General features: G+C 37.8%; 2 pseudogenes; one reads left to right on the forward strand and one right to left on the reverse strand.

The window, feature by feature from the left end:
* Window positions 1-5,681: 5,681 nt before the first annotated feature.
* On the reverse strand, window positions 5,682-46,974 carry LOC127679170 (vomeronasal type-2 receptor 26-like; annotated as a pseudogene).
* LOC127679606 (uncharacterized) lies at window positions 16,818-16,921 on the forward strand (annotated as a pseudogene).
* Window positions 46,975-72,089: the final 25,115 nt, after the last annotated feature.

Here is a 72,089-nt window from a genome sequence, read left to right on the forward strand (position 1 = left end):
GATATTTTTTATTTACATTTCAAATGATTTCCCCTTTTCTGGATCCCCACTCCCCGCAAATCCCATAAGCCCTCTTCTCTCCCCCTGTTCCTCCATCTACCTCTTCATGCTTCCCTGTTCTGGAATTCCCCTATACTCTTGCACTGAGTCTTTCCAGAACCAGGGGCCACTCCTCCATTCTTTTTGGACATCATTTAATATGTGGATTATGTCTTGGGTATTCAAAGTTTCTAGGCTAATATCCACTTATCAGTGAGTGCATACCATGATTGGTCTTTGGAGACTGGGTTACATCACTTAGTATGATGTTCTCCAGCTCCATCCATTTGTCTAAGAATTTCATGCATTCATTGTTTCTAATGGCTGAATAGTACTCCATTGTGTAAATATACCACATTTTTTTTGTATCCATTCCTCTGTTGAAGGACACCTATGTTCTTTCCAGCTTCTGGCTACTACAAATAGGGCTGCTATGAACATAGTTGAGCATGTGTCCTTATTGCATGCTGAAGAATCCTCTGGATATATGCCCAGTAGTGGTATAACAGGGTTCTCAGGAAGTGGCATGCCCAGTTTTCTGAGGAACCGCCAGACTGATTTCCAAAGTGGTTGTACCATCTTGTAATCCCACCAGCAGTGGAGGAGGAGCAGTGTTCCTCTTTCTCCACATCCCTGCCAACACCTGCTGTCTCCTGAGTTTTTGACCTTAGCCATTCTGACTGGTGTGAGGTGAAACTTTGTAGTTTTATGAGGTCCCATTTGTCAATTCTTGATCTTAGAGTATAAGCTATTGGTGTTGTATTCAGGAACTTTTCCCCTGTGCCCATGTCCTCAAGGATCTTCCCCAGTTTCTTTTCTATTAGTTTCAGTGTGTCAGGTTTTATGTGGAGTTCCTTGATCCATTTGGAGTTGAGCTTAGTCCTTCACTATCCTATTCCCTCCCTCCTCCACTGCTACCCTGGATTATGCCACTAGGATGATATCCTCAAGTTTCATCCATTTCTTTCCAAAATTCATGATGGCTTCATGTATAATTGCCGGATAGTATTCCATTGTGTTTATGTACCACATTTACTTTATTTAGTGTTCAATTAAGGGACATCAAAATTGTTTCCAGTTTCTGGCTATTACAAATAAAGCTGCTACAAACATAGTTAAGCCAGTATCTTTGTATGATAGTAAAATACCTTTTGGGTATATGGCCAGGAGTGATATAGTTGGTCATGAGGTAGAACTTTTCTCAGTTTTCTGAGAAACCATCAAACGATTTGTAAAGTGGTTATTCAACTTTGTACTTCCACCAAAAATGAAGAAGTGTTCCCCTTGCTCCACATCCTCACAATCATGTGGTATCTCCTGAGTTCTTAATCTCAGCCATTCTGATGGCTGTAATATTAAACCTTAGAGTTGGTTTTAATGTGCTTTTTCCTGATAACTAAGGAATTTGAGCATTTCTTTAAGTGCTTCTTGACCATTTGAGTTTCCTCTGTTGAAACTTCCCTCTCTGTGCCCCATTTCTTAAATTGGGTTATTGGGGTTTTGGTTATCTAACTTCTCGAGTTTTTTTTTTTTTTTTTTGTAAATTTTGGACATTAGCTCTTTGTCAGATGTAAGTTTAATGAAGATCCTTTCCCAGTCTGTAGACAGCTTCTTTGATCTATTAACAGTGTGCTTTGCCTTACTGAAGATTTTCAGTTTCATGAGATCCCATTTATCAATTAGTGATCTTTATTTTTAATAGATAGGCAAAGGACACTGCCAATAGGACAAATCAGCAACCAACAAATTGGGAAAAGATCTTTATCAACCCTACAACATATAGAGGGCTAATATCCAATATATACAAAGAACTGAAGAAGTTAGACTCCAGAGAACCAAATAACCCTTTTAAAAGATGGGGTACAGATCTAAACAAATAATTCTCAACTAAGGAATACAAAATGATTGCGAAGCACCAATAGAAATATTCAACATCGTTAGTCATCTGCAAAATGCAAATCAAAACAACTCTGAGATTCCACCTCACAACAGTCAGAATGGCTAAAATCAAAATCTCAGGTGATAACAAGTGCTGGCAAGGATGTGGAGAAAGAGAAAATCTCCTCCACTGCTGGTGGCATTGCAAGCTGGTAAAATCACTCTGGAAATCACTTTGGCAGTTCCTCAGGAAATTGGACATCGTACTACAAGAGGACCCAGCTATACCACTCCTGGGCATATACCCAGAAGATTCTCCAACTAGTAATAAGGACACATGCTCCACTGTGTTCATAGCAGCTTTATTTATAAAAGTCATTTTGTTTCTTAGAACTGGAGCTATTAGATTTCTACTCAGAAAATTGTATCCTGTACCAGTACTTTAAGGGTATATCACATTTTCTTCTATGGGATTTGATGTATTCAGTTTTATTTGGAGATCCTTCATTCAATTGAACTTAAGTTTTTTGAAGGGTGATAAATGTGAATCTATTTTCATTCCTCAACATGTAAACATCAAGTTAGAACAGTGTTATTAGTTGAAGATGCTTTTTTTCCCATTGTGTGGTTTTGGCTTCTTTATCAAAACTCACATGTCTACATATGTGTGGATTTATTTCTTTGTCTTTGATTCACTTCTATTGATCAGGGTGTCTTTTTTTCTATTTCAATACCATGGAGGTTTTGTCACTATTGCTCTGTAGTACAACTTGAAATCACAGATAGTAATTTCCCTTGAAATTCTTTCATTGTTCAGGATTGTTTCAGATTTCCTGAGTTTTTGTTCATTTCTTTCTTTCTCTCTTTCTTTGTTTTGTTTTTGTATAAGAAATTGAGAATTCCTCTTTAAAGGTCTATAAAAAAAGCTTTAGCATTTTAATGGGGATTATGTTGAATCATTAGATTGCTGTTGGTAAGATGGTCATTTTCACTATGTTACCCTACCTATCCAGGTACACAGGAGATCTTTCCAACTTTTGATATCTTCTTTGATTTCTTTATTCAGGGACTGGAAGTTCTTGTCATACAAATCTTTCAAGTTCTTGGCTAGAGTTACAGAAGATATGTTATTTTTGTCTGTTATAAAGGGTGTTGTTTTCTTACTTTCTTTCTCAACCTGTTTATCATTTGTATATATATATATATAAATGCTACCAATTTCTTAGAATTAGCTTTGCTTTCAGACACTTTGCTGGAGCTGTTTACCAGCTGTATCTATTCTCTCAGAGGATATTTGGAGACCCTATTTTATACTATCATATCATCTGCAAATAGAAATCCTTAGACTTCTTTAACAATTTGTATTCCATTGTCAACTGTCTTATCACAGTTTACATTGGATTTTCCAGATGAATTTTTACATAATTTATCAACAGACATAATTTGGTATATTCTTTTACAGTTGCTACGATTCTAGGTATTTTCTTCCTTCATAATAAATGCCTTCAATCTCATCACTTGGGAGGCACAGGCAGGCAGGCATATGTGAGGTTAAAGCCAGCTTGGCCTACATAGTGAGTTCCAGGCTAGCCTAAGATACTCACTATGGCAATACTTTTTCTCAAAAAAGTTTTTGCTCCTTTTAAAAAGTACATTGGTGAGCTTTCAGGCAGGCAATCTTTACAATGGCATTGTCTTCTATGTAGCAGGAAATATAATGAGAAAAAGCTATAAAAAAAGTGGGTGATGCCCAAATATCACACACTGTCTCATGTGCAGCTTTGGCTGTCCTAGAACTCACTATGTAGACCAGGCTGGCCATGGATTCCATAGAGATTGATATATCTCTTCTTCCCAAGTGATGGGGTAAAAGATGTACACCACCATGCTGTGATGATTTTTTTCTTGCTGATATTGTGTGTGTGTGTGTGTGTGTGTGTGTGTGTGTGTGTGTGTATGTATGTATGTATGTATGTACGTTTGTATATATTGCCTATTCCTTGTCCACTTCCCACAGTTGGGAGAAGAGGGTGTCAGATCCACAGGAACTGGAATAAATTAACTCAAGTACAGAAATTTCATAATCATCTAATGAGATTAAAAAACTGTCCTGATAGAATAAAACATGCCTTCAAGATAAAACATCTGAAGACAATCAAAATAGAAGGAAAAAATTCTCAAGAAAAGAAAGGTTAAGAATAATAAACACAAAGCCAATCACCATCTGTAGATCATACTGAATGGGGGTAACTTCAAGAATTTCTCATAAAATCAGAAATAAAAAAAGGGTGTCTGTCTTCTCTACTCACATTGATTATAGAGTTTTATGAATAAGATAAGAGAAAGCAATAAAAAGAATAGAAACAGATAAGTTCAAGGCCAGCATCTCCTTACTTGCAGCTGAGAAGCTTCTCTGCATGCCTGATCCTAAAACTTCACCCCATTTAGATTGCCTAAAAAGTCCAGCAAAGTATCAAGGTACAACATAAAATTAAAAATTTGATATCCCCTAAAACCAATAACAAATATACTGAAAACATTCCTGGATTTGGTTTTTTGTTGCTGGCTTTTTTTTTTTCTGAGACAGGGTTTCTCTGTATATAGCCTTGGCTATCCTGGAACTCACTCTGTATACCAGGCTGGCCTTGAACTCAGATATCCGCCTGCCTCTGCCTCCCAGAGTGCCGGGATTACAGGTATTAACCATCACCACCCAGCCCAGGAAAACATTCCTAAAAAATAAATTCCTAAAAATACATATCTTGAACTGAACCTAACCAACAAGAGAACGACATCAATAATAAATACTTTAAAACATTGAAAAAATTGAAATTAAAGAAAGCACTAGAATATGGAAAGATCTCTTATTCTACTCAGGCAATGGAGGGAATACTATTGTAAAAACAATTGTTGTATCAAAAGAAATCTACTGGTTCAGTATAAACCAATACAAATTCCAGTGACACACTTCTCCCTATTAGAATAAGCAACATTAAAGCAAAAGTAATATTAAAATATAGGTATTAGTATTATATGTAAATTAATATTTTGGTAATTGTAAATTTTAATTATAAGACCTAAATGGTTAAAGTAGAGACAAATCAGGCCTGGACACCTAGAGGAATAATGGGAGGGGAAGGTGAGATTTGTTCAACATGGAGTATGTACATATGTGAAGATGCTTTAAAAAGACAAGGATGCAGTGGACCCTGTGTTTAGTTCAGAGTTAAGGAGCAATGGAAATACAGAGCATAGATCCCCTTTACTTGAACTCCAAATGAAACTCAGGCTATATTGTCTTGTTTGTCAGGCCCTTCAGAAGGGAGAAATAGAGACCAGGAAATTTCTATTACAGAACTCATGATTACATTGAAATTAATTTGTACTGAATATAAAGAGTCAGCCTGCATATGACTAACAGAGAAGAATCACATTTTTAAACATCTGTTACTTTTGTTTTCGCACAAATGATGTACTCTGATTCTTAAACTTAATCTTTCCCAGTCCTTTTACTTTCTGTTTAAAAAACACAGTAATTTAAAGAAGCCTCTAGTAGACACACAAAAAGTCACCTCTAGTTGGCAACTATCTAACTTTTGATTGCTTGGTTTACTGTGTCCAGTTATCTACAAGGATTGCAAGGACAGGTGATTGAATTGCAGATGTCACTGGTAAAATGCATTAATTTCACAACATCTTTTGAATATTCCAGCATGGTCCATTTTACATAAGTCACAATAAATTCCTTTGTCTTAAAGAGGAAGTCATTTAAAGAACTGCTTTCTCGAATGACCACCTGACTTCACTAGGATCATATAGCATTTGGGAAGAAATATACAGAACAATAAGCCAGCACTGGAGGCCAGAATTGAAAAAATTTCCACAGCCACCATGGCTTTGCCTGTGGAGCTCAGGTAAGCAGGTACAAAAGAAATCCACACACTGCAGAAAACCAGCATGCTGAAGGTGATTGTTTTTGCCTCGTTGAAGGTGTCAGGTAGCCTTCTAGCCAGAAAAGCAATAAGCAAACTCAGACTGGCCAGAAAGCCCAAGTAACCCAGAACACAATAGAAAGCAAGGGTGGACCCCTCATTACACCAGAGGATGATTTGCCCAAACTCTGACTGCATGTCTACATCAGGAAAAGGGGGATATGTTCCCAGCCAGATTGCACAGATGCACACTTGAATGATGGAACCACAGCAGACTATTGCATTTGAGAGTCGGGTCACCATCCACATTTGTAAGGTGCTTCTTGGTTTGATGACTTTGAAGGCCACAACTACAAGGAAGGTCTTTGCCAAGACAGCAGAAACAGCAACAGAAAATACAACCCCAAAAATCATTTGTCTCAAGACACAAGTGAGTGTTCTAGGTTGGCAAATGAATATTAAAGAGCAAAAGAAACAGAGCATTAGAGATACAAGGAGGAGATAACTGAGATTTCTGTTGTTTGCTCTGACAATGGGTGTGTCCCGATAGTGGATAAATATTCCTAAAATCATGACTGAAAAGGCAGAAAAACTAATGGCCACAGAGACCAAAAGAGTACCAAGAGTATCTTCATGGGACAAAAATGTCATAATTTTAGGGAGACACTGATTCCTCTCCTTATTTGGATACTGATCTTCAGGACACTTGATGCATTGATCCATATCTGAAAATGAGGCAGATTGTTTTATTCCATTCCACCCATAAATCTCCAGATGTACCTATGAGACATAAATCTTGCAAAGAGGAATTGTTGAATTCTAAAGGATATGTCTCTAGATGTATTCACTGAACCATAATATTGAAAAACAATAAATGAATAAGTTAATTTTCTTCCTGAGAGAAAAATATGGATACACTGTTTCCATAATATATTCAGAAGGTAAGTGGATTTGGACAATATGAGAAAGTCAGAAAGGTAGAAATGATCTTGAGGGGAAAGCAAACAGTATAAAAATTATATTTGATTACTTATGAAAGAAAGAGAAAGTTTATTTTGAAGGTTTTACATTTTTCTTTTTGTTCCCTTTGTTTTTTAAAAATTATTTATTGAGAACATCATATATGCATATTATGTGTTTTGATCAAGTCTACATCCAATTCCTTCCCCCTACAACTCCTTCTCTCTGTTTCTCCAACAAAATTTTCTCCCAACTTTATTTCCACCTTTTAGCCCACTGAGTTTACTTAATACTACCTGTATTCATTTCAATATAGGGGCCATCTACCATAACAAGGGCAGACTATCAGGAACACATATCTGAAGAATAAACAAACAAACAAACAAACAATCCTGGTTCTTTCTCTTTAGCAGTCATCCACTGTTAACAGCTTCCAGATAGAGTTGAGAGTTTGTGATCTTGTGCCCCATCTGTGCTGGGATTTTTGTCTGGTGTGATCTGACTTGAATTGGGTTGCTCTACTGCACCCGTTTATGTCTGACAAGTTCTGCTTCCCTACAGATTTCCCCTCTCTGGCTCTTACAACCTTCCACGATGATCCTAAGTGCTCTTATACTTGAGAGCTCTTGGCTATTATTTTGGAAGATGTTAGGAGACATCTAGGAAAAGCTAAGAACTAGCAGGCTACCTTCTGAGATTATTTCACTGTGGAATGTAAAATCAACATGGATTTACCCATCCAGGCAAGACTGAAGGAATTAATGAGGAAATATCCCTGACCTTAATATGCTTACAGGCATACACACACACACACACCACCACCACCACCACCACCACCACCACCACCACCACCACCACCACCATACATTATTCCTTGTGGGGAGATTTCTGAAGACTAACGAAGATGTGCTCTCCTGTAGTGATTCTATATAGACAAATAGATAATTCCTTAATTTGTTATGATGATCCAGTAGAATGCCTAAAATTCTACCGTAATTATTAAGCCCCATACAATAAGACTGCTATTAAGTCCTCTCTGATATTAAAACTACAGTGAGAATTCTGCCAGTCTTCAAGTGTCACCAGTAAATTGATTCTGGGATAAAAAGCAGGCATCTACAACTTAGAACACATTTTAAGAAGCTGTAAAACAATTAAACAAAAGTCATGAAAAAAGAACTAATGATTTGGTGTAGGTGTAAGCACAGGAAAAAATATTGACTGCGTTTATCTATACAAAACTTAACTAATAACAGTCACAAAATTATGGATTTTAAATTTCAATGAACCTGTAGTAATAATGACAAGTAATGCATGTTGCATTTTAATGGATGCATATGTATACAATCTCTGTTGTAAGCCTCTTATTGAAATGATGATTTGAATTTATGATTGTATTTTTAGTGAACTTCTGAAAAAAAGGACTTAGTTGGAAAAACCATGTGATCTATTCCCCTTGAAACAGAGCCAACACTAGGAATGAATACCTTGTAGGCTATTATTACCTCAAGGCGGGAGATGAGAGCAAGACAAGAAGGAGAACAGCAGAGTAGAATAACTTAGAAATTAAAAGGGAACTTAGAAATTGGGAAGATATTTTTAAAGAGAATCTTTGGAGGAGAGAATTTTTTGTAGAAGATCTTAGAAATAAAAATTAAAATTACTTTTTGGAGTATCCCCTTTTCTTTTTCTTTTTTTTGCTCAATCTCTCTTTTCTTTTGATTTTTTTGTTCAATATATTTTTTTATTTACATTTCAAATAATAGTCCCTTTTCTGGCCACCCCCTACTCCCCGAAAGTCACATAAGCCCCCTTCCTTCCCCCTGTTCTTCCATCCACCCCTTCCCAATTCCCTGTTCTGGTTTTGCCCTATACTGCTACACTGAGTCTTTCCAGAACCAAGGGCCACTCCTCCGTTCTTGGACATCATTTGATGTGTGGATTAAGTTTTGGGTATTCGAATTTTCTAGGCTAATATCCACTTATTAGTGAGTGCATACCATGATTGATCTTTTAAGACTGGGTTACCTCACTTAGTATGATGATGTCCAGATCCATCCATTTGTCTAAGAATTTCATGAATTCATTGTTTCTAATGGCTGAATAGTACTCCATTGTGTATATATACCACATTTTTTGTATCCATTCTTCCGTTGAGGGATACCTGGTGTACTGGTTAGTTTTGTATGTCAACTTGACCCAGGCTAGAGTTATCACAAAGAAAGGAGCTTCAGTTGGGGAAGTGCCTCCATGAGATCCATCTGTGGGGCATTTTCTCAATTAGTGATCAAGTGGAGAGGGCCCCTTGTGGGTGGTACCACCTTTAGGCTGGTGCTCTTGGGTTCTATAAGAGAGCAGGCTGAGCAAGCCAGGGGAAGCAAGCCAGTAAGAAATATCCCTCCATAGCCTCTGCATTAGCTCCTGCTTCCTGACCTGCTTGAGTTCCAGTCCTGACTTCCTTTAGTGAAGAACTTCAATGTGGAAGTGTAAGCTCAGTAAACCCTTTCCTACCCAGCTTGCTTCTTGGTCATGATGTTTATGTAGGAATAGAAATCCTGACTAAGACAAATTGGTACCAGTGTAGTGGGGTATTCCTGTGACAACCTGACCATATTTTGGGGAGGACTGTGGAAGGAATTTGGAACTGTGAGCTAGAAAAGCCATTAGAATATTAAGAGCTTGGTGGAAAGTTCTGTAAGAGCTTGGAAGACAATGTTAAGAAAAGTGCAAAAGATGGAGGCCTGGCTTGTGAAATTTGAGAGGGATGATTAAAGACTCTTACAGTGGCCATGTTTTGATTGTGAAGATTCTGTGGTTTTGGTTAGCTGGGGCTGAAGAATCTGCTGTGAGTAACAAGATACCAGAACCATTAAAGCAAACCTTTGTGTTATTGGGTCTATTGATGCTGGTTAGCTGGAGCTAAGAAATTAGTGGTGATTAAGAAGAGACCAGCATCACTGAGATGAAATCTTCTTGGAAGTATTTTTAGAGAACACAGAGAGTGTGTTCCAGAGATAGCCACAGTTGTATTTTGTGCTGTGGTTGGACTTGGTACTGTGTAAGAGTCACCCAGATGGTACTGGTTTTGAAGGCATGAAGGGGGTCATGAAGAGCAGCTGAGGCTCTTGGCACAGGGAGAGGCCACAGAAGGCTATTGGTGAAGGTGCAGCCTCAGTTGCAATTGATGGCCCAGGACTTGAAGGGATCATGCATAGTAGCAGAGGCTTGTCACCATGAAGTGAGCCTATGAGAGGTTATTGGAGAAGCCTAACTACAGTAGAAGTCAGCAGTGTTTTGGAGATGCCAGTGCCATGAGATGACCACCAAGAACAGCAGCAGCAGTGGAGTACAGGCAGCTGGAGCCTAGAAGACAACCTGTGTGCTACAAAGGGCAGAGCTGGAGAAGTGACCCATGCCCTTGCAGGAGCCTGGAAGACTGTGAGTTGGATCCCAGACATTGCACCATTGGAGTTTGAGTTTTGCTTTTGTTGTGACTATGCCCTGATATGTTTCCCTCTTAAAGGAAGAAAGTATTTTAGTGGAGCCCACAGTTAAAAGACTTTGAATTTTTAAAAGACTTTGAATTTTAAAGATATTGGACATTTTAAGGTGATTGAACTTTTAATGTGCAAAGACTGTGGGACTTTTAAAGTAATTTAGCTCTTGGGGATGAATAAGAAAGTAAGGGTTGTGGCTTAATAGTGATGTGTTTGTTTGTCAAGTTGACAAGGGGTCAATTGTACTGGCTAGTTTTGTGTGTCAACTTGACACAGGCTAGAGTTATCACAAAGAAAGGAGCTTCAGTTGGGGAAGAACCTCCATGAGATCCATCTGTGGGGCATTTTCTCAATTAGTGATCAAGTGGGGAGGGCCCCTTGTGGGTGGTACCACCTTTAGGCTGGTGCTCTTGGGTTCTATAAGAGAGCAGGCTGAGCAAGCCAGGGGAAGCAAGCCAGTAAAAAACATCCCTCCATGGCCTCTGCATCAGCTCCTGCTTCCTGACCTGCTTGAGCTCCAGTCCTGACTTCCTTTAGTGATGAACTACAATGTGGAAGTGTAACCTCAATAAACCCTTTCCTTGTCAGCTTGCTTCTTGGTCATGATGTTTGTGCAGGAATAGAAACCCTGTCTAAGACACCTGGGTTCTTTCCAGCTTCTGACTATTATAAATAGGGCTGCTATTAACATAGTGGAGCACATATTCTTATTACATGCTGGGGAATCCTCTGGGTATATGTCCAGGAGTGGTACAGCAGGATCCTCAGGAAGTGTCGTGTCCATTTTTCTAAGGAAATGCCAGACTGATTTCCAGAGTAGTTGTACCAATTTTCAACCCCACCAGCAGTGGAGGAGTGTTCCTCTTTCTCCACATCCTTGCCAACACCTGCTATCTCCTGAATTTTTAATCTTAGCCATTCTGACTGGTGTAAGGTGAAACTCAGGGTTGTTTTGATTTACATTTCCCTAATGACTAATGAAGTCGAGCATTTTTTAAATGCTTCTCAGCCATCCAAAGTTCTTCAGGTGAAAATTCTTTGTTTAGCTCTGTACCACATTTTGGTTTTCTTGGGTCTAACTTCTTGAGTTCTTTGTATATATTGGATATTAGCCCTCTATCTGATGTAGGGTTGGTGAAGAACTTTTCCCAAATTGTTGTTTGCCGATCTGTTCTTTTGATGGTGTCCTTTGCCTTACAGAAACTTTGTAATTTTATGAGGTCCCATTTGTCAATTCTTGATCTTAGAGCATATGCTATTGGTATTCTGTTCAGGAACTTTCCATCAAGTGGAAACAAAGAGAACCATACAAAGAATCAATGGATCCAGGAGCTGGTTCTTTGAGAAAATCAACAAGATAAATAAACCCTCAGCCAGACTGACCAAAGGGCACAGAGAAAGTATTCAAAATAACAAAATTAGAAATGAAAAGGGGGATAGAACAACAGAAACCGAGGAAATTCAAAAAATCATCAGATCCTACTACAAAAGCCTATACTCAACATAACTGGAGAATCTGGAGGAAATGGACAGTTTCCTAGACAGATACCAGATACCAAAATTAAATCAGGACCAAATAGATAATCTAAACAGTCCCATAACACCTAAAGAAATAGAAGAGGTCATAGAAAGTCTTCCAACCAAAAAAAGCACAGGAGCAGATGGTTTCAGTGCAGAATTCTATCAGACCTTCAAAGAAGACTTAACACCAATACTCTTCAAACTGTTCCACAAAATAGAAACAGAAGGAACACTACCCAACTCCTTCTACGAAACCACAATTTTGCTGATACCAAAACCACACAAAGATCCAACAAAAAAGATAACTTCAGACCAATTTCCCTTATGAACATCGATGCAAAAATATCAATAAAATTCTTGCCAACCCAATCCAAGAATACATCAAAATGATCATCCACCACGATCAAGTAGGCTTATCCCAGGGATGCAGGGTTGGTTCAATATACGGAAATCCATCAATGCAATCCACTACATAAACAAACTCAAAGAAAAAACCCACATGGTCATTTCATTGGATGCTGAAAAAGCATTTGACAAAATTCAGCATCCTTTCATGCTTAAAGTCTTGGAAAGAACAGGAATTCAAGGCCCATACCTAAACATAGTAAAAGCAATATACAACAAACCAGTAGCCAGCTTCAAACTAAATGGAGAGAAACTTGAAGCAATTCCACTAAAATCAGGGATTAGACAGGGCTGCCCCCTTTCTTCTTATCTTTTCAATATTGTGCTTGAGGTACTAGCTCGGGCAATTAGACAGCATAAGTAGGTCAAAGGGTTACAAACCAAAAAGGAAGAAATCAAACTATCATTATTTGCAGATGATATGATAGTCTACCTTTTTCTTCCTGTGGCATTCACTAGCAGTCTGGGTGTCCCAGACTCCAAATTCCTGCACAGAAAAGAACAAAGGCTACTTCTTCATTTAGTCCCCAGCTGTTTTACTATGAGGTGTTAAATGGCCTCAGGAAGAACAGAGAGAGACAATCCAGCTAGCCCTACAAAGTAACTTAGACTTAAAGCAAAGTTAGATATCCCACAAGATCAACCATTGCTCTCCCCACCCCCCCACCCCCACTCAATTCTTTACCTCCTCAACTACCTCCAAGAAAGAACTAGACTGTCAGAACAGGCCTCTAATAGGAACAGGTAGAAACTAAACCTTCCTAACATTTAGTGACATCTATGTTTAGGAATTGTGGTATTTTCTTTTGATTCTTTCACTATACCTTTTGTCAAAGGATATATCATTCTTCTAGAAATAATGGTGAAGGCAATACATTTTAAGTGAATAGTTTTTCTTAGGGTAAAAAATGCTTGTCTTGGTTGAGTTCATTAATATCCTGGATTGAACTCTGATTAGAAGATTTTTAATGGAAAAGTAATTCTGCACTTAAATTTCAATAAATATTTATTACATATATTTAAGTTACCTGAGTTTCCTATAATTTTACAGAAAGACTTAGTGAGACCCAACAAACAGCTGAAAGAGTCACATGCAGTTCTTTGCACCCAACCAATGAGTGGAAGATGCTGACCATTGTGGTTGAATTAGGGAAAGGCTGGAAGAAGCTGAGGAGGGCAACCCTGTAAAAGGACTAGAGTCTCAATTAACCTGGATCCCTGAGATCTCTCAAACACTGGACCTCCAAGTAGGCAGCATGCACCAGCTGCTATGACATCCCCAATACATACAGCCCAGGAGTGCCAAGTGTGGTTCAGTCAGAGAAGATGCACCTAATCTTAAAGGGACAGGAGGCCCCAGGGAGTTTAGAGATTAAGTTGCTTGGGAGTGTGGGGTATAGATATCCCTTTGGAGACAGGAGGGTAGGGAGGAAGTATGGGATGTGGAACAGTACAAGGGTACACTTGAGGTAAAAATAAATTCTGGAGAGTATAAATGTAAATAAATAAATAAATGACAAAGAAGAAGACAAAAGGGAAAAAATCAAAAAATTAAAAATCTCTAAAACCCCATGGGGTGAAATATTAAACAAAAACAAAAAGGACACAGGTAAAAGTAAATCTTTGAATATTTAAGACAATTGCAGTGGAATGGGAAGTCTTATTCATTAAGCTTGGATGATATTCACTCTGAAAGACACTGGCATACGATCCATCTTTAATTTAAAAGATAATTATAGCTTGGCACTATTCTGTACAATTGGAATTCTAGCACTCAGGAGGGTTACTAGCCACAATGGTCTATACACCACATTCCTAGCCAGGCCAGACAGATTTTACACTGAGACTTTGCCTCAAAAGAAAAGAAAAGAAAACAAAAGAAAAAAAAAACAGAAGAAAGAAGGAAAGACAGAAGGAAGAAAGGAAGGAAGGAAGGAAAACAATTGCATATTCAAGTGTGAGTTTATATGTCCAAAAATATTTCTTTTTTTATTGATATATTTTTTATTTACATTTCAAATGATTTCCCCTTTTCTGGGTCCCCACTCCCTTCAAGTCCCATAAGCCCTCTTCCGTCCCCCTGTTCTTCCATCCACCCCTTCCCATTTCCCTGTTCTGGAATTCCCCTATACTCTGGCACTGAGTCTTTCCAGAACCAGGGGCCACTCCTCCATTTGTTTTGGACATCATTTAATTTGTGGATTATATCCTGGGTATTCAAAGTTTCTAAGCTAATATCCACTTATCAGTGAGTGCATACCATGATTGGTCTTTGGAGACTGGGTTACCTCACGTAGTATGATGTTCTCCAGCTCCATCCATTTGTCTAAGAATTTCATGAATTCATTGTTTCTAATGGATGAATAGTACTCCATTGTGTAAATATACCACATTTTTTGTATCCATTCCTCCGTTGAAGGACACCTATGTTCTTTCCAGCTTCTGGCTACTACAAATAGGGCTGCTATGAACATAGTTGAGCATGTGTCCTTATTGCATGCTGAAGAATCCTCTGGATATATGCCCAGGAGTGGTATAACAGGATCCTCAGGAAGTGACATGCCCAGTTTTCTGAGGAACCGCCAGACTGATTTCCAAAGTGGTTGTACCATCTTGTAATCCCGCCAGCAGTGGAGGAGTGTTCCTCTTTCTCCACATCCCCGCCAACACCTGCTGTCTCCTGAGTTTTTGACCTTAGCTATTCTGACTGGTGTGAGATAAAATCTCAGGGTTGTTTTGATTTGCATTTCCCTAATAATTAATGATGTTGAACATTTCTTAAGGTGTTTCTCGTCTCTCCGAAGTTCTTCATGTGAAAATTCTTTGTTTAGCTCCGTACCCCACTTTTTAATGGGGTTATTTGTTTCTCTGTGTTCTACTTTCTTGAGTTCTTTGTATATATTAGATATTAGCCCTCTGTCAGATTTAGGGTTGGTGAAGATACTTTCCCAATCTGATGGTTGCTGTTTTGTCCTTTTGACAGTGTCCTTTGCCTTAGAGAATCTTTGTAGTTTTATGAGGTCCCATTTGTCAATTCTTGATCTTAGAGCGTAAGCTATTGAACTTTTCCCCGGTGCCCATGTCCTCCAGGGTCTTCCACAGTTTCTTTTCGATTAGTTTCAGTGTGTCATGTTTTATATGGAGGTCCTTGATCCATTTGGAGTTGAGTTTGGTACAAGGAGATAAGAATGGATCAATGCACATTCTTCTGCATGCTGACCTCCAATTGAACCAGCACCATTTGTTGAAAAGACTATCTTTTTTCCACTGGATGCTTTCAGCTCCTTTGTCGAAGACCAAGTGACCATAGGTGTGTTGGTTCATTTCTGGGTCTTCAATCCTATTCCATTGATCTGCTTGCCTGATATTGTACCAATACCATGCAGTTTTTATCACTATTGCTCTATAGTAGAGTTTAAAGTCTGGGATACTGAATCACCCTGAAGTTCTTTTACTGTTGAGAATAGTTTTAGCTATCCTGGTTTTTTTGTTATTCCAGATGAATTTGAGAATTGCTCTTTCTAGTTCTATGAAGAACTGGGTTGGGATTTTTATGGGGACAGCATTGAATCTGTAGATTGCCTTTGGCAAGATGGCCATTTTAACTATATTAATCCTGCTAATCCACGAGCATGAAATACCAGTAAAATGTTGATCATTCTATAGATTAATTCTCTTCCAAAGCGCAATTCAAACCAGGTTTTTCCAGTGGTATATACAGGTTGTTTGGGGACAGTATTTTCTTCATGGTTATGATCCAAGTCTATTTACTTGGCTCTCAGTTCTGCTCATTCTCTTCTTTGATTTTGAAGAATATATCATTTGATATAAGTAGCTTGACTTTGGCAGTTTGAAGAAAAATGATTCACATGAAATAAAACTGGTTGAATTTCTATAGGAGAATAAATGCAATGTTCTAAGGATCATATAATGAAGTAGTAGCTGCCCCTGAAAAGTCAGTGGGCTCTAGAATCCATATTTGAATCTGTTTGTAAAGGTATATGGTAAAGCTCATTGAAATTAGTTCATGTAATGGAACATTTTTATGTTGAGAATTGCATGATCTGTGGATACAGCTGAGTCTAGAGCACATGCCTACACATATAGGCTCTTGGTTCTGTTCCCAGAACAAAAAATGTGTTAAATGTATGATGATGATAGAAATATTTTTCTTAGAATTATTTAGTAAACTGGAATTATATCACCAAATTAAAATCCTGATTTTCAGTATATGTAAACATGCATAATTGCAACCTGATTTTCCAGAATTAATATTTTAAGGTATAGCACAAAAATTATTGTTCCAGATTTAGAACTTTATAAGTACTGAAGTTCAAGGATAATGTATTTTAATACTTGGTATATGTTAGAGTATGAAGAAAATGACATTCAGTCACATATACTTGGGAACATCACACCTTCTGTTGATGGCACAGAAAATACTGCCATGGGGTGAAGAGGAAAATATTCCCACAGCATTTTAGATATAATCTTGAGAGTATGAGGTAGAAATATTCTTGTCTTGTTATCTATCAATCTATTACTTATCTGAGAAAATGGTGGTTCATAAGAGTACAGAGTAATGCCTGCTCCTAAAAGGAGCAGTCACACCTGCATCAGTAGGTGGCAGAGAGGAGAGAGGCAAAGGCTGCCTTCAGTATTCTGACCTATGATTAGTAGTCTAACACTCCCCGAAGAACGGTTGAGAGACCACCAGTACAGTGCTACAGAGGCCTCAATGGCTCCTAGGACTGGGAGTAAGGCAGTAACTAGAAAAACTCTTTTTGAGACTGAAGGACACAATCAAGATGAGGAGGAAGACCAAGATGACCACCAGACTTGCACCATAGGACCTGGACAGGGAGCTATCCTGGGGAGTTGCTTTTAAGCTTGTCATAGGACATGAAACAGGAAAGCGTATGGGCTACCATCTCAGATAATTTTCAGGACCAGTCTCAGTACTTTGAATTATTCTATTCCCACCTTTACCACACTATGTACTGCTAGAGTATATGAAGGGGCTGGTCCTACATATGCAAAATTATAAGAACTCATGACACAGGATAGCAACAGGATATCTGATCTGAGTCTCAGTGAGGTTCCAGTATTGATAGAGTAGCAGCAGCCAGAGGCTCAAAGCAGACCAACAAGTCATTCCAATGAACATTGGCAAGCAAAGAGATATGAACATAAGGGTATACCATTGGACTCACTGTGAGACATTACAGCTTCCACAACAAGACATTTTTTGTTTGGGGCATGGAGAAGTTGCCAGGGTAGAACATGGTCACAAGGGTATAGAAAGATGAGAGGGATTGAGGACTGTACTGGCTGTTTTTGTGTGTCAACTTGACACACGCTGGAGTTATCACAGTGAAAGGAATTTCAGTTGGGGAAGTGCGTCCATGAGATCCAGCTATGGGTCATTTTCTCAATTAGTAATCAAGTGGGGAGGGTCCTCTTGACTGACTGATGAAGTCACAGAAAGCAAGCCAGTAAGAAACATCTCTCCATGGCCTATGCATCAGCTCCTGCTTTGTGACCTGCTTGAGTTCCAGTCCTGACTTCCTTTGGTGATGAACAGCAGCGTGGAAGTATAAGCTCAATAAACCCTTTCCTCCCCAATTGGTTTCTTGGTCATGGTGTTTGTGCAGGAATAGAAACCCTGACTAAGACACGTCTATGATGTGAAATCCACAGAAAACTAATACAATTTTTTTTAAAGGTATGACGAATGAGGACTTGGTGGTACTTGTATGACCTACCATGACTTTGGTACCAAAAAAAGCAAAGAACATTATTTTAAGTAGAGATTGGTAAATAAGGTTTCATTCAGGAGAAAAAAAAAATAAGCATGACAAAACATGTGCTTTGAAATAGATGTTAGAGGTGAAATAAGGATACAAAAAAAAAATGGTAGGCAACATTGCTGTGTTCTGGGGAGGCTTTGCAATCAGAATATTTTTGAGGAATAAGTGACCGCTGGACAGTCAGAGGATAATGGGAAAAGTATCCCTTCACATCAATCATAGCCCTACACATCACTCACAGCCCTGCGTATCACTCATCCTCTAGAATTGCTCAGTGACTGGTAAGACCTCATGCAGTCTTACCATACTAGGGAATATATAATGAAAGTTCCCACAGGAATCAAAGTAATTCCAAAGGAAACTCTTAAATTATACAGGAAATACTTAATTAGTCATAAACAAATATTTATAGACTTTCTACTATTCACCATAGTAATTGGTTCCAGAGACCCAGGATCCCATTGTCACAGATTCCAAGTAAGGAGTGTTGTATTTGCCCTCAATGTCACTCTAATACATTGTTTATAGCAGTTCCTCTCACTCAATAAATACGTATTTTTTTTTCTCAGCTGTCTTTTGGCTGTACAATCATAGCAATTTATATAGTTTCTCCAAAGTGTAATTTCCTTGTAAAAATATTGGTCATGTTAGTATTTATTGTAAGCATGAAATAAAGTTAGGCTGGATAATGCATCTCATAGTTTAGGGTATACATGGAGTACTAACTGTTTACAGTACACAAAGAGCACTAACCTTACTCATTAATACTGCTACAGCAGTAAAAACCATTGGTGAAAACCAGGGTACAAAGAAAAGAAACTTAAACCTAATGCAACTAAGCAGAAGACAAAGCTGGACCACATGCAGGAGAACACTCCTGTCTTAGTTAGCCTGGAGGTTCAGCCTGAAGGATTGCTGGAGTCGAGCAGTTTGAGACCAATACACACAGCATAGCAAATAAAACGAACAGATAAACAAACATCAGTAACAAAAAGGTATGGATAGAGATCAAGGTTTTTGTTTACTTTTTGTTTTGTTTTTCAAGACAGTGTTTCTCTGAGCAGCCCTGGCTGTCCTTTATTCCAAGCCTTGTCTTTCTTTTCTTTCTTTTCTTTCCGTCTCTCTCCCTGTCCTTCCTTTCTTCCTCCCTTCCTTTATCCCTCCCTTCCTCCCTCCTTCCATTCCAGCCTGAAGACAGCTGAGAAACTCTGTAGATCAGAATTGCTTTGAACTCAGAGATCCATATACTAAGAGTTGAGATTAAAACCTTTGCCACCTCCATCCATCAAGAACTTCTTTTTAAAGTACTGAGAGTTAGCTACATAATTATAACTATGTTTTCAGGTGTTGTGTTACTCATTCCGATCCTGTGGTGCATCATTTTTCCATTCAAAGCCATTTCTAGAAATCTCCACATTCAGAATCATTTTTACAATACCTGTTTCATTTGCAATCTCTCCATCTGGACATGGAACACAATCAAAACAACAGAATGGTTTCCGTTCAACAGGTGTTTTCCTAAATCCAAGTGGACAACTTTGACTGCAGACAGATGAAGGAGTCTGTACAGGAGACGTGAGAGGAGGGAAGGCAGTCAGTATTAGCATCCAGATGGTAAATTTCACCAGGACATCTGTGTACTGTAACAACCAAGAAGTACCATGCCTTTAGAGTGTGAAGCCAAAATGCCTGTTTGTACATATTTTGTTCATGTCCTCCCCCTCCATATCTGCCCGGGTCCTCTCCCTCTTTCAACCCACCCAAATTCAAGTTCTTTCTCAAAACAAACAAACAAACAAACAAACTGAAATCTCTGAAACACAACAAATCATCCAAATCCTAGAAAATAAAATACAACGCCATGAAAAGCAAAAGAAAGTGAAACAAAACCCACCAAATATAACCAAATAAAAGTATGTATATATGGTGGATACCCTTCTTGTGCTGCCCAACTACTCATGAACAGGAGACCTGCCTTGAAGTGGTTGATGTACCCAGTATTTTCCATTGGAAAAACAGTATCAGGTCTGTTGAAGACCACACTGTTCCACATTACTATGTATCATCTCTTTTTATCACAGATGTTCATGGTGAACAGTTACAACAATAAGGATATGTGTGAACATATAGTTTTATATTCAAATCCAAAAATACCTGTCACGGGATATTTGATCACATTGTGAACCCTGAGATCATGTCATTTACTGAAATATCTGTTTCTAGTTATGGTATGGCTCAGCCCTAGAATATATCCTTAATCCCAAATAAAGAAGGTAAAGTTAGTTTGTAGAATAAAGCACCCAGGTTTGAAAGTAACTTCTAATTGAGGGGCAGAGAAAGTGACATATCAGAGAAAGATTTAACAGAATGAATCAGAGATAATAATTAACACCCAACTTTCATAAGAATAGACAGATAAAAGAAGCAATGTGCTAGGGTCCTAGCTCCTACAATCAGGTACTGTGCTTGGGACAGTGTGATAGATGAAGGACAAAGGCTGAAGACCTCTGGCCATTAACACTTTCTTAATCTTCTTGAGTCCAGAAACTGATGTCTTCTGACTATTAACCTTCTCTTGCTATTCTGGGGGTAGAAGCTCATAATTCTTGTCAATTAACTTGGTTTTGCAATTCCTAAGCCAAAAGCTGGTAACTTCTTGCAATTGACTCCTGCTGAGAGCAGAAGGGGATTAAGAAAGGAAACTTAATTACTTAGGCTCATTAGTAATTGATTCAGGGACCACTTGCAAGCCAGGCAAGAGGCTCAAATTTGGTTAACTCTTCCTGAACCATAAAGAAAGAAGAAAGAAAGAAAGAAAGAAAGAAAGAAAGAAAGAAAGAAAGAAGAAAGAAAGAAAGAAAGAAAGAAAGAAGGAAGGAAGGAAAGAAAGAAAGGAAGGAAGAAGGAAGGAAGGAAAGGAAGGAAGGAAGAAAGAAAGAACAAAAGAAAGAAAGGAAGAAAGAAAGGAAGAAAGAAAGAAAGAAAGAAAGAAAGAAAGAAAGAAAGAAAGAAAGAAAGAAAGAAAGAAAGGAGAGGAAGGAATGGAGGGAGGAAGGGGGAGGAAGGAAGAAAGGAGGAAGGACAGGGGGAAAGAAGGAAAGAAAAGAAAGAAAAGAAAGAAAAGAAAGAAAAAACAAGAAAGAAAAGAAAGAAGGAAAGGAAATAAAGAAAAGAAATTAAAAAAGTCAAAGTGAGGAGCATAGTAAGACAAACACACATTTGGAGAAGCAGAAAGAGGCTACTCCAAGACTTTATTTTCGCTTTCAGTTTTTTACAGCTTTTTTTGTTTGTTTGTTTGTTTTTTGTTTTTATTTGAGACAGGGTTTCTCTGTATAGGCCTGGCTGTTCTGGAACTCACTCTGTAGACCAGGATGACCTTGAACTCAGAAATCCGCCTACCTCTGCCTCCCAGAGTGCTGGGATTACAGGCGTGTGCTACCACTATCCGGCTTTTTACAGCTTTTTAGTTAGAAAAACCTTCTATGTAAGAAAAAAATTGCATCATACTTAAAATGTTAAACCACAGGGAATTACAGCAGAAAGGAGATTATAAATTCAAGGCATTGTTTCATTGTATCAGCTCATTATAAGTACAAAGAAACAGGTTCATATGGCCTTGCTTTTCCACAGTGAGTACCTACAACCTATTTCTTGGATATAACATGCAATAAATGTTTTTCATTAATCATTAATTTCTTCCAATCCTGTTTTTTTCCTTAGCACAATTAGTCCATGACACATGAAGGTATACAGAACACTTTTTGCAACTTTTATTCTATAGGGTGCTTGAGAATACTTGTATCAATTTAGAAGCTCTTTAAAATCATGATTAGCAATTAGGGAATCATCAATTCACCAACACAGCATTTCTACATGAAAGTACATCTTCATACTCATTCTGCAGGAAATCACCCCAAAAGGCTTGGTAAATACTCAGGAAATCATTAAGCGATATAATAGTGCGAGGAAAGAAAAGCAATATCTAAGTCAAAATCTTTGGGGTCTTTGCCTCTCAGAGTACACCCATTGCAACCACTCAAAACTGTGTACTATCTCTAGAAATCTTACTTGTCATAGCCTTTCCTAGATGGCTTCTGTCAGCAGTTTAATGGAATAGTGCATGAAGCTTAGGGAGCAATGAGTTTTACATGGACAGTTGTACAGAGACAGGATGCAGAGAGAACAAGCTAGACACAAGTAACCACAGAAACAGTCAGAAAATGAAAATGGAGCCAAAAGATTAGAACATATTGCCAAAGTTAATATGAGGCCAGGGCAGAGCAAATTCTATCAGAAACTGAGAGAATTCAGATGAAACCAGTCAGCTTGGAGAAGAGTTTAAGCCAGAATAGACGTTGAACCACCCAGGCAGAACTCAGAATGAGGTAGGGAGGGTGAGCTTATTTAGCATTAAATTTCAAAGGCTTTAAATATTCTAGAACTAGAATAGATTGTAAGGAGTCTAGAAGCATCCAGAAATAGGCAGAAGTTAGCAGATGGAGGCAGTAAGCTTCAGAGATGACAATTAACTTCATAAAAATAAAAGTTGTATTTCCAAATACTTAGTTGCAAAGACAGGTTTCATCCATGTTTTTATTTTATTTATTTACCAAAGGCAGTTACTTCCACTAAAGATCTCTGAAACCACCCAAGATGTTGTTAGTTTTTCATTTTTCTTTCTAGATAGGCCATGAGTGTATCTGATCATAACAAGAATGAAATCATCTGAAGAATTAATCCAAAGTGAACCAGTAATTCTTACAGTGATTCTATAGACAGAAAGTTCTGGTGTTCAGCATTAGAAAGTACAAAATAAGGGCACTCTCAGCCTCATGGCACTCAGCATTCCCTCAACCCTGTTTTCTGAGGAATTTTACTCTGAGCACAGCACACGGTGCTGACATACTCACCTGATTGTGGTGTTCACCCCAAGTTATGAGTTCATCATTTAGAGAAAGATGCTGAACACTGTGAGATTCAAACACAAACTCGCCAACATTCACTTGAGCTTTGGTACCACTCTGCAGAGACTGGTAATTATAGATGTCAAACTTGGTTGCTGAAACTTCCTAGTTTACAATGTTCTCCTCATTGATGCTTCTCACAAGTTGGCCCTTTTGTAAGAATAAATGGAGCTAAAAGAGAAAATGATGTTCAGAACTTTCACGGTAAGTTATTGACATACAAATAAAGCTAGTTAAATTAGCTGATCTCTCTTTCACATACTCTTTGTTCCTGTGGCTTTGATTTTTGTTTCACTTATTAAACATTTATCATAAGGTTAGTATATGTAGGGCTATATATATGCATTAGCATAGTCATATGCTATTTACCAACTCTATCACTACTATACAGATTTGAAATATGAGCTTTTCTTAGTCACTCCGTGATAAAAGGAGGACTCTGGCCACCAAATTCTAATTTTGAAAATTAAGAAGATGAAAAATTATGAAAAATGAGAACAATTTGATTGAGGTGTTTTATACATTTGCATAATAGTTTTTCAGAAAAATTGCAATTTTTCACAGCTATAAATTACTTGAGAAAGTACTAATAAAATAAAAATTACAGGTTTTAAAATATGATTGTTGTAAATAAGGAAGGAGGGCAAGTAGAACACATGTGGTATATAAATCATGTGATAGAGAGCTGCAAAAAAGTATAGGAGTTGCAAAGAACAAAATGGGGTAAGTTAACCAAACCTGAAGATATATGAAGTCACATATAGCTACAACTTTAAGCTATTTAAGAAAAAAATATAATTTAAAAAGAATTTGAATAGAAGTATTATAGTTTATTATATAAAATATATCCCTGTGGCAATTAGGAACCCCCCGAAAGACCCCAAGTGTATGCAGGTTGTGATCATTGCCCTTGGCTACACATAAGAACCAGATAGTAAGACCCTATGGCTGAAGATACAACACACCTTGGCTTCAGGACACAGTAGTGAGGCTAGAAATAAGGTGTAACCTTTCTACCTGTTGTCTGTTCTGCTTGTCTGTCTGTCTGGCACATTTCACTCTGGCAAAAGCTGAACTGCAAGCTGCTGGGCAAGAAAAGTCAGCAGAGGACCTTGTATTCAAAAGTCAACTGTGGACCTTGCATTCTATAATACCAACTTTCCAGACACAATGTGCATACTAGAGGAATACTGGGACAACTATTATGGGAATAACAACTTCTTGCTGATTGTATTTGAGGACTTCCTTATAAGCGGGATTCATGTCTATTACTGCAAACCCATAAAGGTCCATGTTTGTGGAAATCAGAGGTCCTATGGTTGAGCCTACTTCTTCTCCTTGGCTAAGAAGACACATTTCTGATTAGCCTCCTGCATATTTATACACAATAAACAATGCTATTGTCAAATTATATCAGAGCATCTTCTCTATGCCAAGAATATCAGTGCTTGAGGAAAAACTGACGATTGAGTCTCATATAGAAATAGGACAGCCATTTGACTGTTCTCAAAGCACAGGAAACATTGTGAAAGACGGGATCGAGAGAATGCATGAGTTAGATGCTAGGTAGGAGGTCCATGAAATGTTCTCTATTAGGTGTGACATGGTCATGGCACTCATGAGCTCATGGCAGCTAAGTTTGCCTGTACAGGACTAGCATGAGACTGATCCAATAAAAATGTTTAACCACAGACGAAGACAGAGGCTTATGGGGTCCAGTCCATGACATCATAAATGTTAAAAACTATAGGGTTCTAAAGGAGAGGAAGTCATTGTAGTCAGAAATACCAATATTTTTTAATTCATTCTGCCTTATTGGATAGCTGCATACTCATGCCCACATGGAAGACCCTGTGGGTCATAAATCCAGTGTATCATGAAAAAAAAAAGACAAGAATATAGAATAGGGATATGATGAGAGACTGGAGGATCTGCGTGTATGCAGAGAGCTTAGAGACAGAGGGTAATGGGTGTGAAGAGAAAACATTATCTACTTGTATGCTTATATGTAACTGTCAAAGAACACATTATTTTAGCAGACCATGTAGGCTGGTTATAAAACAACTACATCTAACCTTATAATTTAAACTAAAAGAAATAAACGAAAAAAAATTCTCTGAAAAATAACAGTGAAAAATATCCCTTCCTTAGAGAGAAGGATGATTTACTTTTAAGATCGAATCAGCAAAATTCTCCTCTTAAAGTAAAGGGAAAATGAATATGATCTAATATGAAAATATGTAGGAGTAAAATTTTGTTCATATTCGAGCCTTGTAGCAATGTTAGAGGAAACTTTCAGAGAAAAGAAAAATTGTGTAAGATAGAAAATTAAACTGACATAGAGACAAGAATAGCAAAAATGGAAACTCACAATACTAGGAGGTAAAGTATACCCATGAAAACACAGGAAATACTTAATCTCACAGTAGAAAAACAAAAAAAGGGAAGTAAACAAATAAACAAACACCCAGACACAGACACAGACACACACACACACACAGAGACACATACACACACACACACACACACACACAACCACTTCCAGCACCCAATAAAAAGTTTGAGTTTGTCATAGATATATTTCATTATCAATGGACTCAATTCCTCAATAAAAAGACACAGGCTAACAGAATGTAGCTGAAAACAGGATTCAACCTTCCAAAGCATATACAAAACACATCTCAAAATCAAAGATAGCAGTTACCTCAGAATAAAAGGTTGGGTAATGGGTTTCTAAGCAAATAACCCTAAAAATCCAGGTAGAGTAGGTATACTAAAATCTAACAAAATAGACTTCAAATGAAAATTAATCAAAAGAGATGGGAAAGAACATTCATACTCATCAAAGAACAAATCCACCAAGATGACATCTCAGTTCTTAACATCTATGCTGCAAACATTTATACCCAAGTCTGTTAAAGAAACACCAGTAAATCTCAAATCATACATCCATCTCATACATTGATAGTGGGAGACTATAATACCCTAGTCTCACCAATGGATGAGTTATCCAGACAAAAGCTCAATAAATAGTGCAGCTAAGAGATGTTACAAACAAATTAGACTTTACACAGCAAGCTACCTGAAGGAGATCAAAAAATGCAAACAAGAAAATAAAAATCTAAGATATCATTATTCACAGATGATAATGATAGTATACATAAGCAAACCCCCAAATTCTATCGGGGAACTTGTATGGCTGATGATTGATTTCAGAGATGTGCTTGAATACAAGATTAACTCAAACAAATAATTAGTAGCCTTCCTATATAAAAATGACAGACTGAGTAAAAAAATCAGAGAAACAACACTGTTGCTATATTTTTCCACCCCAATTACCTGGTAAAAGAAATCTCAATTCAATAAGTAACAATATAAACTATAAGTCTAGATTGGGAGGATCTCCCACTACACTATTCCCATCTATATTATTCCATATAACTTGTGTTTTCTCCAAGACATGAGCTTCTCTGCAGCCTCTCCATCGATCCTCCATAGCTCCTCCCCATTCCTGTCGATCCTCTGTAATGCCTCCCCCTTCCCCATCAATCTTTTCTCCTCCCTCAACGTCTCAGCTTCTCCTCCTTCCGCCTGCCCAGTCATTGGCTCTAGCCTTTATTTGAAACATTAAGGTGGGGAAAAGGTTCACAGCGCACTTGTATACATGATTAGCATCTCGTCTGCAGCCCCTCCCAGGAGTGGAATTAGCATCAAAGCACAATCCCGGGGCTATCTACAAGACTTCCCCCTTTCTGTCCAATTAAAAGACTCTTTTATCTCAGACATCAATTGAGCACAATTATTACCATTTTGTAATTTATACCGAATATGATAAACCTAACACCCAGTCCATCAATTTTTATCAATTAAAGAGTACCTCTGTCATCTATCCAAACTTAAAAGACTTATAATTCTACACCTGACTCATTCCCTGGCTTTAGATTGTAGGCCATCTGAAAACCATTCTCTCAAATCTGTACCATCTTTCTAAATGCTAAATAGCTTGGACTGGCTATGAGACTTCTAGTCTTCACCACCATCAGAAATCCAAGAACATCTACATAGTACCTGAAAGTATGAGAATCACAAAATATAGCTTCTAAAACTTAGCCAATTTATAGAGACTGCTGATCACCTGGACAGGCCTTATATTTCAAAATGTTGGAGCATCAGTCTTCAGCCTTCTGGCCCAGGATCATCTGACATACCTTGGTAATACAGAATTTTAAAGGGCTGATTACTCTGTCTTGGCAGAGATTATCAGACAACTATTCTACACAGTGTGTTCTTTTTTTGGAAAGTATTTGTAGATGAAATGAGGCAATTCTTGCCTGATGACTGTCTCACTACAACTGAAGCAACTCCATTGATGCTCAATTTCTTCTTTGAATTCAAGAAAGGGGTGCTGTCAGGAGCAGACAGGTCTCTAGTCAAATGATCTTTAATAAAGAAATGTCAATAAACATCATATTCTGTGGACTTCTGATGCCTTTGAAGAGCATCTATCTACCTAAAGCAACTCTTACTTGTTCAACCTTCACTAATCTCTACCATTTCTAACCGAAATAACTCAGGAACAGCCTTAATTAATTCACAACCACGAGTTTGTTATCTGACCCTTAACTTGTATGATTTAATCATCTAAAAACAGTTTATAATAGCAGTTATAGAAGGACTGAGTCTAAGCCTTGTATTCTTAAATGTGTTACTCCCATATAGACACATGCCTATATGGGAGTAACAATATTAATCACAGTTTTATATCAATAATAAATTTATACCAATGAAAACTTTAAATTTACATTAAGTAAATTCTGAACCAATATAAGAAATTATAACTTCAACTTCTTATCAATTATAAAGACTTCTACCAATGTAAGATCTGGTTATGTAATGTTTTACTTAAAAGTACATTGGCTAACTTGTCCCTATTTGCCTAGTTCTATAATTCCTATGATGTTTCTATATCCTTATTTTTTCTTTTCCACCCCCTTCATCTTTACGTAAGAAGAAAGGACAGAGAAGACAAGAGGAAAGGAAAGGAAAGGAAAGGTAGAAATCCCTGAGTTTAAGTTCTTTAGATCCCTCTCTCCAAAGCTACATTTGTAAAGTATCCCTAAAATGACAACATATCTATAATTCCTAAAATAATCAGAACCATCCACCCCACATAAGGAACTGGGATGATGATAGTCTTTTGTATGATTCTAGCTGAATTGAGGCAAAGAATTCCCATCTGGGGGCCCAAAGGGAGGTAGGAAAATTGGCTTGTCAAAAGAGAGCTAGCTGGCATTATTTGCCTTCCAGTCAATATGTGTTGAGAAATTTCATTGCTCAGCTGACATCTTGACCATGACATTCTGAAAGGCTGGATAGACAAGAAAAGTTCTGGAAGCAAGCCTTTAAAGATCAGCTTTGTTGTAGTTGAAGTAGAGTCAAGCGTGAAGCTGGAATGGAAGGTCCCAGAATTTCAGCATCCTGGAGTGTGAATCTTTTCAGGGCTGTCTTTCTCTTCTTTCATCCTGTAGTATACAAAACTTAAAAGCAACATGTAGTTCTGTAAAGACATTCACATTGAGTATCTAGGGTGCACACGTTGTTCAATGAAGATCAATAAAGAACGATAACTGACTTTCCTCATGTTAGCTTGATCACCTAGTAAAACTATATTGTAACTTTGTATATATGTCCTCGTAAAGGATGGCCTGTAATAACAAGTCATTGGAAATATGTACTCAATAAGTGTTATTGGCTGTGTATAGATATTTTAGTCTCAGTCAGTTCCAGAGCTGTCTCCATATACAGAGACATAAACATCACCACACATACATCACCTATTTTGTTGATTGTGTTAGTCTCCCTATTCTTCTCTGTCAACAAGGTCTTCATGAGGTCTCTCTTTGTCATGTCTGATTTTTATCAACTTGGAACCCACAGTTTTTCTTTTCCTGTGGAAATATAGGCATAGCCCCTCCTCCAGCATAACACATTTCCCGTTCTCCTTTCTGATATTAGAATAACCTTAACATAAACAGGCTGGTTTAGTTCAATAGTTCTTTCTACAATCCAATATATTTCAGCAGCTGTGGTGTTTTGTTCATTACCATTTAAAACATTTAAGGTTAACAAATCACTATGTAATCTATCTTTCGGGGTTCTTGTCGATCCTTTTTTCTAATTAAGCATCTCCTTTAGAGTTCCATTGGATCTCTCCACAATTGCTTGTCCTGCAGGATTGTGTGGTATGCCTTTAACATGTTTTATATTGTAATATTCAAAAAACTGCTTCATCTTATTAGAGATATACGCCAGCCCATTGTCTGTTTTAATTTGTGTTGGTATTTCCACAATGGTCATAACTTCTAACAAGTGTGTAATTACAGAATCAGTGTTTTCTGACGGTAATGCAGTTGCCCATTGAAATCCTGAATTTGTGTCTATGGTACACATATTTTAGTTTGCCAAACTTTGTAAAGTGGAAGACATCCATTTGCCAAATGTCATTTCTTTGGGTATACTTAGGGTTAGATCTGATAGGCAATGGAGTATGGTTACACAACAAGCAAGTAGGGCATTATTTCACAATTTCCTTGGCTTGTTGCCAAGTGGTAAGAATTCTTTCTTTAAACCTTTGCTCTTAACATGGTGAATTTTATGGAATTCTGAAGCCTCTAGCACATGTCCTATCAGTAGTTGGTCAATTTCATTATTACCTTGTGCCAGAGGGCCTGGCAGATCTACCTGTATGGGATTTTATGTCTGTTATATGTAGTGGATAACTCCTATTTCTGATTATTTGTTGTAGCTGAATAAATAATGAAGTCAGTTAGGAGTTATTTTGTGTCTATGTGTAAAACAAACCCTTCTGCATATTAAGAATCAGTTACTATATTAAGAGACTCTTGAAATTCTGACAGCACCATGACTATTGCAAATAATTCAGATTTTTGGAGGTATTTATATGGGCTCTCAGCCACCTTACTTACATCTTCTGATGTCTATACTGACTTTCCTGATTTACTGGGATCAGCGTAAAGTGTAGGAGTTCCAGATATTGGAGTTCCAATAAGTTCTTTTTATGAAATGAAGCTGCTTGCTTTTAGGGTATTTATTATTAATCTTTCCCAAGAAGTTTCTGCATGCTCTTTGCAAATGTTCATCTTGTGACCATAGTGAGGTAGTTTCTGCGTTAGTAAAAGGTACCACAATTTTAGCCTCCAGATCAATTCTGAGTAATTGCTGAAGTATCATTTTTCCTTTACATATCAATTCAGAGACTTTCTACATGTAGGTTTTTAATTTCTTACTATTTTTATGTTCTAAAAATATCCATTCTAAGATATAATCTTCCCTCCGCATAAAAATTCCTGTACGGGAATGAGTAGAAGGTAAGATAACTAAGATGCAGGCCATCTTTCAATCAATACCATCTAGATGTGTATCCTGCAATTTCCTTTCTACCAAAGGTAACTCTTTCTCAGACTCAGCTGATAGTTTTTTTGGACTATTTAAAGTCTTATCACCATGTAAGGTTTGAAATAAATTGCTTAGCTCTTGTGTGGCCAAGCCAATCACCGGACACAGCCAGTTGATATCTCCCAGTAGCTTCTGAAAATCATTAAGGGTCCTTAATTGACTTCTTCTGATTTGCCCCTTTTGTGGCCTAACCCTTTGTAGACTTATTTTATAACCTAGATAATTAATAGAACCCCCCTCTTTGTATTTTTTCTGGGGTGATTTGCAATCCCCTGGAAATTTTTTACTTCATCATTCTCGCCACAATATTTATGTCTGGATCAGCCAATAGGATGCCATCCTTATAATGATAAATAATGGGTTGGAGAAATGGTTTGCAAATCATATCCAATGACTGTTGTATAAAATACTGACACAAGCTGGGGTTATTTAACATTCCTTGTGGCAAGTCTTTCCAATGATATCTTTTTATTAGGTGACCTCTATTGAAGGTAGGTACTGAGAAAGCAAACCTTTCCTTATCACATTCATGTACAGGATTGGCAGAAAAAAAGAAGACTTTCAGATCAATCACTATGATAGGCTATTCCTTAGGCAACAAGGAAGGCAATGGTATCCCAGGCTGCAAGGAACCCATTAGCTGAATAATCTATTAATCACGCTGCAATCTATCAATATCCTCCATTTGTCAGATTTTTTTTTAAATGACAATTACAGGAGAATTCCAAGGGCTGGTAGACTCCTTTATATGCTGAGCCTCCAGCTGCTCTTGGACTAGCTGTTCTAATGCCTGTAGTTTTTCTTTTGTCATAGATCATTGATCAGTCCAAATGGGTTGGTCAGTCAACCACCTTAGTGGTAAGGCTGTTGGTGTTTTGGCAGCAGTGGCTCCGTGGGGTAAAGCTAAATTGTCATCCTCTGCTGTATCTTGTTTATGGACAGCTTGGACAATCTGTAACTGCCTTTGATAACATTCTCTAACTAATTTAAGATTTTTATTAGGAGCCTGTCTAGTTTCATGGCTAGATACTAAGACTGAGGGGATATTAATTTGGGTTTTCCACTGCTGTGATAGATCTCTTTCTCATAAGTTAACTATTATATCAGCCAGGTATGGCCTCAATTTTCCTACCTGACCTTCTGTTCCTATACATTTAAGCCATCTGGTACTTTGCTTTATTTGGGATAAGGTCCCAACTCCTTGAAATTGGATGCCAACTTCTGGAAGTGGCCAAACTACAGGCCAAGATTTTGGAGAGATAATGGTTACATCTGTTCTAGTGTCAACAATTCCTTCAATTTCATACTTGTTTACTAATATTCTTAGTTTTGGCCTTTGATCCTCTATAGAAGTTTGTCAGAATATTTGCTTTTGGGTCCCTTTGAGGCTTTCTGAATTGTCTATAGAACTAGCTTCAGCCTTGTCCTTTCTCAGAACATCTGTTTTTGAAGCAGTAACACTTAATTTCCTGAGGAAGAGAACTCTCTCTGCCTGGCATTGGGTCCTGTGAGAGGCCCCCCTGGGAGTTTTTTTGGCAGGGTGTTGCCCCATTTGTCTGTTGCTGCTCTACATTCCCTAGTCAAATGTTAGCCTTTGCAACATCTTTGATATATTCCAAAAGGCATAGGCCCCCTTTTGATATTACTTTTTTTTCTACAGTCATTTCTGAGATGTCCCCACTCACCACAATTAAAACATTTGAATTTTTGAGTCATTTCTAGGTATTTAGTGACAGCTTTTCCTATTATATCATATCAGGTGAGTGAGATACAACATCAGTTGTATATCTAATCCACTCATCTATTGATGCTGACCTTGCCCTCAGTGGTCTGATTACTTCGTTGCATTCAGTATTTGCATTCTCAAAAGCTAAAGACTCAATTATTGCCTTCCTTGCCACAGAATCTGGTGTATTCCTTTTCACAGCTGAGGTTAGTCTTTGTAAAAAGTCAGGGAAATTTTCTTGTGGACCATGTATGACTTGAGTAAATGGTTCATGTCTTTTCCATGATCCTATAACTTTGTCCCAGGCCTTTAAATCTGACAATCGACACAAGGCTAGAGTTTCTTTGTCATATATATCCTGCACCTCTATCTCAGCAAAGTGACCCTCATCAAGCAGTTGGTCTGTAGAAATCTCTCTACCCCCGGCTCTATTTCATCATGCTATCTCCCTCAAATCATCTCATCACTATGCGACCCATTGTAAATTAGCAGTAGGTTCTAGTATTGGTTTTGCCATATCCTTCCAGTCTTGGGCGATTATACTATTTTTAATAGCCCAAGAAGTCAGGATTTGGTTTACAAATGGCAAATGCATTCCAAAATTATTGACACTTCCCTTAAATTTTCTCAGATCTAACACATCCACAGTTTGCTATTCAACCTCCTGATGACCCTGTAGATGATCATCATCTGGTGATCTTTGTTATATATTGACCATATAGACTAATGTTTGTTTTCTAATAACCTTTGGTTGGCTTTCTCCAATTTTATCTTGTGTCTCTGTCTGAGTATTATCCTTAATTGATATTTTGAATTCTTTCCTTAAGGTTATATCTCTCCTTTTGTTGTTTTTCCAGTTCCTTGAGTTCCTGTATTCTCTGTTCAAGGTGATCTTTTCTTTATATTGCAATTCTGTTAGTCTGCTGTCCATTTTATTTTGATGGATTAACTTTAAGAGGTTATTCTCCAAGTCTAGCTTCCAGTCCTCACTATTTCCTTTCTGCTGCTCAGTCTGATCTGTGAGCTGCTGCATCCTTTGTTCTAGTATCTTTTCTAACTCCTGTCTCCCACATTCATTCTCTTCTTTCTGTCTCTTATTCTGTTCTATAATTTCCTGGGTCTTCAATTCTAGTGTTTCCTTTAGGCCACATTGCCAAGTCTTAAATTTCTCTTTCTGTTGTTCATGCTGATCTATAATTTCCTATATCTTCTGTTCTCAGCCCTGCTTCCATAATCTTAATTTCCCTTTATGTTGTAATTCTAATAGTACAGCATCTGCCTCATTTTGATTTGCTAGCTTTAAAAAATTATCGTCTAGACTTTGCATCCAAACTTTATCTCTATCTTCTCACTGTTTATGAATTGTCAAATTCTTTTTCTAGCATCTGTTCCAGGTCCTGTCTCCAACCTTCATTCTCCTCTTTCTGTTGCTTATTTTGACATATGAAATCCTGAACCTTTAGTTCTAGTGTTACTTGTAATCTCTTTTCTAAGGGCAAGGAAATTTTTTTTTTTTTTGTCTAGGGCACTGCCTTTTGAGAGGACATAGTAAATCAAGAGAATAAATATTGCAATTTCTGTAAATGATAATATGACTTTTTCCTCTAAATCCATCCCTGCCAAACCATTCAAAATATCATCACATAAAGCCAAAAGAACATTTATTGTTTTTCTCATCTTTAAGTATCAAGATGTAATATATCTCTCTTTTATCAATGGATTACCTCGTCCAGAACCCTTTATTCACAGGGAGGGGGCCGTTCTGCTGTTCCTTGTAGGCCTCTCAGACCTAGCATGCTTCCAATACACATTGCTGCCCAGGCCATATTTGGGGACTGTGAGGCAGTGAACTATTTATCTTACATTTTTTAGGTTCTAAGTAATAAGTTGGGTGCCATTTTGTTGCTATATTTTTCCAACCCAAAAGAAATCTCAACTCAATCAGTAACAATAAAAGTTATAAGCCTAGATTGGGAGGATCTCCCACTACACTACTCTATTGCCATCTATATTATGCCATATAACTTGCAGTTTCTCCAGGACATGAGCTTCTCTCCAGCCTCTCCATCGATCCTCCATAGCTCCTCCCCTTCCTGTCAATCCTCCATAGCCCCCCTTACTCCGTTGATCATTTTCTCCTCCCCCAAACTCTTATCTCCTCCTCCTTCCTCCTGCCCAGTCATTGGCTGTGGCCTTCATTTGAAAGTTATTATGGGGAAAATATTCACAAGGCACTTGTATACATGATTAACATCTCATCTGTAGCCCCTCCCAGGAGTGGAATTAGCATCGAAATACAAGCCCAGGGCTATGCACAACACAACATTCTTCCTAATAACCACAACAAAAAAGTATTTTGGGGTAGCCAAATTGAGAAAACAAAATACTAGCATAAAAAAACATTTAAGTCTTGAAGAAAATGATGGAACTTATCAAAAGTTAGAAAGATCTCCCATGCTTGTGGGTCAGTAGGATTAACATAATAAACATTAAAGAACTTCCAGAGGTAACACCATCCCTAATTTTAAAGTGTGCCATAATGCTATAGTAATAAGAACCACAAACTATTCTCATAAAAACAAACTTGTTGAGCAATGGAATCAAATTGAAAACCCAGACATAAATCCACACATGTAGGGATACCTTAGTTTTTATAAAGGAGCCATAAATACACACTAGAAAAAGTATTTTCAAAAATGGTGCTGGTATAACTGGATGTCTTCATGTTCAAAAAAATAGAAAATGGCCTTGAAAATATTTATAGCTGCCTATATTATGAGTGCTATTTATGTTCCCGCAAGGAACAGTTTACAAGAGAATATCTACGCACAAATAGCTTCTGGGAACCTGCCACCCTGGTAGTCCTGATTGGTAAATAAAGATGCTGACAGCCAATGTCTGAGAAGGAAAGGCAGAGTTGAGACATTTAGGATTCCCTGACTAGGAACAGGGAGGAAGGAGAAGGAGAAAGAGACCCACCATTCCAGGAGCAGTAGAGAAGGAGTGATGCAGTGCCTGAGAAATGTGAGTACAGGGAGACAAAACTGCCATGCAGAAGCCAAGAGACTGCAGTCCAGGAGCGCTCCTTAACTGGATCCAGAGCACCCAAGGAAAATTACATAACATAATAAATTATAACTCAGCATTTATTATCAGAGGGAGGTGGATTAGGCAAATAGATATTGGGATGTGGCCCAACCATTGTGCAGTTTAAGGCATATTAAATTATAAAGGCTGTGTATGTGTCTTTCATTTGAAAGCCCAGAGCTTTGGGGAAGAAGGTAGTGTGGAATGTGCTGCCAAATTTTATTTAATTATTTAATTCTCCACATACTAGAACAGGAGAAAAATTCCTGAACAGAGCACCTATAGTTCAATGAAATTGAACTTCATGACACCAAAAATCTTCTGTGAGGCAAAGGTCAATGTCAATAGAAGAAAATTGCAATCAACAGAATGTAAATGGATTTTTTTTTACCAACTCTAAATCTAACAGAGAATTAATACACAAAATAAATGAAGAACTGAAGGCACAAGGCATCAACAAACCACCAATCTAATTTTTAAAATAAAGTACAAAGTTAAACAGAGAATTCTCAAAAGAGGAATAAAAGGGGTGAGAAACACCTAAAAATAACATTCAGCTTCCTTATCCATTAGTAAATGCAAATCAAAACTACTTTGAGTTTCCATCTTACACTTGTCAGAATGGCTAAGATCAATGACACAAGTGACAGCTTGTGATGTTGAAGAAATGGAACAAAGTGAAAATACTTGCATTGATGGAAGGAGTGCAAACTTTTACAGCCACTATAGAAATAATTTTGATGGGTCTGCATAAAATTGGGAATCAAGATATCTCAAGACCCACCTATACCACTCTTGAATATTTACCCAAAGGACACTACATCTTACCATAAGGACATTTGCTCAATTAGTTCATAGTGACTTTATTTAAAATGGCCAGAAACTGGAAGTGAAGTAGATGTTTCTCAATGGAAGAATGGATAAAGAAAGTGTGGTACATTTACATAGTGGAGTACTATTCCATAGAGGCTAAGTAACAAGGAGGGCTGTAGAGGTGGGAAGGTAAACATGTCACATGAATCTTCCTGGGAATGGAAGAGAGAACAGATGTTGTGGGTAAACTAGAGGGTGTGCAGAGATGTAAAACGTTTGGGGCTGGAGCTACAGAGGGAGAGAGTGTGGACAGACAGACACAGAGAGAGAGATGGAATAGTGGGGCATTTAGAATGATGTTAAAACTTAGTGGAATGGAACTTCCTGAAACCTATGAGGGTGATCTAGTGAGGACATATTAATGGAGGATCTGGAACCTGAACTGGTCATAACCAGTTCTGTAACCAGGCAAGGTTCCCAGTGGTGCAGCTGGAACACCAAACCACTCATAAAACATTGGACCTACAATCTGTCCTGGCTGCAAGATGTGCTGGGGCGAGAGTGGCTCAGAATTTGTGGGAGTGACCAAGCAATGATGGATTTAACTTGAGGTTCAAGCCATGGCAGGCAACCCATGAAAGACATTGCCTGGATGGCCAGGAACCTGAAGCTGGGTGGCTCAGAGACCTAAGGTAAAATGAAGTACAATATATCACAACAACAGCAACAAGTCAAAGAACAGATTCCTAAGGATATTCTGTTATAGTTATAGAGTAGTGCCTAGTTCAGTTTTCATCAGGGAGACTTCATCTTGCAACTGAGGAGAGCTTGCATAGCCCAGACTGGCTTCAAACTCGTGATCCTTCTGTCTCAGCCTCCCGTAAGCTGGACAATATTCATGGATGATACTGTCTAGCCTTATAGAAACTATGTGTTCTTCTAGGACCTGTGTATCAAAACAAACCATACTATTGGCATCAAATATCCCTAAAAATGATTTAAAATATGCCATATTTATACTTGTACAAGTCTTGTGTGTTATGTATTATATTTACTTCACAAATCATTAAAAGCAGTAATAAAATAGATGCAATGATTACATCAGATAAATATTTTTTGAATGTACTTAAACTAGGGAAACCATTTTTCAACATTATGCTCATATTGTTTTCTGATAAAAATGTTACCTCAACTTTAAGCCATACAATGTGGTTTTTTTCACTTTTTTCTAACTCTATTATTTTATGCTACATTATGCCACTGAAATAAACATGAATACTTTGAGGATGGAGGAAGTAGCAAAAAGAAATATGCTAGCATAAGAAACATTTTTCCAACACTATGACAGATCATGAATCAAAATGCAGAATGTACAAGCGAGAGCCCAATACTCCAGAAAAACATAAGAATAGATATTGCTACCTTCCACGGGAGAGGAGCCTGGAGTACACATTTATCAAGTGAGCCTCCTTCCACTCTGCACGACAACTCCTCATGGAGTGCCTGGGCAATGGCATACACAGCTGCATGGACTTTGTAGCTGAAGGGTGAGGTATTCATATCCCAAACATTCAGAGATCGTGTGCTCAGGCTGCCATTTTGCTCACAATGACTTAGTTTCCTGACTCCATGTTGAAAGAAACGTGGACATTCAAATAAGATTGACCACACATGCTGGATAAAGATATCATGAGGGTATTTTCTAGGTTGAACACTTCTGAGAAAATTCTTGAATCCCAGAATTTCATGCATGTGAACTGAAAATGATAATGCTACTCCAAAGAATGTGTAAACCAGATTTTCTTCAAAGGGAAATGTGGTGACATCCCAATCAGAAGTGGTGATCCAGACATTACCAAAAGGAATATAGTAAATTATGAAATAGACAATTGTCAGAAAAGCATGTGTGTCACCAAATGCAATGATAACACGTGTCAATCGGATCCTTTCTTTGAAAAGTTCCCAGTTTATGGTGTCCTCAGAAGGAAATACTGGACTCTTTTCTGCAAATGCAACACAAAGCCCATTGTTGATCATCTCCTCTGTGATTCCCCTAATGAAAAGTTCTCCCCTTATATCATTTGTAACCATCAGGCCAACCCAGACCCAAGTGAAGTATAGCAGCAGTTGAATAATTCCCTGGTACAGAGCTGCAGTGTGCACAGGAAACTGGTAAGCAGACTGGAGCTGGTCTCTGGTCCCAAGACTCGGGTCAAAAGGAGCATAGCTGATCTAAACAGAAAGACACTTAAGACACTTAAGACAAGACAATTAGGATTACTCTCAAATGATTTGGCTTACATTTTCTGTTTTTTCACTCTTGGAGAAATTAAACAATGAAATAACTTTGCTAAGAAATACCAATTTGTAACCTATGTCACTTACTTCTTACTGTGTACATGGAATGTATCTTTTAGCTTGTACTTTTAGAGAACATACCAAACAGGGCTACAGAGTGTCTATCTCCTGATCTCAGTTCAGATAACACCAGTCAAACACAACCATTTGCAAATCTGTCATTTCCCATACCAGAATTTTCATCTTTGTGATAATGAAAGTGGAGAAACATTAAGACTAAAGGCCCATTTACCTAAAGTCACAAATCCAAAACTAATTTACTAATAAAGAGGAATCTATAAAGTATTGTAAAATCCACTAGTGAAATTCCTGTGTCTTTTGTCTTTCTTAATCCATAGTCAATAATCCTAAAATGAGCTTGCCTAGGGTGACTATCTACCTCTATGCTTATTGTAAAGTCTCTCTTTTAACAGGACCCTCTGAAAACCCCCATTACATTGCTATCATTCTTATCAGGTTCAATTAAGTTGTTTAGACTGTCATTTCTATACTCTTTAGGGCATCACTTCTGGGGTGGAGGGTGGACCTGATCATTAATTACCTAAACTGCTATGTCAAATTACCAATTATCAAATTCACTTCACTTAATCTAATATTAGAATGAAACAATCCTTTTCCTTAGGATGTGCTCTTTAATGAGTTCCAAGAGTCTTTGGTTTACTTTTTCTGTTTATTTATTCTAGGAGAAATTAAACAGTAAAATAACTTTGTTAAATACCAATTTGTTACCATTTTCAAGGTTTGGCCAACACTGTCAATCTGCCTTACTGAATGTTTTATCTCACTGTACATTGGTGGTATCAGAATATCCTTGTGTCCCATGTCTCATTGTTATTTGATCCCCTTTCAACACAAATTCCTTAAATAATAATTTTCAAAAATCAGATGCGTACTTGGTCATGCCCTAATTCATAGCTCATACCCTGGCTCAATGCACAGACTTTTCCCAAGGTATCTGAATTTAAATGTTTAGGGAATATTTCACTCAATGGATCCAAAATCATAATGATTGAATACAGACACTCAAGACATGTTGATTGAATGGAGAGAACAGTGTTTAGGGAAAAAGAAAAGGAATAGGAAAGAAGGAATGACAAAATGAAGTGAACATGAGTACTTTGAGGAAGGAAACAGTGGCATAAATATTCAATATTTATTAAATGCAGAAAGGTAAGCAACTTAAACAGATGACACAAAAATAATTTTTATACTAAAACCTTTGATAATGGGTTCACAAATCTCATGAAACTTAATTTATAAAATATAATTTAAATAATGGTTTAATAATGAACATAAATTTTTAATTTGACATATATCTAAAAATCTGAATGAACTACTTTTAAACTATAAATTAAAAAAATATGTTTGCAGTGTGACAAATTGCATCTAAAAGATAAGTCTGTGGTGGAGAGCCCTGTTGTCCTGTAGACAGGACAAGCCCAGGATTCTTTCTGATGACCAATCTAGGTGTTGCTCTCAGGAAGATTATGTTCCTCAATGGAGATGGACTGAAAAAAAAAACTGAAGAGTTATAGTTTGTCACTCCCTATGTCTCAGAGGGATGTGGCAGGCTGCTCTCTGTGGAGAGAACTAATCATCTAATACTGACCTACTGTGGAGGCCTGAGACCAGGAAGTAAAACTCCTCACAGAGTCTTAAGACTGTTGAACAGACCTGGATAAGGCTGCCCCATTAGGAAGAGGTCAAAATGGAAGCCCACTATGGCAAGAAACTGTATAGGTAAGAGGAGGCTTGGTTCAGGCAGCTTATTGAGAGATGATTTAGGAGATAGACACATATACACACACATGCACATACACTGAAAGAGAGAGAGAGAGAGGGACAGAGACTGAGAGACAAAGAGGAGAGAGATTGAGAGAGAGAAAAAGACTCAGAGAAAATGAACAAATAACTATGTCTCCTCCACGAGGTCATAATTCCTCTGTACTAGAAATCAAAGAGAATAAAAAATGAGATGAGAGTAGATGCCACAGTTGCTCTGTTGTGTAGAGACCACTAAACACAATCAATCACAAGCAGAGCTCATATAAGCAGGTAGAGAAAATAAGTGAATCAATTCTGAATCTAAATAGAACTTAGCAAACAGGAATTTGGTGGAGAAAATTGAAATTTTGGAAGAGCCTGAATCTAAATAGATTCATCTTAGCATACAGGTATTTGGTGGAGAAAATTGAAACAGTGAAACTGTCTGAAAAAAAGACAACCAAGTCAACTTGCTGAAAATTAAAATTCATGTCAGTCAAAAAAAAAGTCATGACTGAATAATCTTTGCAAATTTTCCTCAACACAAGGATGCACTCTGGACAATATGAAAATGAATCCAGAATGAAAGATGTGGGACTTATCAACAGAGGACCTGATACACCGAACCGCTTGACAACAGACTCACCTGAAATACAGCACTCAAGCTGGCAAAGAAAAGAAATGGAAAGAAAGGATTATCTGTCACAGGTAAAGTTGGAATAATTTGTGTATATTAGGAATTCATTTATATACACTAGAGTTCATTTACTTATTCTACACAGAAAAATTCAAAGGAAAATGTCAACATGATGAAAGAAAAGAAACTTGTACAGAATATGGTCTGCAATAAACCTCTGCCAGCTCCATAGTTCATGCTTAAGAAATGTACAAGAGAATTACTAAAAAAATGATAAAAATATCTCAGGACATTATGAGTACCTTGAAGTTGGTGTGTTAGGTCATGTGCATAATTTTCAGTGGCCACAAGCAACCACTGGCCACAGTTTGAAGAGAAAAATGAATTCAGCTATTAAAAAAGGAAGACATCATAAATTTTGTGGACAAATGGATGGAATTAGAAAATATGACCCTAAGTAAGGTTACCCATACCCAAGAGAATATACTCAAAATGTATGTACTCACTAACAAGTGGATATTAGCCAAAAAATACAAGATTGTTTTTAATTAGGCTTAGCCAAAAACACAGGGTCCCCAGTGGAGGGATGGGATCATTATACTACCCTCAAAATTTTTGACTGAGAATTGTTCCTTTCTAAAAGAAACACAGGAACAAATTAGAGTATAGAGTAAAGGCCATTCAATGATTAGAGAACTTAGGAACCATCCCATGGTTAGCCACAAAACCATAACACTATTAGTGATGCCATGTTGTACTTGCAGACAGGAACATAGCATGGCTGTCCACTGAGAGGCTCTATCAGCAGCTAACTGCGACAGATGCAGATATTTACAGACACTCATTGGACTGAAGTCCAGGAACCTTATAGAAAAGTTAGGGATAGGACTGAAAGAACTGAAGGGGATGGCAGCCCCATAGTAAGACCAATATAAATTAAGCCAGATCTCTGGGAACTCCCAGAGATTAAGCCACCAGCCCAAGAGAATACATGGGTTGAACTGTGGACCCATAGCCAATATGTAGCAGAGAGAATGTGCCTAATCCTGTAGAGACTGATTGCCCCAGAGAAGGGGGATAATAGGATCTTGTGAAGAGGGGTAGGTGGGAAGCAGCAGTCAAAGGCAAATGGTAGGCAGGATGGGGTTAAGAACTCAGAGAAGGAGACAAGTAAGCAGGCAACCTTTGAATGTAAATAAATCTGTGACCAAAATGAACCAAGTACAATTAGATACATGTTTCTTATAAAAAATTGTATGTATAGAGTATTGTCTACAGTACAGTACAGCATAAACTCCCAGTTCCGCAGTTTATGCTGAAGTGTGCAAAGGGATTACTAAAAGAAATGACAAAAATGTCTTAGGAGGTTATGAGTAGGTTGACCTTGATGTGATAGGTAATGTGCAAAACTATTGGTGACCACAGACAACCCACTGGCCACAGGTTGAAGAGAAAATTTTGAATTTCAGCTATTAAAAAGGAAGACATCATTACTTTTGTGGGCAAATGGATGGAGGTAGAAAATATCACTCTCAGTGAGGTAACTCAGCCACAAAAAATATACTCAAAAGGTATGTACTCACTGATAAGTGGATATTAGTCAAAAAGTACAAAATTACATTTAGTTAGAATTAGCCAAAAGGACAGGGTCCCCAGTGGAGAGAAGGGGTCATTATACTACCCTTAAAAATTTTTACTGTGAATTGTTCTTTCCTAAAAGAAATTCAGGGACAAAACTGGAGCAGAGAGTAAAGGAAAGGCCATCTAGTGTCTGGATCAATTGGGATCCATCCCATGGTTGGCCACCAAAGCAGAACACTATTAGTGATGCCACCTTGTGACAGGAGTCTAGCATGGCTGTCCACTGAGAAGCTTTACCAGCCATTGACTGAGACAGATGCAGATACTTACATCCACTCATTGGACTGAGGTTGGGAGCTCTATGGAAGAGTTAGGGATAGTACTGAAAAAGTTGAAAGGCATGGCAGCCCCATAGGAAGAAAAACAATATAAATTAACCCAGATCACTGGGAGCTCCCAGGGACGGAACCACCAACCCAAGCACTTACATGGGTTGGTCTGTAGACCCACAGAAAATATGTAGCAGAGAACTGCCTTGTCTTTTCTTCATGGGAGATGTGGTACCTAATCCTGTAGAGACTGGTTGCCCCAGGAAAGGGGGATAATGGGGAGTGGAAGTGGATGGTGGGAGAAGCAGACTCTCAGAGGCAAAGTGTAGGTGAGATAGGGTTAAGAACTCTGAAAGGGAGACCATGAAGCAATCTTTGGAATGTAAATAAATCTGTGACCAAAATGAGCCTAGTACAATTATATACACATTTCTTGTAAACAATTATATTCATTATAAATATTATAATAAGCATATGTCCAAAACAACATATTTAAAAGAAGAAATACAATTCCTGAGGATGCAGCTATACTACTACTTGACATATATCCAAAAGATGCTCCAACATATAACAAGAACATGCTCCACTCTGTTCATAGCAGCCTTATTCATAATAGGCAGAAGCTGGAAAGAATGTTGATGTCTCTCAAAGAAAGAATGGATACAGAGAATGTGGTACATTTACACAATAGAATACTACTCAGCTCTTAAAAATGATAACTTCACAAATTTTGCAGGCAAATGAATGGAACTAGAAAATATCATTGTGACTGAGATAACACAGACCATAAAGGATATACACAGTATACACTCACTGATAAGTGAACATTAACCCCAAAACTCAGAATACTCCATGGTAGGGAACAGGTAGGTGGTAGGAACCACCGGAAAGTCCCAAATGCCAGGGATGTAAAAGGCTTCTAAGACCTATTTGGGATGAAATTAGCTGCAATACCCTACAGAGGGGAGATAAAACCTGAAGAGATGACCACCAAATACATAGGCATGACTACCAGTTGAGGGATGGGGCCACTTGCTCATCTCAACATTTTTAACACAGAATTGTTCCTCTCTAAAGGAAACTTGGGGGCAAAAATAATGGAGCAGAGACTGAAGGAAAGGCCATCCAGAGGTTGTCCCACCTTGGGGTTCATCACATCTGCAGACAACAAATACCAACACTATTCTTGATGCAAAGTGCTTGCAGATAAGAGCCAATTTGTCTGTCCTCTGAGAGCCTCTGCCAGCACCTGACAAAGACAGATGTAAATACAGCCAACCATTGGACTGAACCTGGCAACCCCAGTGGAAGAGTGAGGGGAAGGACTGAAGGTGCTGATGGAGATTGCAACTCCCTAAGAAGAACAATATCAATAAGCTGGACACACTGTTCTCATGGACTAAACCACCCACCAAAATGTATACATGGGTGCTTCCATAGTTCCTGCTACATATGTAGCAAGGGATTGCTTTATCTGGCACCAAAGTGAGAAGAGGTACTTGATTCTGTTGGAGGCTCATTGGCCCAGCAAAGGAGATTGCTAGAGGGGTGAGGCCAGAGTGGGTAGATGGGTAGTGAAGAGCCCTCTTAGAGTCAAAGGGAAGGATGGAATGGAGAGTTTGGGAAGGTGAGACAGAGAAGAGAAATAACATTTTAAATGTAAATAAATAAAATAACCAATTTTTAAAAATATTTACTCATAAAAATGAAATCTAGTCTGGCATTATGGAGCATAACTTTAATCTCAGTCCTACACAAGCAAAGGCGTCAGGTTCTCTCTAAGGCTATATTGGACTACATAGGAAGTTCAAGACAGGGCAAGTTTGCATAGTGAGAATATGTCTCAAAAATAAACAAATAGACAAAAATTAATAGCAAAATTGAATCACCATGGCAGCCTAATTCATTTTACTAAAATTTAAATTACTTTACTGAGGATAGTACGAAACATTAAGAACTGGATCACTGTTATTTGCACACTAACGTATTTCTAAGCAGCCCTTTCAAAGTTCATTACTAATTGACTAAGTACTAAGATACAATTGACTTATAAATGCTGCCTCTCTAGTACTGTTTATAAGAAATCATTACTGATAAACAAAAAGATTTTTAAACAAATAACAAAAGTAAAAACTTTTCTGCCAACACAGGAACATTTCAAACAGCCCAAATGTACTGCCAGAGTAAGTCTGACCAATAGTTCATAGTAAAAATGAATCTTATGTGGCAATCTGAGCTGATACCACAGTAAAATAATCAGGACTATGTCCAGATTAGTTATTGTGTATATATGTGAGTAGAATCACTGCAGTCCTCATGCTTTGTGATACTCAAAAATTGGATACAAAAGAAAGAGTGTATTAAAAATGGTAAACAGCAAAAGAAAATTTCTTGGAGTGGTAAAAATAAAAGCTGTCATTACTTTTATTTTTTCAACTTTAAAGGTTATGAAATTAAATTTATTTTACAAACACTATTTGATCTTAAGAATGAATTATTCTTCAGAGTTAAAATGATAAAAATAGTAAATTTTAATCAGTCCCATACCTCATCAATAAATAATAACTGGATTGATTAGCATTTATTATGATATTACCATGTTTCACATAAGAATCAGGCTGCTTTGTGTACCTGTGGGACCTTGTAGAGACTTAGAACTCGGGATATCTGAGCTGATATTCCTGTTGAAGTGCCTCCTATCACTGCAACCAGCTTATCAGTCTTCTCGGGCCTGCAGCTGTAGTTAGGAATTGGGGGACTCTCTCCTGAAAGCAAAGCCATAGAACTTTCTATGGCCTTTGTCTCAATAAAGTCAACATTGAAAAGATTGAATCCAAGGGACATATTGAATAGAATATTTGTGTCCTTGTTGATTTTTTCTACAGCAAAAACCATTGCCAACATGTGCTGATAATTTTTGGTGAGATCTCTAGGAGGAAAAATAGAAAAGATGATTTTCTGTGTTCTTTTTATATTAATTTTTAATTAAAATATAATTACATCCTTACCTTGCTTTGTTTTCTCTAAGCAGCTCCTCCCTTGCTACCTCTCAAGTTCTGGATTTTTATTGATAACAACGTAAGTCATATAAAAATCATACACGATATTCCAAGAAACAAGCAGGATATTCAATATTAAAAATGTGGAGAAATTTGACATAAAGATTCGTAGTACAACTTGTTATCAAATCACAATTTTGGTTTCGAATTTTTTTGAGACAGAGTCCTGCTTATTTAACCCAGGTTAAATTTAAACTCCTTATATAACTAGGTTAAACTCAGTCTCACAAAGATTCATCTGCCTCTGTTTCTCAAGTTTTGGTATTAAAGTTTTGCACCACCACATATTATCAAATATATAATTTTCAGTTTTTAATGTGTCTGAGAAATAAAATGGAGGAGTAAAGCATGTGGGAAACAGTAAACATTAAAACTTAGCATTTCATGCAGTCTTCAAAAATAGGATAAACCTCAGGAAAATACACAGTGCTTGATCACCCATAGCAAGTAAAAAAAAAATGTGTCAAGTAAATTTACACAGGAAAAGTAAAATGTTCTCAAAATAAGATACTAAATAACTAAAAAGAAAAATTGTTTTCATCTGCAAAATACTTTCATATTTATGAGAATTCAGCATGAGTAGGGGAGAGACACACAGAGTCATGGCTGAGAAGCTATTGGCATTTGGTGGCTACTGGGGAAGGGACTGTCAGTTTCATTAGGAGGTTTGCCTTAGTAGTTTGCCTAGACTCTAGATAATGCCCTATCCTCCTGCAGTACTGGCATGTGTAAATGAACTCAATACATTAAAATTTGAGAGAGACTGAGAGAGAGAAAGACAGACAGACAGAGAGATCACATGAAGTTGAAGGCAGGAGACATTGGAAGGGAAGCAGTAAATTAGGGTGAGATCAAAATATGTTGTTTACATGTATGAAATTCTGAAACAATAATTTCTTTAAAGAGAGAAGCCAAACACTTACATATAAACAATATCTGGGATATGCATTTTTTCATTAAAGCCAAATATAATTCTACTGTCTCCAGCAGTCACTCTGAGGGAAAAGAGTCCTCCAATAACAAAATCCCCATCTTGATAGTAGCCAGGAGAAGCAGGTATACTTAAGGAAAAACAAGAAATTTGTTCCTGTAATACAATGAAAAAAATCAAGAGAGAGAAAGCAATGAGTAAGTTCATACTAACATTGATAAATAATTGATAAAACCTAGATATCTGTTCAGTTGAGAATCTTGAACTAATCATCCTTGAGAGCACATCAAGAAACTGGTAAAATATGTTGGGCTGGTCTATGTGGATCAAGGTTATAAAGCATTGTTTTGTCCTGGTTCAGCCCCACCAGTATCCAAACATTCCCTCAGTTCCCTGGAGTATAATCTGCTTTGCACCTACTTAGCCCTAGATTATGTCCCCTTCACAGAGTCACTGTGATTCTCCAAGGGCTTAGGAACATCTCATTTGGCACCTGGGCATCCTGATTCTCAGCAGGAAAACACAGAGTTAAGAAGTCCTCTAAAACACCTGTGGGGTGTGTTTACTCTGTGAGCTGAGACTTCTTAAGGTCCCAAGGTAAAGAGAGACTATCCAGTGGAAACATAATTAAATCATGAAGAATCATGTGAAGGACGCATCAAAGGGTTTGTGAGGGGAAGGGCTGGACTCTTAATTATTTGACATCAACATCATGTTAGAGTATTTCTGTAAGGAAAAGAAAAAGCCTTACATTAGAAAATATTATTTCTGATCACTATTTTGGGTCAAATGTCATCTTGTGTGCATTTTATTCTATATTTTTAGTCTTCACATTTCAAATGTTATCCCCTTTCCTGGATTTCTCGCCAGATCTGTCCTATCCTATTCCCTCACCCCATGCTTCTGTGAGTGTGCTACCCCACCCACACACCCACTCCAGCCTCTCTGACATGTCTTTCCCCTACACTGGGGAATCAAGCCTTCATAGGACCAAGTGCCTTTTCTCCCATTGATGTCAGACAATGTTGTCCTCTGCTACATGTACAGCTTGAGCAAGGAGTCCCTCCATGTGTGCTCTTTCATTGATAGTTTTGTCCCTGTGAGCTTTGGGGAGTCTGGTTGGTTTTTTTTATCATTGTCCTTCCTAGGGGGTTGCAAACCCCTTCAGTTCCTTCAGTCCTTTATCTAACTCCTCCATAGGAGACTTTGTGATCCATTCAGCAGTTGGCTGTAAGGTTCCACCTCTGTTCATGTCAGGCTCTGGCAGAGTCTCTCAGGAGAGAGCTATATCAGGCTCCTGTCAGCAAGCACTTCTTGTCATACACAATAGTATGTGCATTTGTTGAATGATAGTTAATTCTTATTTTGATGTTTGTGGTGATAGTGTGTTGTATTGTGTGTGTGTGTGTGTGTGTGTGTGTGTGTGTTTGAGTGTGCATTTTCATGATTATTTTCTTTTGGCTTCGCTGGTATGCAATTATTTATTTTCTGTATTTTCATGCATGTAGATAACATCCATGGATTAGAGTTTTCCTTGTACATTTTGTAAGGATGGATTTCTAGATGGATGTATGTTTTAGTGGTGACTGAAAGTTTTGCTGGGTATAGCAGCCGTGACTAACATCTGTGGTCTCTTAGAGTCTGAACAACATTTGTCCAGGTGATTCTGGGTTTTTGAGACTCTATTACGATGTCAGGTAGAATTCTAATAGGTCAGACTTTATATATTATTTGACCATTTTTCTTTGCAGCTTTTAATATTCTTTGTTTCTTCTGTATATTTAGTGTTTTGATTATTAAGTGATAGAGAGATTTTAATTTCTGGCTCAAACTATTTGCTGTTCTGTAAGCTTCTTCCACCTCTTTAGACATCTCTTTTTTAGGTAAGAAGAATTTTCTTCCATGGTTTTATTGAAAATATTTTCTGGGCCTTTTATCTGGGAATCTTTTCATGTTCTCTTCCTATTATTCTTGGTTTGTTCTTTCATTCTAATCCAGATTTCCTGGAAGTTTGTGTCAGAAATATTTTATTTCAACATTTTCTTTGACAAATGTACCAATTTTTTTATCATATCTTCTATGGTATAGATTCTTTCTTCTGATTATTGAATTCTATTGGTGATGCTTATATCTATAATTCCTGTTCACTCATCAAGATTTTCCACCTACAGGATCCTACCACTTTGTGGGTTTTTTTTATTTTTGGTTTTATTTCCATTTTCAGGTTTTGAAAAGTCTTATTAATTTCCTTCACCTAGTTGTATTTCGCTGGATATATTTAAGGGATTTAACAATTTTCCATTTAACGGGAATAGAAGGGAATCACGTGTGAGGGAGAAAGTAAAAAGGAGAGTAAAAAGGATGTTTCTCTGAGACAAGCAAGAAACCAAGGGCAATGGAAAATCCCAAGATTCAATGAGGGTAACCCTGGCTAAGACTCCTAGCAATCTGAGCTATGATGCTGGAGCCTCCTGGCCAGGAGAAGGTAGTAGTGGAGTCAAGCAGTAGGACTCTGGAGAAGGATTTAAAGTCTGAGGGTCTCAGAGCTTTCTAGCTTTCTAACTGTACTGAAATGCTGTTGATAACTTCTAAAAGGTTCTATAAATGTTCTTGCTCTTTTTGAGGGTGAAAGATTAACACTTGTAGCCTAACAGCAGAGGATTAAGCAATGTGGCCTTTGTGCTATCAATGCAGGAATTACTGGGCTCTATCTTTCAGCCTGCTAGTCAGAAGTCACAGGAAGAAAATGGGACACTTAGAGCAATGTCTAAGTGTCTAAAAGCTATCTAAAGGTAAAAGCAAAAAGATCCTAAGTGGAGAAAAGGAAAGATTCTTCGAAGAGGGGAAAGGCAAAAATTCTACTCTAACTGGGGAAGGGAAAAGTTTCTACTCGAATTCCTGCTTCTTCTCTTTGTCCTCAGTACTTATACATCTTTGAAAATATATCATCACATGTTACAAAGTTCATCACAAGTTCACACAAAAAAACAAACCATAAATTGAAATAGACATTTACAACAGAGAATGTTTACATGCATATCTATTAGGAGTAATTATCTAGCTAAATATTTATTACCTGTCTGAGATCTACAGGTTAATTATATAAGTATATTAAGTATATAACCATAACTAAGTTATTAGTGAAGTTTTATATAGATAAACCTAGTCAATATTTTATCTTCTGTCCTAGCACCTATAATAAATCCTATTTCCCTTTTTATGGCCTTTGGTTAATTGTTTTACAAGCTCTTGGAATATGCTCTGAGTAGCCATCTAATGAGTCTGGTTGCCATCTAAGAGCAATTAACTGGTGACACTTGGGAGACTGGGAGAGTTCTCATTGCAGTTTTGATTATCAGAAAAGGACATAGTAGCAGTCCTATTATACAAGAGCTTATAATCACATATATAATTTTAGGAATTCTTATAGGATCATCAGTAAAACTTAACTCATCTATTTGCTTATACAGCATCACTATAAGACAGTACATCTTCATGGATCTGCAGAAATCTGTTCCAAAGGGATGTGTTATTAGTTATTAATTATTATATATGTTTAATAATAACAGGAAAAGCATATTAATATCAGGAATCTTTCCTAAAGTTAGTCTTTCACACCCTTGCTTAATGAGGGCACACACCTGTCCCAGAGTATATAATAATTTGGAGCAGACCATTTCAGGATGATCATCTGCTAGTATATTCATTTGTCCCATTATGGTTCCTGACAATATGAAGCCTGAACTGGACCTCGCCTGTAACCAGGCAGGACTTCATGGGAGGGACTGAAACACCAACAAAGCCACAAACCTTTTGATCTACAATTTATCCTGTCTATAAGATGGGCTGGGATAAGGGTGGCACAGAAATTATGGGAGGGGCCAACCAATGACTTGTTCAGATTAAGACCTATGCCATGAGAGGAAGCCCATTCCTGACACTACCTAGAGAGACATGATCTAGAGACTGTATAGACCAGAGACCAACACTAAAAACAAATAAAAATGGAAAACATACAAACAAACCCTAGCAACATATACAATAAAAAAGAAACCCAAAGGCCGTAAAATGATTCCTAATTATAATCTGTTATTTACATAGATTGATATATATCTCAGTTGTTATGAGAAAGGCTTCACCTTACAATTAATGGAAACACATGCAGAGATCCACATCCAATGCCTAGAAGAAGCTTCTTCTTCCTGCAGAAGAAGGGGAGGAAGGAAGGTAAGTTAGAGGGAACAAGTATACCATAATAAAAAACTCACAGAATCAACTAACATAGGCTCACAGAGACTGAACAGAAACAAGTAACCTGCATGCAACTCACCTAGGATCTCTGCATATGTTCCATTTCTGTAGCTTCATCTTCTATGGACTCCTAACAGTGGAAGCAGGAGATGTCTCAGACTCTGTTGCCTACCATTAGCACCCTTTCTTCATACTGAATTGTCTTTTATAGTCTTAGATGAAAAGGAGTTATCTAGTCTTACTTCTCTTGATATAACATGGCTGGCTGATACCCATGGAGGGCCTGAACTTTTTTTTTTTAACTAAAAACAGAGGAGGAGTGGATAGAGGTAGGGGTTGGAGTAAATTGGGAGAAGAAAAGATGTAGCCGCCCGCGGCCACATGCGAACCAGATACCTGGAAGAGAATTCTGGAGATAAACGGGAAGGGGACTAAAGAGAGATGAGTCGAGACGACAGTTTGCCGATCAAGACTCACTTTACTATTATTTAGCCAAAATATATAGTCTATTGACAACAACCCTGCCCCCCCCCCCCGACATCAAGAAGCAGGCCGAGATTCCTTGGCTCCACTTCTCAGCGGGTCGCCTGCTTCAAGTATAGCTGGTCTCGGCTGGTCTCCAGGTGAGACTGCCCTGAGGCAGCCATGGTCATCAAGGTGAAAGTGCCGTATTGAGTCGTATTAAAAATTAGAGGATGCAAAGGTAAAGAATAATCTATATAGGTAACAAATTAATTTTCAATAGCTTTCTCCACTAGTTGTAAGGTCAAAAGTCCTTCTGAAGTTAATAATCTAGGGGATTTAGGATCAGCATTCCCCTTTAGAATATCAAATAAAGGTTGTAATTCTTTTGTGGTAAGCTTTAAATATGGCCGAAGCCAGTTAATGTCACCCAATAACTTCTGAAAATCATTTAAAGTTTTTAAATTGTATCTGCAAATAATTATCTTCTGGGAAAAAACAGCTTTATCTGTACATTTGAAACCCAGATAATTATACGGATCTTGGGTTTGTACTTTTTCTGGAGCTATTTGCAATATTTTAGTGGCTAAATCTTGCTGTAACTCTTTAAAACATTAAAGCAAAGTCTGAGGATTTTTTCCTGCAACCAGATTTATCTGTCATAAAAGGTCTCTCCCCCACACTTAGGACAGATTTCTGGGGAGGAAACTGATTGCCCACTTATAGCACCTCTGTTATTAGGGCAATCACTTTAAAAATGACCTAGACTATCATATTTAAAACACCTTTTATTTCCTTGTCTCTGCGAAAGTATTCCCTGGATGGTGGTTCCCTGCAACACTGCGGCCATTACTAGACCCTGATTATAGGAGGGGCCAATTTCAGAACAGAGACCAGCCAAGTTTGTCTTCTCCCTGTGAGGTCTGATGGCCTCGCGGCAGACTGCATTAGCATTTTCATAAGCTAGCTGAGTAACCAACAGATTTTCTGCCTGAGAATTTCCAAAAATTTTATTAGCTGTTTTTAACAATCTATCTACAAAATCCTGAAAAAGCTCATCAGGAGCCTGTTTGACACCTGTTAAGTTTCCACTAAGATCTCCCTTTGATGGTAAAAGATTCCAAGCATGGCGGGCAGCCATCGCAATCTGTGCATACATTGTGATGGGAAACCCAATCTGATTAGTTTTTCCTTCATATACACCTTCTCTCAATAACATATCTGCATTCCATTCTGGATGGCCTGCCTGAGTATTTACGGTGGCAGTTCTTTTGCTAGCCTCATGCCATTCAGAACTCCAAAGCAAGAAATCTCCTCCTGACAAAGTAGCCTTATACAAGGTTCTCCAATCTTGTGGAGTTAAATTTGACTCTATCACAGTATTTAACAAAGCTTGTGTAAAAGGGGCTGTAGGGCCATACTGAGCTACAGCTGCCTTTAATTCTTTTATCACTTTGAATTTTAATGTCTGATATCATCTAATCCTATTTTCCTGGTCTTTGATCTCAAGGACAGGAAAAGCTAAGAGTTCTGATGTATCCTGCCCTTCTCCACGAGCCTGGCTTATCGCTCTTTCTAGTGGCGATTGGCACGTCTCAGGATCATCGTTCTCTCTAGTATCTGATACCCTTTTTAGCTCCTGTAATTCATTAGTCAATTTCTGCAATTTAATTTTAAACTCCAAGTTTTGTAACTGCATATCTCTCTGGATCTTGTCTCCTGCCATCAAAGTCATAGGCGGAGCAGATGGCACGATAGGGGCCCATTCTTCTCCATGAGATTCAGCTGTTCTCTTTTTGGGATGAGCTGCCTTTTCTATAATTAGCTCATCAGCACTATCTCTGCGTTTTTGTAACTTAGGGTGGGGAGTCAAACCCTTTCCCTTTCGCTGGAAGCAGCCCTAGGATGCTGCAGGGCGCAAGTTTCTGTGCGAACTTTCCTATCCCATTTTTCCCTATCTATCTATCCCAAGCAGCTACTATTCCGGGTCAGCACAATTCTGCTTGCCTAGCCGTAGCCATCTGCACCCACAACAATAGTTTCAAAGGAAAAAATTTTACACTAGCGCTAGCATTTAACTCTTATAATTGTTTATCATGCGGATACCATCTTCTTTCCACATTTTTTGCGAAGCTTCGCCAGATAGGGTCACCTCAGGAAATTCTCCCGTATCAGGTCTATCCCTGTTCAGGTGCCATTATGTAGCCTCCCGTGGCCACATGCGAACCAGATACCTGGAAGAGAATTCTGGGGATAAACGGGAAGGGGACTAAAGAGAGATGAGTCAAGATGACAGTTTGCCAATCAAGACTCACTTTACTATTATTTAGCCAAAATATATAGTCTATTGAAAACAACCCTGCCCCCCCCCCCCCCCACATCAAGGAGCAGGCCGAGAACTCCTTGGCTCCACTTCTCAGCGGGTCGCCTGCTTCAAGTCTAGCTGGTCTCTGCTGGTCTCCAGGTGAGACTGCCCTGAGGCAGCCATGGTCATCAAGGTGAAAGCTCTGTATTGTTCCCAAGGAACAAGGGCCGGAGATAACACCAGCAGAAGAGTGGGGGCTGCCAGCCAGCTCAATGCTGTGGGGAAGGGACAAAAAGAGATGGGAAATTGATGTAGAATAATTAATAAATGATTAAACAAAACACCAAATCCACAATTTCTTATTGTGTCTAGTGCCTTTATAACAAAAATTTTGACATGTTTATTTTGAAAAGATTGTGAGTAGAATTGTTTGCCTTATTTGTTTCTCAAGTATGCTTATAACTGACAAGGTACTGATGTATATGTTGACTTTAGACCTTAATGGGTTATCAGATCTAAGAGGCTTTGTTGGTTTGTTTGTTAGTTTGTTTGTTTTTGTGTAGCCTTAGGGTCTTTTTTATGAGATAAAGTCATCTGCAAATAAGGATAGTTTGACTTCTCTTCCTAATGCTAGCCCTTTCTTTTACTCTTCAACTCTATACCTCTCATTGCAAAACACTGTAGATATTGCCACTAGAGGATGAGATGAAAGATGACCAAAAAGGCCCTAACCAGATGCAAAAATCCTAATGCAGAAACATGGGTAAGGTGAGAATAACTTAGAATAAATGTTAGACCAGGAATTCAAAGGAAGGATTATAAGTGTGTCCAAAGAAATTAATAAGGGTCATAAGAGGAATATATTCCAATTGAATATATATATTTAATAGGAAGCAGAAATAAATAATGAAATGAGTACAGAAAATGAAATGGAACACAATAAAGATAATTGGATGGAAAGAAAATGGAATGTATCAGAACCTATAAGATAAAATGAATATAAATTTGAAAAAAATGTAGAGTGACTGGGACTTGACCAGAGGACATCTAGAGCAGACTTAGGTTAGTATGTTACACAACTCAAAGAGAGCTCACTGTTGATGCAGGATAGATGAGCCATATGAGTGAACCTCCACAGTATGAGGCAGAAGCCATTGTCTCAAGTAAAGAAAGGGTGCTGACCTAAGGTAAAGGGAACATGTGTCAGAGTTGGGGGATTCAGTAACAAATGGCTATAGTTGCAAACTTAGGGAAGAGAAGCAAAATAAAATATCTTGATGTAACTTTTACCAAGGAAGTGAATAATCTGTATGCGAAGAACATCAATCTTTGCAGAGAGAAATCGAAGGAGATATCAGAAGATGGAAAGATCTTCCATGATCATGTATATATAGGATTAAGTGTGAAAATGGCCATCTTATCAAAACCAATCTACAGATTCAATGCAATCCCCAACAAAATTCTAACCCAATTTTTCATAAACCTTGCAAGCCCATATAAGAGCAATTCTGGACTTTATATGGAAAAATAATAAACCCTGGAAAGCAAAACCAATCTTCAACAATAAATGTATTTCAAACGGAATTAAAATCTCTAACCTCAAGCTGTACTACAAAGCAATAGTGATAAAAAACTGGTATTTGTACAGAAAAAGACACATTGATCAATGGAATCAAATTGAAGACCCAAAAATAAGCCCACACAACTATTACACTTGAATTTTGATAAATAAGCACAAACCATACCATGGGGAAACAGAAAGCAACTTCAACAAATCTTGCAGGTCTAACTGGATGTCTACATGTAGAAGAATGAAAGTAGAATCATAGTTATCACGCTGTATAAAACCCACATCCAAGAAGATGAGAGACAAAATGGCAGACTACAGATTTGGAAAGGATCTTCATTACTCCTATAGCTGACAAGGAGATAATGTCCAAAATTTACAAAGAACACAAGATGCTAAACACCAGCAATCCAAATAATCCAATTTAAAACAAAACAAAACAAAACAAAACACAAAGCTCAACAGAGACTCCTCAACAGAAGAATCTCAAATAGACAAGAAGAACATAAAGATGCCTTTTGCCATCTAGTTCTCACTTGTGTTACTTGGTCTTGTCAATGCTGGACTCACCAGTGCAAGCTGCCTCTTCCCAGCTGGCCTCTGGTGCACAGCTGACTTCCTGCACTGCCAGGAGACAGGGTGTTGTGGCCCAGGCTGTTCAGATCTGAAGAAGACACCTGAAGGCTCCTGCCCGGGGCCTGCTGGACTCACCAGAGCACACTGACTCCTCCCAGCTGGCCTCCCTGGTGCGACTCTGGCCTCTTGCAGGGCCTGGAGATGTGGTGTTGTAGCCCAGGCTGTTGTGGATCCCAAAGCGGAGATCTGAAGTCTCCCACCAGAAGCCTCAGGACTGGAACCTAAGCTCTGTGGTGCCGACCCACCAGAGCAAGCTGTGTGCTCCCAGTCTGCCTCTGGGTGCACACCATGTCTCTTGCACTTCCTATAGACCTAGTGCTGTGGCTCAGGCTGTTCAGATCCTGAAGCAGACACCTGAAGGCTCCCGCCTGGGGCCTGCTGGACTCACCAGAGCACCAGAAGATTTTTTTTTAAATCCACCAAAAGAACTCTATAGAAAATACTGGACTTCGGAGAGGAATTGGCATAGAAAAGACTTAAAAGAAAGAAAACAAATACAGATAAATGGATCGAACTAGAAAACACATTGATCAAGGACACCAAAGCCCAGGGAGGCAAAAGGAACAAGTTTTCTCTTTTCCTGGTGCAACTTATCTCTGCATCTGAAACTGAGTTTATAACTTAGAGTCACTACAAGATCTAAAAAAAAAAGAATCTGAACCATGTGTATTTTCTGAAGAAGGAGTTTAGATAGAGGGATGTAAGAATACAATTGCTGCAAAGTAGTAAACATTGGAAATGTGTGTGTGTGTGTGTGTGTGTGTGTGTGTGTACTTATCCTCTTTTTTATGATGTCTACTTGAAATTTATATAGAAATTATGAGGTCTGATAAATACTGAAAATTTTTTACTCATTAACAAGCATTAACATAGATAGCATTGCCATTGAAGGATGGAAAATTTTCTGGCATGAAGGGATGTGATAGATGAGGTCATGTATTATTTGAGGTTCAGTTTAATGCAGTTCCACTATACACACATGCAGGTACAGACATAGTTTGGATGTTGGGTAATAACTTGAAGGCAGTGTACCACCCACTGCCATAGATGGATAGATAGATAGATAGATAGATAGATAGATAGATAGATTATAGTATAGATATATAGTATATGACTAGATAAAATGTTTTTTATTAAATTTACTTATTCATTTTACAACCCAATATCATTTTCTCAGTGCTGCCCCTCATTCAAGTACTTTCCTCATTCCACCATTCTTTCATCCTTTGAGAAAGGAAAGATACCCATTGTGTGTCAAAACCCCCAGAAGTTCCCCGATTTCGCTCTGGGACTATTCATATACTTTCCCATTGAGGCCAGACAAGGATTCCATTTGGAGCACAGAATCCAGAGAGAGATAGGAGGACAACAGACTCAAGGATAGCTCCTGCTCCAGTTGTTGGGGGACCATCATGAAAACCAAAGGTTGTTATTATTATATAACATACATAACAAATAATATATAAAAATATATTAATTGGCTTTATCTTATATTAACCTCATCTTGAGCTTGCCACAAGAGGACTTGAACCTCTTTCAATGTAGAAAACATTTGTTCCTTGTTTCAAGCAGCAATCAAATTAATTATTATTAATGGTTGATCTATTACATGGCAAGCCTTTTTAGGCAGAATTAAGAATTGTTATCCAAAAATCAAGTTGTTGCAATTTGCTTTATATTTCTATACATACATCGCATGAAGTTTATATCAACTATGGGAGTAAAGTTTATATAATTAGATCACATGTTTTTTCTTTTGAGTTTTCCCCTGCTTCAGCACAGATAACTGACTTGGATGCTATAGCAGCTATTTTTAAGATCTTAAATACAAAGCTTTTAATAATAGTAACAATATATATTTCATGGTTTACCATTGCTTAAAATTGCTCCATTTTTCATACTGCTAATTCTTAATTTTTACCATTCTTTATACAAATGTAATTCAAATTTCAAAGGATATGTTCTCTAAATGACTTTCCTTTAGATATTTGAAAGCTAATCCAAAGGCTGGAGAGACAGCCATGGGTGCTGGGAAGCAAAATCTTATATTTTATAGATGTGAGCCTGGAGAGATGGCTCAATCATTAAAGGCCAAACTCATTAAAGGCTAAGCTCTCATTCATGGAGCATGGGAGTTCATATCACAGCAACCACATGGTGGCTTACAACCACCTGTGATGAGATCTGACACCCTCTTCTAGTGTGTCTGAAGGCAGCTACAATATACTTATATATAATTAATCTTTGAAAAGGTGCCTGGGCAAGACCCCTTAAAGCAAGGCACATAAAATTTGTATCCCAAACAGGCTATATAGAAATAATCAGATGTACACGCATATTTAGTATTTATATCATCAAAAGGGTAATGGCTTAAAAATAATTTTGTAATTTTTGCATATCAATTTATAAAGATTTCTTCTTGATGTCCTCAATTTCTACTTCTACCACATAATGGTGTTGATTCTTGAGGACTTAATTAATTTTTACAGATAAATGATACTCATATTTCTAATTTAGTGATACTAAATTAATTTTTACAGATAAATTATACTCATATTTAATTTCTAATTAAATCAAAATATGTGCATATAATTATGACTCATTTGGCAGCATTCTAGTTGAAACTGCTCTAGCAAAAAGCAACTGGGAATGCTACATTTATTTTCTATAATTACATAGTTATTGCCTATGTTATGGTATATGCTTAGTGTTCCAACATAGATTGGAACAAACAATGGAACTGGCCATTTAATGAAAAAAGTTTATTCATTTGAGATATCTTTGACAATTTGATTCTTTGTTATCCTCAAAAATGAGGTAATATTGAACATTTTTTAAAAAAAACAAAACAAAACAGTATCTTCTTAAAAAAGAAAAGAGAGTGGAAATGGTATCCCCGTGCATATCATTTAAATTATGCTTGTATATTTTTAAGAAAAATTTAAAATTTGGATACAAAGGAACTCCCTGCTGAATGTATATGGCATCCTATCACTAGGCATACTGATGCCTAGGTGAGATGGAAGAATTCACTTATTGGCACATGCCATGTTCCTGACTTAGTATTGGGAAAGAAGGCATGTCTCCTATGTTTTTTCCACAGAATGCTGCAGAATCTGTCTTTTATTAGAAACCTATGTCACATTTAATTTTAATACGCACTCAGGATCTTTGTTTTCACTATTGCAAAACATCATTTTTGCTAGAAAAAAAATCCCTTCTATATTGGCCGAATACGAGCCCACTCCAGTCTTCCTGGAGCATTAGATAAAGGCAACTATTGCATTGACAGAGCTCTACTATGAGAAGCTTTAGTGTTACAACCTGTTAAATTGCCTAGACATGATCATAATGGGTTCCACCTTTCTAGCCATACATTAAGACTCTGATATGGAATCACAGAGGAACAAGCAAAAATCATTATAAAACAATGCCCTAACTGCCTTTCCTTATCTCCAGCTCCCCATTTAGGGGTTGATCCACGTGGCCTTATGCCCAATCATTTTTGCCAAATGGATGTAAGTCACTATGCAAAATTGGAAAATTAAAATGTATGCATTTTTGCATTGATACTTGTTCAAGATTTCTTTTCACTTTTCTACTTTTGGGAGAAACCTCTAAATGTAATCAATCATTGTTCACATGCTTTTTTTTTTTAACAATGGGATTAACCAGTCATTAAGATGGATAATGGGCCAGCCTACACTTGCAATAACTTTATCTCATTTTGTAAAGAATTTGGTATTAAATATGAAACTGGAATTCCTTATAACCCAATGGGCTCAGGAATTGTTGAGCATGCACATCACACTCTTAAAAATTGGCTTTTTAAAACAAAGAAGGGGAATTCATACCCCTCCATATCACCCAAAGCATGCTTTGATTTTGTTTTATTTGTTTTAAATTTCTTGCAAACTGATGCTAAAGGTCAGTCTGCAGCAGATTGCCATTGGCATCTTGCCACTTCTAATTCTTATGCCATGGTTAAATGGCAGGACTCTTTAACTATACATGGAACTTTCCAGATCCTGTTTTAATATGGAGAAGATGTTTTATTTATATTTTCTCTCAAAAAGAAGACAGAGCCCAATGGCTGCCAGAAAGATTGGTATGGCAGGTAAATAGAGACAAATCAGCTGGTAAGTATGACTAATTCAATAATGTTCTTAAAGCTGCTTCTCCCATATTGGGAAGGTAGGCTCGTTTTCCTCTTGCCATTAATTTGCAAGCCAGGATTTATTCCTGAGCTACTAATTTACAACCAATTTAAATACCATGGGCCTTCCAGAGGAAACAGTCCAAGCAGTTTTTTCCTTTAAATCTCTTCTTTTGTGTTTCAAGCAGGTATCTCTCAGATACAGCACTCAAAGGTGGGATGCTACAGCAATGGATTCCAGGACTAGTAGATGGGCTGCTATGAAAGCCAACCAACTCAAATTCACAGGGCATTTACTTTACCAGTGGATCTCCAAATAGGGAGCTGCATAGAACTCAGATATATGCATATTTGTTAATTAAATAAACATGGGCATTGGTTATGAGGTGTGAGGCAAGGCACTGAAAGGGAAAAAGAAATGTCCTGCTTCTGAGTTTCCCTGAAAGTACACCTGACTGAATAGGGATTGATGTTGAGAGACTGTCCTTAAAATGATAAGGCAGTCTATTTTCACTCCCCTGAAAAGGAGGTCAATTAATATTTAAGGGGGTCGATGCCAATGATTTCCCTCACTGGTGAAAGCCCACTGTCTTTTGATGGATATTTATCCACTGGTTTTACTTAAAATTAATAAAAAGGGAGAAATTGTGACCTCCCCCAGGCCCCTGTTCTAAAAGAATAGCAGCCAGCAATCTGATCTGCCCACCTCATTGAAGAACAAGAACTGGTTTTCAGCCTTCAGGGGAGGGGTTTGGCCTGCATTTGTATCTTGGGAGAGAGTAATTAAAAAAGATGGAGAGCTGAAACAGAATCCATATTTTTTGTGTCTCTTCACGTGTTTTCTCTTGTCCCCATTCCTATACCCATTTCTCCTTCCAGGGAACCCACCATTAGAATGTATGAGCTGGACTCTACAAACAAGTAGTGTCAGGTATGGGTTCCTTCTTGTGGAGAGGACTTTAAATCAAATCAGTTATTAGTTGGTGAGTTCCACAAGTTTTGTTCCACTATTATCATAGCATACTTACAGGTAAGATAGCATTTTAAATCAAAACGGTTTATGACCATTTTTGTTTCCCTTCTGAGAATGTGCAGAGTACCTTTCTGCTTTATGTAGGCACCAGCTTAACTTCTCCATGTTGACTGAGTTGTGTGAGTGTGGTCTTCAGCACTGGGGCCTCACTCTCAAAGTTTATAGAAACTAACATATTGTCTGGGCAATAGCCTACATTGTTTGGAAATTTATCTGCACCCTATCCTGTAACCATGATACTTTCAGTAACAAACACTCCAGAAATATTCCTTAACAGCTTTGTAAAATCCTAACTGCCTGTCTTGCTTCTGTAAGCAGGCTTGCACAAAAGGCTCTCCCACCATATGATTTTGCCTTATAAATATGGAATAAGAAATGGTTCAAGGTTGGTCTTATGAACACTTCTTTAAGGGGATACATCTGCTGATTCATCTCTGATGTGCATACAGATAAAGATTGCTTTTAATATCGTTATAATTTTGTTGGTGGTCTTTCTCTTCCACTATCTTGGAATAAAAAATTCCCCCACAACCTCTTTCACCAACAACTCAAGTATATTTAATCCAATCAGCTCACTGGGAGATTCATTTGTTGACAAGTGACAGCCACTGGGACACTGGCTTACCCATTATTTTGTGATTTTATTTATATTACTTTCATATATGCATATATTTTCAGAAGTTTCTATTGTATTGGGCTTCCATACCTCTCCGCAAATTCTTAATTTATCTCTCCCCATATTTTGTCCTCCAGTCCCCCTCACCCTTACCTGATCCTTTCAAGGGGGTACAGATAGACTTTTTTAGGAAAATAGAATAGACACTTATGAATGGATTGGAGGAGGGGGAGAATGGCTGGAGCTTGAAGACTACCTAAGTTTTGGGTCAAGTTAGATGTCTATCAGTGTAGGAACACATAAAGAAAATGTGGAGCATACACACAGTAGAATTTATTCCACTGAGAGAAAAAATAAATTTATGCTGCATCCAGGGAAATGAGTGAAATGGAGCATTACCATATTAAATTAATTAAGTTGCATTACAATAAACAAATATTGCATGTTTTATCTTGGATACACTTCCTAAATTTTTTATATTAATATAAAATCATGTATGTATGTAATTGTATGTATGTAATATGAAAGAAGACATGAAACTGTCCAGGGGAGAGAAAAAGATTAGAGAGGGGAATGGGAGATAAACACAGGAAAAGAAGTATGAGAGATACATGGTCAAAGGACATTACATGTGTACACGAAATGTCTCTGTGACACCCAGTACTTTGTGTAATGAATGTTTACCAGCAAGTATAGCATGACTAAATCTTTTAAATTCGCCACTGACTTATTAATGAAGAAACTACTAACTCCCAAACCGTCAACCATTATGAGAAAGAATGGATGTACTGTAATCTCTGACACTGCCTACTTCTAAACCAAGTACTATAAAGCTGAAATTTACATGTGAGAGTCTTTTTTTAATTTTGGGTAATTTCAAGAAGATATAGAAAACTTACGGCTGGAAAATAAATTTTGTTTTTCTATAACAAGCGTAATTGTTAGCAGGAGAAAAATACAACCAATCACAGTGACAAATAGTACTCATGAGACATTGACAACTTCCAAATTCCAGAACCCACTGGCAAAAACCTACAGATACTTTCCTCTTCCACAGACTCCATTTGATTCATGGGAGTGTTTTCTGGATTATACTCCAATTGCCAAAGGTACAAAGCACATTTGGGAGAAATGGAATACAGCTATCTTAATATATATTCTTGAAAAACCATTATGTTGTATGCAGACAACATGCTCATGTACACTTGGGTGAATGTGTACACACACAAACACATACAAACTCACACACTCACACACACACACACATAAACAAATAGGACAGGGAGGCAAGCAGCCAGGAAGAGAGAGAAGGAGGGAAGGGGAAAGAGAGGGAAGAAAAGACAGAAAGAAACTGACAGATTTTTCTTACACATCCATGACCCAGAATATATAAAGACACAACTTGTATGACTCTCTTTTGTTGAGTATGTAGTATCTTCAGCCACAAGAGGATACCATAGCTTTGAGAACCAATGCTGACATTATGAACAGTCGAAGATTGTTTCCCTGTGTTTACAGTGTATCCTTTTCTTTGCTGTTTTTATTTTGTTCAGTTACATGTTGTCCACAGTTATAAAAACACTGCCTAGTCACTGTATGCATTCACTAAATCCTGACCTAGTGAATTCACTAGATTCAAAATTATGTAGACAGAAAACATTGAGCCAGAGTTAAGAATTAGTTCTAGCCATGAATTATAAATTCTCTGGTTTTCACATCCTGACACAAGCAGAAAGCATCATACAAAAAGAGAGGCAAGGAAAGATGTGTTCTTTCACACTTATCATCAGGTGATCACTTAAAAACATTCTGACCTGGGGAAGACTCTTGGCTGCTCTGCTCCCATGAAGACACCATCTCCTGATCCATCATAGAGAACCTACTGTACTCAGAACAGTTAGTAAGAACTCCCTCCTGTCCATCAAGTCCCACAGCTGCTGCTGGGGTCCCTGCAGGTCACCACCCATCAACCACCAAAACACCAGCCCTCCTGAATACTACTCCTCTTCTGTTTCTTCCACTTCTTTTACTGCTGGTCACTCTGCAGGAGTGAGGAGAGGCCTAACAGTACAGGTAGGACCGGCCCTGCTGCTCAGAGGAACCCACCTGGAACCCTTAGTCAGAAACCTTCTAGTTTCAGGCTGGAGATCATCCTCTGCCATAATGCCCCATATCCAGGTGGCATAGGGAGATAGCTAACCTCCCAGGACTGTAGAGGCCTAAGAGATCAGAGCTGATCCTGGGTCACAGAGCTACATACAAAAATACCACCACAAGAGAGCTGGCCTCCCAGGAGTGGCTAGATACCTGTGTGTACAAAGAGAATGAGAATCCAAGGAGAACAGCTACACAGGCTTGGAAGAGAGAGAAGCCACAGTCAGAGATAGCAAGACCAGCCAACACCAGTGATAACCAGATGGCAAAAGGCAAGTGCAAGGAAATTATCAACAGAAACCAAGGCAACATAGCATCATCCAGTTCTCCCACAACAGCAAGTCCTGGACACCCCAACACACCAGAAAAGCAAGATTTGGATATAAAAATCACATTGCATAATGCTGATAGATGACCTCAAAGAGGACATAAATAACTCCCTTAAAGAGATACAGGACAACATGGCTCAAGAGATGTCCTTAAAGAGGAAACACAAAATTCCCTTAAAGAAACAGAGGAGAACATGGGTCAACATGTAGACGTACTTAAAAAGGAAACACAAAAATCATTTAAAAAATTACTGGAAAACACAAACAAGTGAAGGACATGAAAAAAAACCATTTAGGATATAAAAATGGATGTAGAAACGATCAAGAAATCACAAAGGAAGACAATTCTGGAAGTAGAAAACCTTGGAAAGAACTCAGGAGTCATAGATGCAAGCATCAACAATAGAATACAAGAGATAGAAGAAAGAATCTCAGGTGCAGATGATACGATAGAAAACATTGACTCAACAGTCAAAGAAAATGCAAAAGGCTTATAACTCAAAACTTCCAGGGAATCCAGGAAACTGAGAAGACCAAACCTAAGGATTATAGGTATAGAAGACAGCAAAGATTTACAACTTAAAAGGCCAGTAAATATCTTCAACAAACTTATAGAAGAAAACTTCCCTAACCTAAAGAAAGAGATGCTCATGAACATACAAGAAGCATACAGAATTCCAAATAGACTGGAGCAGAACAGAAATTCCTCCTGTCACATAATAATCAAAACATCAAATGCACTAAACAAAGAAAGAATATTAAAAGCAGTAAGGGAAAAATGTCAAGTAACTGATAAATGCAGGCCTTTCAGAATCACGCCAGAATTCTCACCAGAAACTATGAAAGATAGAAGATCGTAGCCAGATGCCATACAGACTCTAAGCGAACATAAATGTTAGTCCATGCTATTATACCCAGCAAATTTCTCAACTGCAAATCCTCATAGATGGAGAAACCAAGATATTCTATGACAAAATCAAATTTATACAATATATTTTCATAAACTAAGCTCTACAAAGGATAATGGGTGGAAAATACCAACACAAGGAGGGAAACTACACTCAAGAAAAAACAATAAATTAATCTTCTTTCAATAAACCCAAAAGAAGATAGCCATACAAACATAATTCCACCTATAACAACAAAAATAACAGGAAGTAACAATCACTTTTTCTTAATATCTCTTAACATCAATGGACTTAGTTCCCCAATAAAAAGACAGACAAACACACTGGATACATAAACAGAATGCAACATTTTCTTGCATACAAAAAACCCACTTTGGTGACAATGCCAGTCACTACCTCAGAGGCAAAGGTATTGGAAAAACAATTTTCCAAGCAAATGGTCTCAAGAAACAAACTGGAGTAGCCATACTAATATTGAATAAAATTGACTTTCAACCAAAAGTTGTCAAAAAAGACAAGGAAGAACACTTCGTATTGGTCAAAGGAAAAATCTACGAAGATAAACTCTCAATTCTCAACATTTATGCTCTGAATGCAAGGCCACCCACATTCATAAAAGATATTATACTAAAGCTCAAAGCACACATTGCACCCCACACAATAACTGGGGGAGGCTTCAACACCCACTCTCAGAAATGAACAAGTCATGGAAACAGAAACTAAACAGAGACACAGTGAACTTAACAGAAGTTATGAATCAAAAAGATCTAACAGATATTTACAGAACATTTCATCCTAGAGCAAAAGAGTATACCTTCTACTCAGTACCACATGGTACCTTCTCCAAAATTGACCATATAATTTGTCACAAAACAAGCCTCAACAGATAAAGTAATATTGAAATAATTTCATGCATCCTATTAGAACATTATGGTCTAAGTCTAGTCTTAAGTTCCAATAAAATGAATGGAAAACACACATTCAGTAAAGCTGAATAAGACTCTACTCAATGGTAGGTCAAGGAATAAATAAAGAAATTAAAGACTTTTTAAAGTTTAATGAAAATAAAGACACACCATACCAAAACAATGAAGGCAGTGCTAAGAGGAGAATTCATAGTTCTAAATGCCTCCAAAAAGAAAAAGGAGAGAGCTTGCACTAATAGCTTGACAGCACACCTGGAAGCTCTAGAACAAAAAGAAACAAATATACCCAAGAAGAGTAGATGGCAGAAAATAATCAAACTCAGGGCTGAAATCAACCAAACAGAAACTAAAAGAACTATAAAAAAGAATCCACAAAAACAGAGCTGGTTCTTTGAGAAAATCAACAAGATAGATAAACCCTTAGCCAGACTAACCAGAGGGCACAGAGACACTACCCAAATTAATAAAATCAGAAATGAAAAGGAAGACATAACAAGTGAAAATGTTGAGAATCAATGAATCATTAGTTCCTGCTACAAAAGTTTATACTCAAGAATGTTGGAAAATCTAAATGAAATGGATACTTTTGTAGACACATACTAGGTGTCAATGTTAAAACAGGATCATATAAACCCTCTAAATTGTCCCATAAGCCCTGAAGTAATAGAAGCAGTCATTAATAGTTTCACAAGCAAAAAAAAAAAAAAAAAAAAAAAAAAAAAAAAAAAAAAAGCCCAGGAAAACATATATGGGTTTAGTGGGGGGGAATTCTTTTTGTTTATTAATATTTTTATTTTCTATATTCTTTGTTTACATTCCAAATGATTTCCCCTTTCCCGGATCCCCCCCTCCCTATATGTCCCATAAACCTTCTCTCCATCCATTCTCCAATCACCTCCCTCCTTTTTCTCTGTCCTTATATTCCCCTCCAATGCTAGATCAATCCTTTCCAGGATCAGGACCCTCTCCATACTTCTTCATGGGAGTCATTTGTTATGCTATTTTTGCCTTGGGTATTCATATATGAGTTTAGTGGGGGGAATTATATCAGTTCTTCAAACAAAACAAAACAAAACAACAACAACAACAACAACAACAAAACCCAAAAAACCTAATACCGATACACTACAAACTATTCCACAAAAATAGAAACACAAGGAACATTATGAAACCATCAATGTTATCCACTACATAAACAAATTTGAAGAAAAAAACACATCATCATTTATTTCATTTGATGCTGAAAAAGCATTTGACAAAATTCAGCATACCTTCATGTTAAGAGTTTTGGAGAGATCAGGAATTCAAGGACCATACCTAAACATAGTAAAAACAATACAAAGCAGACCAGTAGCCCACATCAAACTAAATGAAAAAAAACTTGAAGCAATCCCACTAAAATCGGGGACCAGAAAAAGCTGCCCATTCTCTACTTATCTACTCAATATAGTACTTGGAGTTCTAGCTAGAGCAATTCGACAACAAAAGGAGGTCAAAAGCATACAAATTGGAGAGGAAGAAGTCAAGTTATCACGATTTGCAGATGATATGATAGTGTACTTTAGTGACTTCAAAAATTCCAGCAGAGAACTCCTAAAGCTGATAAACAACTTCAGCAACATGGCTGGATATAAAATTAACTCAAACAAATAAGTAGCCTTCCTTTAAACAAGTTGAGAAAGAAATTAAGGAAATGAAATCATTCACAATAGTCACATAATATTGCATACCTTGGTGGGATTCTAACCAAGCAAGTAAAATATCTATATGACAAGAACTACAAGCCTCTGAAGAAGGAAATTGAAGAACTCAGAAGATAGAAAGAATTCCCATGCTCTTGGATTGGCAGGATTAATATAGTAAAAATGGCCATCTTGCTGAAAGCAATCTAGAGATACAATGCAATCCCCATCAAAATTACAAATCACATCTTCATAGAATACAAAAGAGCGAAGAGGGGCTTCCGGGAGGCGGACTGGGAGGAGTCATTGTGCTCTTGTGAATCCAGCCGGCCCCAGCGGGAGCCTTCAGGTGTCTGCTTCAGGATCTGAACAGCCTGGGCCACATCACATCACTCAGTCTCCAGGAAGTGCAGGAGACCTGGTGTGCACCTGAGGCAGACTGGGAGCACACAGATTGCTCCAGTGGCACGGAGCTTAGGTTCCAGTCCTGAGCCCTCTGGCTGGAGCCCTCAGATCTCTCTGCTTCTGGATCCAGATCAGCCTGGGTGGCAACATCACATCTTCAGGTCCTGAAAGAGGCAAGAAGGGCTTCCGGGAGGCCAACTGGGAGGAGTCAGTGTGCTCTGGTGAATCCAGTGGGTCCCTGCAGGTGTCTCCAGGCAGTGCAGGAGGTAAGCTGTGCACCAGAGGCCACCTGGGAAGAGGCAGCTTGCATTGGTGAGTCCAGCATTGACAAGACTAACTAACACAAGAGAGAACTAGATGGCAAAAGGCAGGAACATCACTAACAGAAATCAAGGCAATATGGCAGCATCTGAACCCAATTCTCCTTTAACCGCATGTTCTGGATACCCCATCACACCAGTAAAACAAGATTTGGATTTAAAATCACTGGTCATGATGCTGGTACAGGAACGCATGAAGGACATACTTAAATTCAGGAGAAAATGGAGAAATTGGTCACAAGACAGACCTCAACAAATATAAGAAGATCGAACTAATCCCATGCCTCCTATCAGATCACCATGGAGTAAAAGTGGTATTCAATAGCAACAAAAACAACAGAAAACCCACATACACGTGGAAACTGAACAATATTCTACTCAATGATACCTTGGTCAAGGAAGAAATAAAGAAAGAAATTAAAGACATTTTAGAACATAATGAAAATGAAGACACAACATACCCAAATCTATGGGACACAATGTAAGCAGTGCTAAGAGGAAAACTCATAGCCCTGAGTGCCTCCAAAAAGAAAATGGAGAGAGCATACACTAACAGCTTAATGACAGACCTGAAAGCCCTGGAACAAAAAGAAGCTATTTCACCCAGGAGGAATAGAAGGCAGGAAATCATCAAACTCAGGTCTGAAATCAATCAAGTAGAAACAAAGAGAACCATACAAAGAATCACCAAAACTGGGAGCTGGATCTTTGAGAAAATCAACAAGATAGATAAACCCTTAGCCAGACTAACCAAAGGACATAGAGACAGTATACAGATTAACAAACTTAGAAATGAAAGGGGAGATATAACTACAGAAACTGAGGAAATTAAAAAAATCATTAGATCCTACTACAAAAGCCTATACTCAACACAACTGGAGAGTCTGGAGGAAATGGACAGTTTCCTAGACAATATCCGACACCAAAACTAAATCAGGATCAAATAGATCAACTTAACAGTCCCATAACACCTGAAGAAATAAAAAGGGTCATAGAAAGTCTCCCAACCAAAAAAGCACGGGACCAGATGGCTTCAGTGCAGAGTTCTATCAGACCTTCATAGAAGACCTATCACCAATACTCTTCAAACTATTCCACAAACTAGAAACAGAAAGAACTCTACCCAACTCTTTCTATGAAGCCTCAGTTACACTGATACCAAAACCACACAAGGATCCAACAAAGAAAGAGAACTTCAGGCCAATTTCTCTTATGAATATTGATGCAAAAATACTTAATAAAATTCTTGCCAACCGAATCCAAGAACACATCAAAACGATCATCTACCATGATCAAGTAGGCTTCATTATAGAGATGCAGGGATGGTTCAGTTATAAGGAAATCCATCAATGCTATCCACTACATAAACAAACTCAAAGGAAAAAAAATATGATCATCTCATTAGATGCAGAAAAAGCACTTGACAAAATCCAGCATCCTTTCATGCTAAAAGTATTGGAAAGAACAGGAATTCAAGGCCCATACCTAAACATCGTTAAAGCAATATACAGCAAACCGGTAGCCAACATCAAACTAAATGGAGAGAAACTTGAAGCAATCCCACTAAAATCAGGGACTAGACAAGGCTGTCCTCTCTCTCCATATCTTTTCAATATAGTACTTGAAGTTCTAGCTAGAGCAATTAGACAACATAAGGAGGTCAAGGGGATACAATTTGGAAAGGAAGAAGTCAAATTATCACTATTTGCAGATGACATGATAGTCTACTTAAGTGACCCAAAAACCTCCACCAGAGAACTCCTACAGCTGATAAACAACTTCAGCAAAGTGGCTGGTTACAAAATCAACTCAAGGAAATCAGTTGCCTTCCTACTCAAAGGATAAGCAGGCTGAGAAAGAAGTTAGGGAAATGACACCCTTCAAAATAGCCACAAACAATATAAAGTATCTTGGTGTGACTCTAACCAAACAAGTGAAAGATCTACACGACAAGAACTTCAGGTCTCTGAAGAAGGAAATCGAAGAAGACCTCAGAAAATGGAAAAATCTGCCATGCTCGTGGATTGGCAGGATTAATATAGTTAAAATGGCCATCTTGCCAAAAGCGATCTACAGATTCAATGCAATCCCCATCAAAATCCCAACTCAGTTCTTCACAGATTTAAAAAAAGCAATTCTCAAATTCATCTGGAATAACAAAAAACCCAGGATAGCTAAAACTATTCTCAACAACAAAAGAAATTCTGGGGGAATCAGTATCCCTGACTTCAAGCAATACTATAGAGCAATAGTGTTAAAAACTGGATGGTTTTGGCACAGTGACAGACAAGTGCACTAATGGAATAGAACTGAAGATCCAGAAATGAATCCACATACCTATGGTCACTTGATCTTCGACAAAGGAGCCAAAAACATCCAGTGGAAAAAAGATAGCCTTTTCAACAAATGGTGCGGGATCAATTGGAGGTCAGCATGCAGAAGAATGAGAATTGATCCATTCTTATCTCCATGTACTAAACTTCACTCCAAGTGGATCAAGGACCTCCATGTAAAACCAGACACACTGAAACTAATAGAAACGAAACTGGGGAAGACCCTTGAGGACATGGGCACAGGGGAAAAGTTCCTGAGCAGATCACCAATAGCTTATGCTCTAAGGTCAAGAATTGACAAATGGGACCTCATAAAATTACAAAGTTTCTGTAAGGCAAAGGACACTGTTAAAAGGACAAAATGGCAACCATCAAATTGGGAAAGGATATTCACCAACCCTACATCTGCTAGAGGGCTGATATCCAATATATACAAAGAACTCAAGAAGTTAGACCCCCAAGGAACCAAATAACACTATTAAAAATTGGGGTACAGATCTAAACAAAGAATTTTCACCTGAAGAAATTCGGATGGCCGAGAGGCACCTTGAGAAGTGTTCAACATCATTAATTTTTAGGGAAATGCAGATCAAAACAACCCTGAGATTTCACCTTACACCAGTCAGAATGGCTAAGGTAAAAAACTCAGGAGACAGCAGGTGTTGGTGAGGATGTGGAGAAAGAGGAATACTCCTCCACTGCTGCTGGTGCTGTAAGAAGGTACAACCACTTTGGCAATCAGTCTGGAGGTTCCTCAGAAAACTGGACATGAGACTTCCGGAGGACCCTGCTATACCTCTCCTGGGCATATACCCAAAGGATTCCCTGGTATGTAATAAAGACACATGCTCCATTATATTCATAGCAGTCTTATTTATAATATCCAGAAGCTGGAAAGAGCCCAGATGCCCCTCAAAGGAGGAATGGATACGGAAAATGTGGTATATTTAGACAATGGAATACTACTCAGCAATTAGAAACAATGAATTCATAAAATTTTTAGGCAAATGGTTTGATCTGGAAAATATCATCCTAAGTGTGGTAACCCAATCACAAAAGAATACACATGAAATGCAATCTCTGTTAAGTGGATATTAATTAGCCCAGAAGCCCTGAATACCCAAGGCACAAATTGCATAACAAATGATGCCCATGAAGAAGTATGGAGAGGGTCCTGATCCTGGAAAAGATTGATCTAGCATTGGAAGGGAATATAAGGACAGAGAAAAAGGAAGGAGG

This window comes from Apodemus sylvaticus, chromosome 2 (assembly GCF_947179515.1).
Source record: "Apodemus sylvaticus chromosome 2, mApoSyl1.1, whole genome shotgun sequence".
In the NCBI taxonomy this organism is placed as follows: Eukaryota; Metazoa; Chordata; class Mammalia; order Rodentia; family Muridae; genus Apodemus; species Apodemus sylvaticus.